General features: G+C 34.8%; 2 protein-coding genes and 2 long non-coding RNA genes across 6 annotated transcripts; 2 read left to right on the top strand and 2 right to left on the bottom strand.

Moving 5' to 3' along the window:
• Positions 1 to 2216: 2216 nt before the first annotated feature.
• Positions 2217 to 3182, bottom strand: LOC130049909 (uncharacterized). Its single transcript, XR_008798261.1, has 2 exons — positions 2726 to 3182; positions 2217 to 2518 (listed from the first exon to the last, which is right to left on the bottom strand). It is a non-coding gene; the product is annotated as an uncharacterized LOC130049909 (long non-coding RNA).
• Positions 3183 to 3695: 513 nt separating this feature from the next.
• Positions 3696 to 26865, top strand: LOC125661087 (E3 ubiquitin-protein ligase Midline-1-like). 2 transcript variants are annotated; one of them, XM_048892975.2, is made up of 4 exons: positions 3696 to 3843; positions 17250 to 18384; positions 20186 to 20308; positions 22422 to 26865. In XM_048892975.2, the coding sequence occupies exons 2-4, from the start codon at positions 17250 to 17252 to the stop codon at positions 23528 to 23530; spliced, it is 2367 nt and encodes a 788-aa protein (XP_048748932.2). In that variant the 5' UTR covers positions 3696 to 3843; the 3' UTR covers positions 23531 to 26865. The 2 variants fall into 2 exon arrangements, with proteins under 2 accessions (XP_048748932.2, XP_056004124.1); XM_056148149.1 differs by lacking the exon at positions 22422 to 26865 and having other exon boundaries at positions 20186 to 21945.
• Positions 26866 to 28109: 1244 nt separating this feature from the next.
• On the bottom strand, positions 28110 to 30956 carry LOC125661125 (uncharacterized). Its single transcript, XR_007364674.2, has 3 exons — positions 30826 to 30956; positions 30508 to 30587; positions 28110 to 28319 (listed from the first exon to the last, which is right to left on the bottom strand). It is a non-coding gene; the product is annotated as an uncharacterized LOC125661125 (long non-coding RNA).
• Positions 30957 to 33913: 2957 nt separating this feature from the next.
• LOC125661081 (E3 ubiquitin-protein ligase TRIM56-like) lies at positions 33914 to 69723 on the top strand. 2 transcript variants are annotated; one of them, XM_048892964.2, is made up of 4 exons: positions 33914 to 34952; positions 64955 to 66095; positions 67975 to 68097; positions 68277 to 69723. In XM_048892964.2, the coding sequence occupies exon 2, from the start codon at positions 64955 to 64957 to the stop codon at positions 65804 to 65806; it is 852 nt and encodes a 283-aa protein (XP_048748921.2). In that variant the 5' UTR covers positions 33914 to 34952; the 3' UTR covers positions 65807 to 66095; positions 67975 to 68097; positions 68277 to 69723. The 2 variants fall into 2 exon arrangements, 1 of the variants encoding a protein (XP_048748921.2); XR_007364638.2 differs by lacking the exons at positions 64955 to 66095; positions 67975 to 68097; positions 68277 to 69723 and adding exons at positions 59501 to 59670; positions 60769 to 61386.
• The last annotated feature ends 2366 nt before the right edge of the window (positions 69724 to 72089 follow it).

The following is a 72089-nucleotide window of genomic DNA, read 5'->3' as shown; positions in this document are numbered from 1 at the left end:
TTCCTGTTGTTGGCTTTCGTTTGAAGTAACTGCTAGTGATCTTCAATTGTTTAAGAATATTTCAATACTATATCAAAGACATACACGTGTGCAGAAAATATGTTTAATAATAAAACAGCTAGATTTCATTTATTGCAATTATTGGCATCGAAAAGGTTAGCAAATAAATGTATCCTTATAAGTATGCGACACATTCCCATGCAAAAGTTAGCAAATATCCTTATACTAGGTGTTATCCCCCACGTAACTGTAACCTGTCAGTGGTGTACGCTTTGAAGAGTATTCGATTTCCAACATGAAACAATGCCACACCTCCTCTTCCAGGACACTGCCGAGGGGGTCTACAGGTGGAGTGGTCGTCCCGCATTTCTCATTTTCAATCAAGTCTTCTGCAAATATGGCTTCTCCTTTAAAAAAAAAGATCTGCATCAGATGCGCCTGAAATAAAACTAGGTATAGGTCAGTTCATTCTAAACAAGTCACAAATCCATCCCTGTGTCAGCTCTGTGTTTTATCAATACAGAAGTTTTCAGTATAGAATTTAATCAATTTGGGCTTGACTTTTTTTCACTAACAAAGGGAACATATTTCGGAATATGATAAACTTCTTAAAAAATACTCACACCTTTAAATGCCAGAAATAATCGTTTTGGTTATTACTGTCAGTGGTGGAAAACTTCAATAGCAAACTGTAACAAATCATTGTAGTTATTAACCTGTTCTAGAAGTCTGAAATTCTTCATTCAAGTTGGATGCCAACACCGTTTAATATGAATTGATTTGGAGTGGGATGGGTTCTTATATCCCCCCTTTAGAAATTCTTAAGCTGTCCATTTCCACTAGGAGCCTGTAGAGAACATGGTAAAATAGATAGATCAATCTGGTTATCTTTCATTTCCGTTTTAGCATCACAAAACTTTAAAAATAATCAACTTGGAATATAGATACCACAAATTTAAGATATTGAAAACTATCTTGAAATTTTCAATACAATGAGAGACATATAACTGCACAACTTGAATGAGGGTTTCTCCAGATGGTGAACCTTTTCATCTTTTCTCTGAAGCTTCAGAAGGTGTGATTTATCAACTCTGGATATCAATGAGTTTCTGCAAAACCACAACAATGAAATACTACTGTAGTAGACCTGTGTCACATCGTATACCTCACACGATGTAAAATTTGTCGTTAGATACAGAATTCCTGGCTGCTACACAAGAGTATAAAATTGAAACGTATATATGAACTCAGTTCTCTAGCTTGTAAAGGAGACAAAGAATTTGAGTTACAAGCAAATGCAGAATGTAAAACTTATACGGTACCAATTTTGATGCACCAGATGCGCGTTTCGACATATATAATACTGACACAAACCTTGAATACTTCAATCGATATTTGGTTAAGGAGGTATGCTACACCAGAGAAATTCAATATGGATGAAAAGTGGAGGATATGTACAACAATATTTTGAAATTAAAAAATTTCAAATTTACTTAATTTCGTCACAAAATGAAGTTTTAGTAGAAAGCAATCTAAAAATTAAAGTTAAAACCCCTGCTGGACTCGCACATCTACAGTTCAGTAGTCGACGTGCTTACCTACTGAGCTACTCAGCTAGGTCCTAAGGTTTGAAATGAATAGGCAAATATTGCTGATATTTATATTTTCATCCATGTTTTAAAATGACGTCAGCCATTATGACGATGTAGAGTACCTCCTTAATGTACAAAAATACGGACCAACGCACAAGTATAGTTTAACAGGACAGAGAATCAGAGAGAGGAAAAGTAACTGTTGACAAATAAATTGTTAGTGACCCACTCTGAAATTTACTTAAATCTAGTTTATATTTTAAAACAATGCATAAAAATATATAGGTATAAACAATAAGATGTCTTTTTCACTAATTCAGATCTCAACAGAAACTCCATGGGGCTGAGTCTACACACATATATTACAGTTTATTGAAATGTGCAGTATTCCTCTGAAGAATAAACGACACAATTCAATCATACATGCCAACTTTTGAAAATCCCCATGGGGGATTTTGCGCGCGACGACCTTTTTGCAACGCTCAAAATTCACGACATTTTACCATGAAAATAAATATTTGTCTTTTCAAATAAAATATCAATCTAATCATTATACATGTATCATACATCAAGTGTGTTTGACCATCAACTTTAATAAAACTATATAAAAAAAAACTTTGAAAGATATAGATAAGTATTTTATTAAAATCATCTATTCAGCAAAAAATCCTCTCCAACAAGTCACATACATATCAAATAATACTTAAAGTTGCATCCTTTTACACCATATACACATTGGCTGGTCTATATATCAACATTTAAATTAAAGCACATGCATTTAGGTACGACTACAAAGGCGATCTTGCTTGTCTGTAAACAATTTCATGGGCTTGCAGAGTCTGGTGGAACAATCTGCATTGCAACCAGAAAAGGAGTGATCTGCCCTGCTATGAAGTTTGCGAACAAAACCTTTGCACCCATGACATCTGAAATAATTAGCAGGAAAACACACATCAAAATATACGTTTTTACTTGTAAAATACTAATATAAAATTCAGTACAGACTTGTGCAAATCACGCATCACAAAGTCTATTGAATACTACACTATATAGACTATGTAATACATCGCTATAGACAGATAGATTCGGGTAGCCTATATTATCATAGTTGGAAAAACATATATTTTACGTACCTTTAATATTGCATATTTCGGATGCTGTCAGCGAGAGGCAAAAATCGGGAATGTCCGATTGTTTCGTGGTGACACTATTATCATTGCCATTCACGTTTGTGTAAAGGATATGTCAATTTGAAATCCGTCTTCCCGATTAATTACTATCAAAACATGCTTCGCACTGTCCAATAAGCACCCCGACACAGGCAGACCAAGTAAATTACATCACTCCGATACCATGCGACACAGGTAAACAGCAATGGCTGACTATTGTCCCGATTTCTGATTGGCCAGTTCAGAAATGACGCGGGATTTCAAATTCCGGTTGGAAATGGGGGTTTGTTGTCGTAAAATGGGAGATATTTTTTAGAAAATCGGGATTTCGGGGTATTTTTGCAATCCCGATCGGGATATCGGGATTTGCCTTTTCAACTGCTTCAAATCGGGAAAATCCCGCACAAATCGGGAAAGTTGGCATGTATGTTCAATGATTTCCTTAACTCTTCTCTACCGTGGGTGGTCATTTGCTGATGTAATTAAAACATGGAATTTAAATTTCTATTTGAAAAATAAATCAAAGTCAATGTTTCAGAAAAAAGTTACTTTATGTATCCATTTGTAAGTGTATTTCGTTAATTTCTCAGCAAAATTCGTTGATAATTCCTTTAGAGCTTTTAAAACCCTTTTGATCCACCTCAATGTTTTAAAATAGTCTCAAACCCCAAAACATATAGCTATTACGCAAGCTCAAAGTGTGGTCTTATGCAGGTATACTAATTCGGGTTTATGCCCGGTATTAAGATCCGTTGAGAAAATTATGCGATTTAATAGGCCTACCTAAATTAATTGGTTACTCGGCCTATGTTACGTCCTAAATTTACACTTTTATTTGAAACGGGCCCCTGGTATTCAAAACATTGTAAACGTGTCTTTGCCAAACCTAAGACGTGAACTAGAGTTTCTGCATTTAGAAGTGTTAAAACTTTTAAATATCTCTTAGACAGTGGAGGTCCTATGTCACGGGAGGCGTCGGGACGAGTGCTTTAAAGGCACAGCTTATTATGAACGATAACTCTGACGTAATAACAAGATCAGTCACGTCCCAACTATGAGGTACCTGTAACAACTCGAGAAAGGTGGGTGTTATTTTCTCATGTGTTTATATCAGTAGTACTGTGTAGTACATTCTAACAAGTACCTATTTCAGTACTCAGAACCTTCTATTTTCAGATCAAGTAAATTCCGTGCATGTCAGAGTACTCTAGACTAGCTCACTGCATTGATCGTTCATTGTCAGGGCCGTAAGTAGGGTTCTAAATCAGGGGAGGCAGGGGATTGGGGGCCGCCGATTGACTTTACGACTGAAAATGACACTTTTTAAATCCCAATTTATCATGTTTGTGTTTCATTTGTACTATGTAAAGAATCGTAATATGGTGTCAAAGACAAAGGTGCTTGTCTTCATTTTAAACATATATCCTATAATATAACATTTATATAATTTTATTTTCTTTTTTGCCAAAAAATCAGACGAGGCAGTTGCCTCGTCTGCCTCATCGGCAGTTACGGCCCTGATTGTGTATATTAATTCAGTGTTGAAAAAAATATTGGTTATGATATCAAACTCTTGCCAATAAGCGTCATCCGATATTCATGTTGAGTTGTCATGTTTATATATATATAGACTCATGATCTTTCTAACTTCATCCATTTGATTAATCCGCTTATCTAATCAAGATAAATTTCTCACGGCGGGTACGAACGGTCCTGATGACCGGTAAACTTCTCCTAGACACCTGGACCCATATTTACTAAAGTTCGTAGACGTAGACGTAAACGTAGGATTTACGTCTGACTTAAGATTAGAGTTACGTACTCGTGAAATGGTATTTACAAAACCGTTCGTAGCCGCAACGTAACTTACGATGTACGATTGCACGTACGCGTGCGCAGTGGCTATTTTCACTTCGAAGCGTAAAAAGTGTGAATTTGCTCATTTACTTTGAATTCCCTGCGCTACCGCCGCATTATAACGAAAAAGAACACAGAACTTTGTGAGAAAGCAACGAATTTCAACGTATACGTATGCCTGCCAACGGCATGTCGATCAACTGTACCGTTATTCAGTGTTGTTTACAAATCCAAATGGAAGGTTCATCAAATTTAACGCATTTGACTTGTGCATGGATCTGCGATGCTGTAGGTGTTCAAAAAGAAGTCGGCATGGACTGACAAGTAAGTTAAGTTGTTTGTGTAGTAATAACCTTAAATGTTTTACCACTGACTACTCGTCACTAGACCCCTAAATAATGTTAAATTGACTTCAAGGGGATTCAGTACATGACACACATGGTAAAATCACAGTCCCTTATTCATTTTGTTCTCAACCTATGTAGCTGCTATAATGCCTGGATCTTAATTTCTAAATAGTGAGCACATATACATATGTGTTAGTTATTTACAATTTGATATGTGCCCACTATTAACACATTAAGACACAAGCTCATTTGTGTACATGGTAACTTCAAACTTTTGACAATACCACAATTGAAATTCAAAATTATTTATCCCATTTTTTTTAATTTTATGACTGGGACAACATCAAAGCAGTATCATAGCTACCTGTACACAAGTACGCACATGCTTTCACATCATTTCGCAAAAAGAAAAACAAGAATATTGGTGAAAAATGAATCTAAAATATACATTATATATACAGGCACTAATTCTAAAATGTGTGATTTGTACGTGCCCCTCTATTGCATGAATGCATGGTTATAAAATATGAAAATTATTATTGCTTTAACAATATATACTCTGGGCGAACAGGTAGATAGGGTGAATGGACTCGGTACCAGATGAGAACAGTTACAGTCTCTTTTAGCATCATTTCAATTATTGCTTGTGCACATCCATGTGCAAAACTTTCAGAAAATATTGTGAAACAAAATCGCATTCAAATACAGTTGTACAACTGTGTGAAGTCAGTGTTAATTTATTTAATGTAGAATAACATTGACTATATATTAATTGGAGATATTAGGTGTGATATACATGTAACATGCACTAGATATATATCCAAGTTAGCTGACCTCTGTTATTTTTCAAAAGGTCATAAAGGTGGTCAAGAAATAAATTGCCAACAGACAACAGCATTCCTTGATTTAGATGCATTTCTCTTCATGTCCTCTCCTGAAAGATTTTCCATGATGCCTCAGGGTTAGGATTGGGATGCAAGATGTACAGTACATATATATGATGTAAGTATATCCACTGTTTGTACACATTTAATCATTTCTGTACTTACAAAGTTTTAAAAAATCTAAAACAAATTATGGTACATGATGTAATGATTTTTGTAATGCATTGATGATTAAATCCTTTATAGGCAAAGATTTAAGAACATAAATTTATGAGTTTTTATGATCAAAGTTTGTCCATTTTGCAAGTTTCGTACCTGTCTGTCTAAGCATATCTTCACCTTTTTGGCAAATAGAAATTTAACCAATCTAAGGACATACACTATGTTTCTTTGAAATTATTTTTTATCTCCTCGATATTAAAAATTCTTGCATGATTTCCAAAAAATAGCTGTAATTTTGTCACCAAAATTTTTAATGAACACTCAATAAAAATTGCTCTATATTATATATTTCTGATCAGTAATAACACATGTATTCAGTTATTTGAAACACCTTTTAATCTCAAAGCAAGCAAATGAATATATGTAATTTTGGTGATTAAATAATTATTATCTTGCAAGCCAATAATTCTTCTTTATATATTTCTTTACACTAAAAGCGGTTATCAAATGTACTTTTATTAGGTCACCTGAGTTTACTCAGTAACCTATTGCAATTAGTTTTCATTCGTCGTGCGTTAACCATTGAACATTTTTAACTTCTTAATAACTACCAGTCCAATTCTTTTCAAATTTGGTATGAAGCATCATTGGGACAAGGGGGACCAATTTTCAAAAATCTTCTTATCAAGAAACACACATATATAAGAAAAACTAAATGCATAGTGATGTAGAGCAGGCAGACCTCTACCAAAATTGTAAATTTCATGATCCCCGAGGTAGGGGTTTTGACCCCAGGGCGGGGCAAATCTTGTTATATAGTATTTATGTGTATAAAACACTTAAATTACATCTTCTTTAATGCTATTGATACTAAATTGAAACTAAATGGATAGAGCAGGTAGTCTTTTACCAAAATTGTACATTTGATTTCCCCCAGAGTAAGGGTTTTGACCCCAGGGTGGGGCCAAACTTAGTATATAGTATTTATGTGTAAGTTTGCTGATACTGTATAAAATATAAATGCAGAAAAGGATGTACAAAAAATGATGAATTTCACAACCCAGGGTTATGACTTTAAGATGAGTCCAAATTAGTCATATCTTTTGATGTTTTCATGTGAATACACCTATTTAAAGCCTTTCATCAGTGTATGCACTTTGAGGGATGTGAAATTTTAAGAACACATCTTGTTTTATACTGTTGCTGAACATTAGAATATAATTAGCTTAGATATTTAGAACAGGAAATTTTTTCTAGATTTCATAGTCCATGGAAGTAATGATACTTTTCCACTAGTATTCAGGTGATCTATAAGGCCTGTGGGCCTCTTGTTAGGTTTCTGTTGTTTGGTTGTTTTTTTTATTTTACTAAAGAAATATTTTTATTAGTCAGTCCTTTGCCATTGGGAGATTTTGAGAGATAAAAATGGTTGCCATCACTTTCACAGCAAATATGCCCCTTTAAATTTATAATGTTGTACTACCATGTATTATATGTCAGCCTGAGTAGCTTAGTGCAAAGGTACCAGGTTCAATACTCAATTTTGCTAAAGATTTTTCTCACCTTCTTTGCTACAGTAAAATCCCATTCATATACCTTACTGCAGTACATATCAGCTGATTTTACATTTTTACTTGCCACAACCAGGAACTATCAAAATATGTTAACTCTAGACTAATTAAACCTGAGAATTTTGTAGAAAGAAAATAGAATGCACGTGAATTTTACCTGAAATATCACAAAAAATTATCTTTTATTTATAAACGTGAATGACCTTAACTGAAACTTACCATTCTTGGTTAAAAAGTATTTTTTTCTGGTTTGGAAAGAAGCCAATTTCATTATAAGGGGAATGGTTAATGAAAAAATACTAAAGTTGACCTTGGAGTCATTTGAAATCTTTTTCTTAATATGGGCTCTTGGGTTATAAATCATTAAAATTAGAAATTGTAGGTGATACTTAATGATATCTTCCCAGATATGGTGTACGGTAGATAAATATAATGTAAATAAAATCAGTATTATCACAATTTTACAGTTTATTTAACTAACAATTATGTTGCATGTATTTTTCAAGCCTTATGAAATTTGATTGCAGTGTAATGACAGTTGTTTATTTAAATCAATGTAATACTATTATTTTTCTAGGTCTATGGGTACATTGCTGTAATGGCCTGAAAAATCTTTTGCGAAACCGAGAAATGCTCATCTTCCATTGCCTTGATTGTGTAAAAGGACAAGCAGAGGAATGATTCAAAAATATATGGCAGGATTGAGAATCTAACCCATGACCCGTAGTGTGGTACTCTACCCACTGATCAATCCATGCTGATGGTCCATCTGCTACATTGATGTCATCTTATATATTTATTTATTCATTTATATCATATGGACATTTAAAAATTGACAGTAAAATAAAAAAAAGTTTGATATTCAGCAAAATAGAATTTTTTACAATACATGTTTAAGAAATTAAGTACATGTACATGCATTGTTATGCATACAATTATGTACATGTAATTATATTTGTTAATAGATAACTTTTTAGATGAATTTTCATGTTGTTATTGATATTGACATGTACATGTATTACTTCCATTTCTAGAATGATTTTAACATCTTGATATTAAAAAGATGACATAATAAATAAATCTTAAATATTTGTCAACAAAGTTGTCTGGTGGGTTAAAATTTGTAAAGAGGAGCATTAGTACATATGTCGGTTTAATGTGAGAAGCCTTCAGAATGAACTTTTATCAGTGAGATTTTTTGTAAATTGGAGGGGGGGATGGGCTTCAACAAAATAATATGTATGTTGAAGGCATCATCCTTGGAGTTTGGTAATATACACTGCAAAGACTTTTACCTAGCTGATCACATATAAAGGTCAATTACATACAAATCATGAATGGTAGAAAGATTCATATATATGCATTATCAATGAAGGTTTGACTCCTGTAGGATTATAGTTAAAGGAAATGGCACTCTGAAAGATTGAAAGTCTACACATGACTACACTAGTAGGCATCACAATTGTTCTCTGAAACAAATTACACAAAATTGTATTCTTGGAATGAAATGCATATCTTTTTTTTTTTAAAGAAATATTTATTTAGAGGCTCATTTCCCTGTTGTGTAAGTTACAATGTAACAAATAGTTATTTGGACTACCAATATTTGCTTATAACCACAGAGAAAAGATCACATATCTATAAGTAGAAATAGTTTTTCTATAGCTGTCAATCACCATGCATTCTTGTACACACAGTGACTCTCTTCTTTTCAAATCTAAAACATTGCATGTTTGATTGCATATATATATATACATTAATTCTACCATGTTTGGAAAATTAAAAAAAAAAGTATTTCCCTGAAAGATGCTAGACCTACCCTATATAATAAGATAAATGGCAAATATTCTTTTTAAATAACCTGCATGACTAAAATAAAAAGCTTCCCAATTATTTCTAAAGGCAAGGTTAGATCCACCCAGTCTGATTAAAATCAAATTTCGCACTTTGCTCGATATACGGACAGCGACTGTCCGTATATCGAGCGAAGTGAGAGGTTTGATTTTAAATCAGACTGAGATCCGCAACAAGGTAAATTAGATCGGGCTCAAAATTTAGAGAATTGTCGCACAATTGCAGATGATCTCAAAGAAAACGATAATCTGAATAAATACAATTAATTTGTGTATTACTAACCAGCTTGTGTGCATCTAGAGGGTTTGTAAGGTCTTTACGCAAGAAATTATCGATAAAAATGACAAGTCGCCATTTGCTTTGTTTATTCTTAAAGTTACGATCAGCTTACGTGTACTAGTATAGCACACGTAGAGTTACGCTTATTTCTGACGTAAATCTACGTCTACGACTGTTAGTGAATACCGTCCTACACGTAAACGTACGCTACGTCTAGATTTACGCTACGTTTACGTCTACGAACTTTAGTAAATATGGGCCCTGATCCTATCTCCGGTGTGTTCAGGGGTCCGTGTTTGCCCTACTCTTAATTTTGTATTCTTTAGAGGATTTATGAGATTGATCATTGTTCGTTACCTTCACGATTCTTTTTCCTTTCGTTCCTTCTCATGTGATTATATATATATTTTTAGATGTTCTAAGTACAAGTTTGTTGTCTTCACTTGGTTCTTCAAGGGATTTTTGGAAAATTTACGGAACTTGTTTTAAACTCGTAAATACTACGTTGGTACAAACCTAATACAAAATAAAGGGACAAACACAGACCCCTGAACACACCAGAGATATGTCCATGTGTTTAGGAATACATGTATATAGTGTCTCAAAATACAATACGTACATTGGGCGGAATTACCGCAGAAAGCCTGTGTAAGAAAATAACACAACAGATCATGTATTTGTGTGATTGAATGAAGTGGGACTTTAAACGTTCTCGTCGCATCAAGCACGGAGTTGGACTTTAAATGGTAGAGGAATAATTGCATATAATTGTTACCCATTTCTTTAGAGTTATTGTGCCAACATCTTTACACTTAAAAGCTCATTTCTAATCATGCTATTTGTACGTATTTGATTCTCAAATCATTTTGTGGAGGTAACGTGGTAAACATTGCCAGAAGATAATAAAGAAAACATAATAATGTTCTGAACGTGCAACTACGAAAGCAAGAAATATTTCTGCTGGGAGGTCCATCTTAATCTCTTAAACGTTTAAAATCAAAATTAGCAAGCGTTTGTTTTTTCATCATTGACAAGAAAGCCATGTAATTGATTCTTCACATAATTGGTTTAGATTATAGATTATTTACATTCAATTTACCCTATAGGTAACACGTATATACATGTTTAAAAGGAAAATAATGAAAAATTAAACCATACCTATGGAACTTGAAAAGTTTGGTACCAATGGCGTCGATTCGAATATTAGCGCGTGGACATGTATTCCTCCATTTTGAATCTCGTCTACCCTAGTTCACGTCGTTCTGAGATGTTACACATAAAATCCGTAAAAGCATGTAAATCTTATTTTCTTAATCATATATAATCATTCCACGATTAACGCCATGTTTTTTGTTGTGGTTCAAACGCTTTGTTTGTAAATTTGCTAAATAACGACGCTGAATATGACGTCACAATGTACTGTTTACATCAATTGCGTTATATTTCCCGCGTTCAATATATAGGTGGATCAAATGTCCAAAAATTAGGATGCTTTGATACAGCTCCGTCCGCGTGCTAACTTCGGGTTGTTTTTGTCCTGTTTTGGATATAGATACTAATGTCAAAACTTTTTTGCTTCGCCCTCAAACACGGTCACGCCGTAAAAGATATTATGGCTGAAAAGTGAAGATAATAGCGAACGCAGCGAGCCAGCGCGGAGCGCTGGCTCGTACTGCGAGCTCTAATGACTAGAGCGCGGGAAATAATCCGAGCTAAATCTCAACCTCTAACAAGAATTTTTTTTTTTTACGCCAATCCCAGAAGTCCCTCGTACAAAATGGCGGATGGTTCGATTCGTAAGATAATAATAAAAAAAATCTTTGAAGTATTACAAACCTTTCTTATTTGAAAGGAAAGGGTGAGAATCATATTTTTCCCCCTTTCTTTTTCTTTTTAAAATATTGTCTAAAGAAATGTAAACAATCACGTCACAACTACCAGGCTACGTCACAACACGCTCGTTGCATTTCCCGCTAAACTGGTTCCTACATTGGCGAGAGGAGCAAAACAGTAATCCTCAAACTTCCACCAGAGTTCGTTTGCTCACAAAACTATTCGTAGGTGACGTAATGAGGCCTCGACGGGGAGTTTGAGTAATCCTACGTATTGACAGTGAACCAGATCAGTTTTCCTTGTTTTCAATATAATTTTTTTGAAAATGTGTTCAGATATGCTGCACTCGCCCCAACGGTCACACCGTAATCATATTACCGAGCGAAGGCCGAAGACCCGTCCGCGAGCAAGGCTCTAAAGGTAACACGTATGTAAAAGAAAAAAGTCAAAATCAGCAAAGGGAAAAAATATAATCTCCATATACGTTCACTGAAATTTTCGTGATCCATATGGGTGCCGCCATTTATTTTTTCATTACCTGCTTCAACAGTTATTCGTGTTTTATTTTGAATGCCAATAATAGAATACACTGACGTGCAATTCGTAATTTAAACACTCGTTTTGTTCAAAATGAATAGTATGATTATTATTATAAAAGGTTTTAGTAAATAATTACATATAAAACCGTAATACGACTATATAGATGAACGAGTTCATGAGTTTCTTTGAATAAGAATATACGATAAAATTACGGTTACTTTTTTACCATTTGAATTTATTGGTTAATTTTGTTTGGTTTTAACGGCCTTTTTCATTGCATACGGAATGTATTATTGTTGTTTATAATTGTTTGCTTTGAAAAAGAAAAAAGTCGAGGCTAAATGTGACGTCACAATGCACAGTTTACGTCGCCTTGCGTTTTATTTCCCGCGTTCAATGAATAGGCGGATCATGCAAAACAGTTGTCCCCATATGAACTCCTTTAATATTGAGATGTTACTGGGTGTTTAGCGCAAGGAAAGAGCTAGGTACGTTTGTTATCATGACCTTGTAAAATACTTCAAAAATGAAGAACAATTATCAATACAAATCATTGATATATATGAAGTTGATGATCCCTAGTATTTATATATACAAACATATCGGCGGATCTAGGTCTCTGGTAATGTTGAGTACTATTCAAACCTATCGGGAAATGGACGATTTTCTTCACTTTTTCTACCTTTTAGGAGAAAATTCCATGTGCCCACATGTATCGGCCACAAAAAGCAGTAAACTAGAGATAGATTATCTATAAAAGAAGTAATTGTGCATGCTTCGTTCTGGCCGTTGGCTTTGGCCAATTTCATTTTTTTTATTTTTATATCTATAATCAGGCGTCTGATTTTGACGTTTGTGCACAGGCGGGTCGCCATGTAGCGCATAGCAACGAATTGTACATGCATGTACAGTGAAATAAGAAAATTAATCACAACTTAATGTACTTGTTATTGTTTTAGCGACCACAGTGATATAATAATTACAGTCTAAAAAATATCAGTTTATGAGCAAATCTAGTTCGGGTCATTGAAATGCAAACAGCAACCGGACCGAATAAAATGCAGTAGGCCTACTAGGCCGGCTATGATGCGCAGTTGTACACCAAATCTTGTCTTAATCTCTATAAATGTGTACAAATGAAATGTTTCTGTCGCTTATAAAATCATAAATATGCAATAATAATGCCAATATAAAGGTAAATTGGTTAATCCAACAGTTTAATTATACACATCATCTAAAAATAGTATTGAAACTTGTTTACATTGACAACGTACAGTACGGACCAAAAAAGCTGTTCCAAGCAAAACAGTTTTAAAACGTCATAGTGAAAAATGTGACGTCATTTTTGCATACTTTTAAAGAAAGACGTCATGATTACCAACCACAAGTAACTGTCATAGTTGATAGAATGTTCAAGTCTTCTCTTGGGTTCATGAATTACTGTGTTAGCAACGTTTAAGCCTTACAACTATGTAAAAAAAAAAATTATGCATGATTACTGGAAATTACCGTCACAATCAAGAGTTATAAATCTACTTGAAATATTATAAATATATACTTGATGAGTACATAGATATATACAGGCACGTAACATCGTAATTTCTTTTTTTCAAACAATTTTAAGATTCTAAAGAAAGGGGGGGGTTAAAAATATATTATTTAAAATTAATGGATCATACTGCCATTCGCCAATATGGTTGGTAAAATGTACTATTGTCATAAATAATCGGTGAGCTAAGAATCAATAATCCAAGTATTTCATTTTCAAAAAATGACAGAGAGAAAGATTTTCAAGTATCCATCATGAGGATGGGAAAGAAAGATTCAGAGACACATAAACAGAGAGAAACTTTATCGAAATCGAAAGTGATAATTTCGTTTTAGGATGCCAGGTTTCGATCTTAGATATTTGGGACAAAAAGATAAAAAAAAAAAATCCCATGTCTGATAAAAATCTTAATTCAAATATTTTGGGGGAAGGGGGGGGGTGTTAAAAAACTCCCACAAGTTTCTGTCATCGAATATCAATATTATTATGTAATGCATGAATAATATTGCAGCACAGCGAACAAGACTGAAGTGACCCATATGTTTAGAAATAACATTTATTACATTTTGATGAACATTTAAAGTGACATTTAAAAACTACATTTGTTAATAAACATTGGAAAATGTATATATTGTTATTCAGATCTATTGTTTTATTGCATGATAATCGATTTGGGTGAATATTCATTATATCAAGTTTTAAGGGGGAGGGGGTCTTGATGAAAACTATGTGAGTTAATATTTTTATCAAACATTAAACGTTTGATCTTGCCCTTAATGTTTAGGGTTTTTTTTCAATTGTTGATGTGCCGATACCCATTATTGTTGAGTACCCAAATTTTTCATCATTACCGATATTTATAAAACGTCCAACATTTCATAAATAGTGTGTGATTTTTTTCTTCCTAATCAAAATTCTTGTCGTAATGCTAGTGAATTATCCATGATATTGACTAAATAATATGACTACCATAAATCATAGAAGTAGGTCTATAATAAGGGTAGGTCTGCGCAACTGCTTTCATTTTAATCAAATAAAAATTTGAGCATCTTTCTATCATCGTTAGATGAATAAACAGTTTACTTCAAAGCTATGGCATGAAAAACTTTAAATAGCTTGCTTTGTGAATACCATTTTCATATTCTTATTCATTCATCTAATTTTTGGGTCTTGTCGTGCATACTAAGCTAAAGAATAAACAAATCTAAAGAGAGAGAGAGAGAAAGAAAAAAAAACAAGACCGGTGGAGGAAAAATAGAACATTCCGAGTTAAATACGTTATACATTTTATAATTACATTGTTTATCATTTCATATTTTAAAAATTGAATCATAGTGTTGATTAAAAATGGACTCGTTGTTGGTAAATAAAAAAAGAAATCAAGAAAACATCACGGTATATTAATTCGGCCACCTATATAGGAAAAATAAACATAAAAAATCAGTTTGCTAAATTGATGCCAAATACGGCAGTCAGAAATGGTCTATGCTACCTGTCCCAACACCCTGCACGGAATTTTCATTTTTTTTTTTCTATCCGCAAACGTAACCAAATCCGCGTGTTTTTCACGTGTGTAAACAGCAAGAAGTAGCATCAGTTACCAACATCAAATAAATCCTTATTAAACTACAAATACCCAGGATTTCCTAAACGGGATCAAAAATTGAGAGAAAAGAATAAAAGGAAATCAATCTGATTAAAATTAGATCTTCCATCCGCTCCCCGGTTTTCGATACGTCGCGACCATCGAAAACCGGGAAGCAGATGGAATATCTAATTCTAATTAGATTGAAAAGCAAATGAGAAAATTCCGCATGTAAGAAAAATTCTTTTGAATATGTGAAACTAAAATACACTAAGTTCATTTTGACTTTGATTGGACAATTACATGTACCAGTGTGATTCCTTAATATCCGCGGTATGACAAAGGGGAATTACAAATTCTTTCAATTTTCTATTAAAAGAATTCAACTTGTTAAATATCCAAACGACATTTAAGGCAAACAGACATTATTTTAATGTATTTTTCACATGGGTAAAAGAGTATGACAAACTTTGTAAATGTCGATCAAATATGGAAGACCCGTGCAACGTACACCAAACGCAAAATATATTTAAGAAGAATTCATGAAAAAAAAATTTTTTTTTAAAACCTGTTGACTATAGGCATAGGTAATAGCTCACATTGATTCTCTTTGTGCCAACATTCACACATTTTTTGGCAATAATTGGTAATGATATGTTACAAAACCATGGTCTAGACTAGTTCTTAATTCCACGGTTAAAACTAAACACACTTATCCTTTATTTTGTAGATTTCTTTCTATTCCATTTAGGGTCGGATAATTCGAAGTACAGTGTAGTTCTTTTTTGCCTTCCAAAATGTTGTTCATAAACGTCGACGTCATGACGTTATGTACGGTTTTTTGTTAGAAACAACGCTATATTTAACCAACGCTTACAAGAAAACGACAAAAGACATAGAGAAATATAATGTGTTCTGACAATGGCATATTGTGGACGTCTTATGTCTTTAATTTGATCAAATTTTTAGACAGGGCCGATTTTGCTTCCTAACGTACCTAGCTCTTTCATTCAAAATATATATTTATAAATGAATCATAATCTACCGTACTTAACGGAATTATGATTACCACTCGGGACACGGAGTTACGTACATGCTTCGCTTGGTCCAACGGTCACACCGTATACATATTATTGATCAAGCTGAATATATAGAGTGGGAAGAAAAATGGATCCCTAGACACATCAGAGATGAGCGGAGGTGTTAAGTGGGGTAAGCATTCCCTGTTGACCTGTCATTAGTCAAATACTCTCCGAGGGTTTCATATCGATTGCTAGGCCGTTATAGGCTTTTAACTACGGATAACACTGTTTACCTGATCAAGATATAGGGCTCACAGGGGGGAGGGAACGGTCGACAGACGATACTCCTCCTTGACTCCTGAGCCCACCTTTGGTATGTCCAGGGGTCTGTGTTTGCCCTACTCTTAGCTTTGTATTCCATATAGAAGTTAGGAGATTGATCACCGTTCCTTATCTTCACCTTTATAAGAGTTATGAGATTGATCACTGTTCGTTATCTTCACCTTTATAAGAGTTATGAGATTGATCACTGTTCGTTATCTTCACCTTTATAAGAGTTATGAGATTGATCACTGTTCGTTATCTTTACCTTTATAAGAGTTATGAGATTGATCACTGTTCCTTATCTTCACCTTTATAAGAGTTATGAGATTGATCACTGTTCCTTATCTTCACCTTTATAAGAGTTATGAGATTGATCACTGTTCCTTATCTTCACCTTTATAAAAGTTATGAGATTGATCACTGTTCCTTATCTTCACCTTTATAAGAGTTATGAGATTGATCACTGTTCGTTATCTTCACCTTTATAAGAGTTATGAGATTGATCACTGTTCGTTATCTTTACCTTTATAGGAGTTATGAGATTGATCACCGTTCGTTACCTTCACCTTTATAGGAGTTAGGAGATTGATCACCGTTCCTTACCTTCACCTTTATAGGAATTAGGAGATTGATCACCGTTCCTTATCTTTACATTTTCACTCTGTGAAATTTCTTTTTCAGATGGCAGCATCAGGTGTAAAAGACTCTATCAATGAGATTGAGAATATTTGTGAGTGTTCCATATGCTGTAATACGTATGATGAGGACAACCACGTGCCCAGAATCTTGCCCTGCACCCATACGTTTTGTACTGATTGTCTATCGAAACACTGCTCCCGTCAGAAAATCGCTTGTCCACTCTGTAATAAGGTTCATAAAATCAGTAATAAGAATATCCTTATTTTCCCCAAAGACAACACGAGGCGTGAGTTGAAGAGTGTGCTTGAAAAGCTTTCCAAAGTTTTATGCGGGGTTTGTGGACAACATGATAAAAATAGTTACTTCTGCCTTAGTTGTGACATTCGCATTTGTCCTAGATGCTATGGAGAGAGAAAGGTTACGACCTGTCGAAATCATAGACTTGATCGTAAGAACGATTCTCAATCTGCCTCCAATGAATTATCTAAAAAGGATTTATCTAGGATTGTCTGTCTTCTAAATGGACACGAGAGAAACGAAATGAAATTTTACTGTACGGAAAGAAATTGCTGTAAGACTGTATGCGCCAATTGCATTGTTGAATTTCATTCAGAACATATCCATTTGGTTAAACCTGTGAAACATGAATACGAAGCTCGCAAAAATCATTTGCGGGATAAATGTAATAGAACTAAAAAAAAGATTGACGCCGCAAAGCACACTCTGACCGAGCTTGATAGAGAAACACTGGCAATGACGAGTAACTTTGATAGAGGCAAAGTAAAACTGGACATGGCTACGAGGAAAGGGATTCAATATATGGAACAATACAAGGAACTGGAAAACATGAGATGGTCTAAGAAGCTGAGGGATAATCTCAGTAACCTGACAAAATGCCGGGAATGTTTACAGAATTTTATTGACAATGCAACAGAATGCTGCACTATTTCGGAGAGGTCAATGGCATCAAAAAATATTTCCGAGTTTTTGTCAACAGAAAAAAAACTTTCACAAAACTTTGACTGTTTTACCGAGATGACTGTTGATCAAGATATCAAAAAGCTAACTCCCAGTCAGGCATTCCAAATGAGAGAAACCATTAAAGAAATAGAAATTAAGTCCAAAGGGCTGACGGTTCCACTAGGTGCCTTTCTTCGACTTCAAGCACATATATTCGGTAAATACAATTTATTTTTTTAAAAAAAGTTTGAAAGGAAAAGGTGAAGATAATGAACAGTGATAATTTGTTTAAGGAAAACAAATTAGAAGTTGGGCAAACACGGACTCCCGGGTATACCAGAGGTGGGACCAAAAGTAATCATATTTGGAACAATTTTAATCTAATTTGTAAGAAGAAATACTCATTTTAATATTCACAAGGACATCATATATACATGAACACAGCTGAAAATTATGTTAACAAGTCTGTAGGTTTTCTTGACTACGTAAATGACAGTTTACATTTGGTATGCGAAACTCCTACGGGACCCGCAACACTTCAGTGTGAATGTATTTAACGATCTTCGTTCGGTCTTGCGCTAGTCGGACAGTATACTAAAGTTTTTATCTATCTGGTGGAAATTCGTGGCAGCAATCCTACATTTCTCTACACTGGAGCCGCGAGGATGCTTGTGGAGATCGTACAGAGTGATAATTCGGACAATCTGCTCACAGCCACAGTACGGGTTCGTCCCGGCCTCATCCCGGAAGCTCGAGCGAGTGTGAGAAACAGCAAACACTCTGTAAACCTGTTGTCCGGTGTATTTCGTACCTCTTGTTCTTTATACACCGATTTTGTCTATGGATTACTCTGTTTATCTGGTCAATACATAGTAAGTGTGACCGATCCACAGAGGGTGCCTTCTCCTCCTAGTCACCTGATCCTACGAGTACCTCACCAAGGATCCGTGTTTGCATCTTATTCGTTTTTATTCCTAATGGAACTTATGAGATTGATCAACGATGTTCGTCACGCAAATTTTGATTAATTACTGAGGTATATGTAGTTGTTTATCAATTTTGATTAATATCGTTTACACATTATGGTGTATGGCAAGGCGGGTACAGCGTAGGAATACATTGTAAGAGACAATACGATTGATTGTATATTGTTTAGCGTCCCGCTCGAGAATTTTTCACTCGTATGGAGACAACACCATCGCCGGTGAAGGGCTGCGAAAATTAGGCCTATGTTCGATGCTTACGACCTTTGAGCAAGGAGGATGCCACACCTACTGTGACACAGGAACTCGATTATTACGTTCATCTGAAGGACCACCCCACCACCTCCTACAAGCAAGGGATACTGGGGATCTATTCTGACCGGGATTTCCACGGGACAATACGGCAAAAATACTGAGTCTAAGCTATATCTTTACAAGATCTTTTGTTGTTTTGAGCTTTGAAAGAAATCACTAGCTCGTGCTCCTCGCGTTTGAATCCGTTGAGAGATATAAACACCATATCCAAGTGAATATGGAATATTGCTACTAGGACGTTGAAGAAGCAATACAAATAAATCAATATATACAACGAGTTCAACAATCAAAGTACTTAAAGTACTGAAAGTTCAACGTTAGACTTTTATGATGACATACTAGTAACTACACTGCATAGTCGAATAAAAGCGAAGTTGTCTACCTTTTCATTGCTAGAGTTTTTTAATTCAGTAGAACGTATTTCGTATTTTGAAGCAGACACCGCGTAAACTTGTTCCCATGGCTTTTTATTTGAATTTACAGTACTGTCAATTCCTTAGTAAATACTAATATATATATATATATATATATATATATATATATATATATATATATATATATATTTAAATCCAACACAATATAAAGCAGTAATATGTTGAAAAACAATGAACCGAGCAACAGTACCCATAAAGAATATAAAATCTTTGGGTAGTATCTATGCATTAAAACCTCAAGATTTTATGTGCGAGATACTAACTATTCATTCAATTTTGCTTGTAGATGATGAACAGTCAATCCGACCTTTTTATAAAGGTGTTGGAATTGCAGTCATTGTGGCACTTCTAGCATTCCTCCTTGTTCAGTCTGTAGCTTACCCACATTCAATGGATGAACATCGTGATGGTAAGAATGTATATTACGTTCTTCTAAAGATGTTCTCCTCAGTTCTGTATATCAAACCATTTGTCAGATGATTGAACTCAGGTAAAATTCACAAGAGACCCATGGGGTCACATTAGGGGGGGTCATAATTTGTACAAACCTCAATGTGCACTACCTGGAGATACTTGCATATTAATATGAATACTCATTACCCTATTCTTATTAAGAATATGTTTCCTATATATTTCCTTGTAAAACTTTGATCCCTAAATCTGGCCTAACCCTACCCCTGGTGATCGTAATTTGAACAAACTTGAATCTGCACAACATGGGAATCCTTGCATATCAATATGATTAATCATGGTATTATTGTTCTTGAGAAGATTTTTCAAGATTTATTCTATAGATCACCATGGAAAACTTTGATCCCCTATTGGGACCCCCCCCCCCCCCCCCTTTAGGGCCATTATTTGAACAAACTATGTCAGGAAGTATTCATGTAAATTTCAACTAATCTAGTCTAGTGGATCTCAATAAGAGTTTAAATGATTCTACCCTAGTTTTGTTTTTTCTTGATTTTCTCCCCTTTGGGAGGAGCATGGTCCTTCATTTGAACAAACTTGAATTTTCATCACCCAAGTGCTGTATGGTATGGCTAACTGACTCTCAGATTCTCTCATAGATATTTCAACACTAAGCTCTATCTCCGCTTCCTTAGACTATTGTTCTGTCTCGATCACGTGTAATGAGCTCTTGTTTTTTCAATTTTTCTAGCCTCTCCCCGCAGCTCTCTCTTCCCTTTGCAACCTATCTTCCTCCGATTTTCTCTCTGCTCTTTTTTTTTTCTCATTCAGGTATGAAAGAAGTGATTCTTCTGACAACCCCAACTTCTCACCAATTTCTAAATTTCCCTTTTCATGTTCGGAGTTCAGTAAATCGACGTAAGAGATTCAAGTTTGAATGAAAACGTCGACAGATTTTTTTTCTATCCCAGACGAGCCCCCACATATCGCAATTTTGATTCGAGATAAGAAAAACTCGCTTTCAAACTGAACCCTGACATGTGAAAAAGAAAACTCAAATGAGAAATGACTTTACTCACAACGAAAGGACACAAACAAAAAGATTCACACTCTACACGCTCACTATCACACGAACCCCACGCACTCAACATACACACGATTTGAAAACAAAACAAATTACATTTTTTTAGACCTAAACTCTATTTCATAATAACCCCGACCAGTATACATGTAAGTAAAACGTTAATTGGTCCACAATACGATGCGTACATATGTTAAGGATACCTGCACATATTGTTTATGTCACGACTTGGATCCCGTAAATGTAATACGTAATGAGGAGATTTCCAGTTACATGTAGTACTCGATCTGGCATTGATAGCAGTGCAGGGGCACTTGCATGTAATACAAGTACACATAACCAGTACATGTATTACGTGAATCGCCTCAATGAGTACACATCAGAGGTCACCTATAATAATTGTTCATGGTCGGTTGTAGTCGGGATTTCTACATATGTAGATAAAGGTTAACTATATAATAGCATTGAATTAACGAAAATAATATATGTAGTTGTGCATATATACAGAATATCTACACAGAGAATAGTATTGCAAAAACACACTTACTGTCATTCCACACAGGATTTCACACAGAAAAAACGGCACCATCAACACCCAGAATAGCACCACTACACAGGGCGGTTCTATGACCACACTGGTCATTTATATGACCACACATGTCCACACAGACATGACTTAAGTGTTCTCTATTTGATGGACACACCTTGACGACTTGTGCTGAACTGACGCACCACTATAGAACTGGTTTAACAAAACACGTGACCTCACTCTTGCCTAAATATAGTTACCTTCTCATACAGGTTATGACGCATAATTAGGGACAAGATAAACGATTATGAACAAATTGTAACAGGTGATTTGTTCCAAGTTTGATTAAAATTGGACAAGTGTTTCTCGAGAAGAACATTTTTGAAAGATGCCACAAAATGTTTACTGACTCTTCTTATTTATTTATTTTTTTCATTTTGAAAAGGGTGTGATACTTCATTTGAACAAACTTGAATCACTATAAATCAAATTCCATTTCAGATTCGTTTATGGAGTTCTCAAACAGTACGGATTTCATTTGCCAATCTCTCGATTTAAAAGTGGCGTCCAATGTCCCTCTGGATGACTTATCACAGACATGCGGCAAAGGACGTCCTTTTTACGTTTACAATGGGGCATTTTCTAATAGATACCTGACTATTTTCAAGAATGATTCAATTGCGTTCATAATCGATGTTCGTAAGATAGAGACGTCTTCTACGTTATTTGAATTTGGATTGTCCCGAGGCTCAGTGTCCAGGAGGGATTTGCTAGGACCCCCTTCTAGGGAGTACATTGGTTGGGTTTTAAAACGGTGTGACCACAGCAGACAATATAGTCTAATTAATACCAATGGGCATATATTAAAATCAAAAATGAATATCATATCCAACAGATGTTTTAAATTCAAAGTTGAGCTATCTAGAAACAGAAGTGTTGTTCTAAGGTTGTTCGACGACCGCGAAAACAAACTTAAATATATTGACGATCAAAGATTACCTTTTCGCAGTTATAAAGGACTTTTCTTTCTAAAACTCGCAAATTCAAATGAAGCAAATATAACAGCCAGAGTCATCAGTAAAAATCTATGTTTTGATCGATCAACTTTATATCATGGGATGTTTATTTCTAAAAATAACAAAGAGATTTCTAACAACCCATCCGCTGCGTCAACAGAAAAACACGTGGCCAAAAACAGTGTTTACCAGGACATAGTATTACGTAATTGCAGTCAAAAGTGTATATATGTTTTGGAGTTCAAATTCAAAGAATCAAAACCAGGCAGTATGTTGTCATTGTATTTGATGAATTCAAGGTCCATTTCTTTGAATCACGTCCATGATTTATTTGTGTTTTCATATGGAACATCACTTAATAACCTAACATTACCTAATAAGGGATATTACGAACTAAATCATGTGAGGGAATGGTACCCATTAATCATCGTTATAGATAAAAAGTTAAAATCGATCTCTTTCTATTATTCTCCATTCATGTCAAGTACACAAAATAAACACCTTATAGGTAGGAATGATCCAGTGTTGAGGTGGGTTTTTCGCGATCCTAGTGCGGAATGTATCATTAAAGCTGGCCTGCATGATTATAGATAGTAGAATTCTCTGTGTCCGCCATATTTCACTGCTTATCCGCCATATTAGATTAATGTGATATTGTTATATGTAGCAGGGTTCGAATGATATATAAGGGGATGAGTTTTGCTACGCTTTACTTCACATCAGTGTTTCCGATTTACCTGTGTGGGTAGCTTCGACAGGTAACGCGTACATCTCCGATACTAAGGTATAGGGCATCACAAAGAAACGAAATCACGTTTTAGTACACAATGCAGTGCTCAAAATTAAAATTAAAATATTTTACAGTACGATTCTAAAATCTTTGTATAAATAAATTTAGAATGACTTTTCTTTACCTGAATGTTCGTACATTTGCATTAAACATGTCAAAATTATACAAAAAACGCGGCGAAACATATCATTTATTATCTATTGATAGAGTGGAATAAGCATTTACGTTTCATTCACTTTTACCTTACGTCAACAGACAATTAGGTCCACATCATATTCGCACAAAGCTTTACTCTGTTCCATTGAGAGTTTTACATGCGTTATTTGAAGAAGCCACAGGTAGTCTATACTTGGATTTTTCAACACCTGAATATAGACTGAACTCTATGATATTGGATATTGCCTACCACGGGTCATGGATGATATTCTTTCCAAATCATGCCGTCAGTTCATTAAGCTCAAATTTACAATCAAAGGAGTAGAAGCCGTCAATATAAGCAACATTCTTCGCCATAAAAGAGTTCAGTCAAGTATTCCAACTTATTTGAAGTTCAAGTCTATATCCAGTATTTCCTACAAATATACTTATACTATTGCATCTAAACTTTTTAATTATAAACAAACTTTGCAGCGCCTAGATATAGATTATTTTATACTCGTACTTTGTCCACCTACATGTTCTTGTTCTTCGTCTTCTTTCAACTCTAGTCCAGCTGGACATGTCATTACTGGTGATGTTGATATCATTTTAAATTAGGACCTTAAATCACTTATTCTAAAAGGCCTCAATACAGAGATTCTTGGTCTTTCAATTGGCGATAGAACTTCATCTCTATAATGAATTCTGTCGAAGATTATGCCAGACGATGAGCTAAATATGAAAATGAACTTCATATATTGTAAGAATGGATTAAAAGTATAAGAGGAATATTAAAATCCCGTATTAGACACATAAATACAAAAGTACGTACCATCTCTCCTTCTGTGTTTAGTAAACCAGAAGTGATAAAAGAATTAGGTAGGTTACACGAGAAATATGTTTTGGTTCCAGCTGACAAAGCTTGTAACAACAGTCTTTGTTTGTATGGCTCATTATTACAACTGTATTTTAAAAGAACTTGGCATTAACTCCACTTTTGGTAATCGTACTTATACTCCAGCTGCCTTATCAAAAGATGAAATTCTTCAAAACCAAGCTTCAGTTTTAGACCCTTTTAATATCCCAGTCAATGGGTCGGATGAATATGAGTTACCGTACCTATACTGGATTCCTAAACTTCATCATGCATAACACGGAAAGATCTTGACTGTATATTCATACAAGTTGGCATTGCGATTAGAAATATATAATTGATGAAATTTTCATATTCAATGGTTATGAATTTCTTGCACTATATTCTACCATCTTATATAAAAGGAAAATATTTCTTGATAAAAATAGATATAAAATCCACAATCGTTATGTCATTTCATAAGAAGGCTCTGTAGCAACACAAAATGTAATAACGAAGCAGAATGTAAAAAAAAATAACTGTTATTGTATTCAATTACTACATTTATGCTAATTTGACACTCATCTATGACATTTTGCGTTATTACCTTCTTCGTTGAACTCGACGCAAATTTCACTGATACAAAATGCAGTAATGTCAAGTCATGTGGTAAATTCGATGGATTTTTTAGTTAATATTTCAATAACGAAACTCGCCTTATGCAAGGTGAAGTGTTATCACCCATACATTTTGCTTTATATGTAAATTATTTTGAAATAAGGTTTATACGTGAAAATTGTGCAAGTATAGTATTACAATTAATTGATATTTTTCTTTTAATGTATGCCGATGACATGGTGACTTTGACCGAGACACCAGATGCTTTGCAGGAAATGTTGAATGCATTACATGTTTATACAAAATATTGGAATTTGACTGTGAACATATCAAAAACAAAAGTTGTTATTTATAGAAATGGGGGCATTATAAGGAATAATGAAAAATGGATTGATGATAATCAAAATATTGAAGTTGTTAATAATTTAACTATTTGGGAATGTTGTTTAACTATAATTGAACATTTTTACAAACACAAAAGCATGTGGCAGAACAATATATTGAAAAGTCATTAATTTGATGTAGAAACACAATGTTCTGTATTTGATACTTATGTACATAGCATTCTTTCATATGCATGCAAAATTTGGGGTTTTCACACGGTACCTGATGTTGAAAAGGTTCATATTATGTTTTGTAAAAAGTTATTGGGAGTGAGTAAGCGTACAAATAATTGTGTTATTTATTGTGAATTAGGACGGTTACCTCTATATGTCAGAAGAAAAATGTGCATTTTCAAATACTGGTTAAAACTAAAAAAAATACAAATAATTGTATTTTAAAGGGATGTTTTGATTAACAACAGTTGGGTTATTATTTTTAAATAAAAATTGTCTGAATTGGGATTAACATTTTTATGGGAAGAATCAGGAAGTGGCCAGCATACATACAAGGTAATTAAACAAAAATTGTCAGATATATATAAGCAAAATATTTTTTCGTCCTTTTCAAATTCACCAAAATGTTGTTTTATATCAACACCTTATTGATAATTTTTATTTACAGTTCTATCTTTAAAAAAACCGATTGATCCCAATGGCAAGAAATATATAACAAAATTTCGGACGTTTTCACACTCTTTGAACATTGAGAAGGGCAGGCATAAAAATATTTCAAGAAGTAATGGGTTTTGTACACTTTGTAACCTGAATGAGTTAGAAGACGAATTTCATTTTATTTTAAAATGTCCTATTTATAACGATTTAAGAATTAGATATATCAAAAGATTTTATTACAAGAAACCCAGTGTCTTCAAATTAGTAAAGCCTCCTAGTGTAAATAATACAAAAGTACTCAATAATTTAGGAAAGTTCCTAAAACAGGCTACAAAGTTTCGATCTTCATGTAATTTATGAATTCTGTACTCTCTACGGTATACTATTCACGTGTACTGTTATGTGTATGTTGAAATGTATTGATTATTGTATTTGTATGTCTACTCACCCTCTACTGTCTTATTTGTATAAATTTGTAAATATTTTGTATTTTAACCAATGAGCTGTATAACTTAAGGAAATAAAGAATCAGAAAAAGAGTTTATCATATTCTGCATCATTATCAGACACATAGACTGAGGGGCAGCGGAGAGCGAGATCCGTTCCCCACCTTCAGTAACAATGACCATTATTTGTTATTTTTAAGGCAAATAAAAGATTTATTAGGTGATCCCCACTTCACTGCAGTTTGAAAGTTCTGATATGATCGTGTAAAACGCCCACCAACACAACCACCAATTAAGAAGATGTAGATCTGTGTAAAAAAAAATATGAGGCACTCATAGTAGAGAACTCTAACCACCACATCCCATTCCAACCTCCAACGATTAAGGAAAATGAAGTGTGTTGGAGGGGGTGGGGTATTGAGGCATTCAGAGTAAAAGGCTATTTCACTCACACCCTCCCCTTCCACGAATTAGGACTTCGGACATTGGCGAAACATCTTGTTTTGTTTGGGGTTTTTGTTTCGTTTTATTGTTGCTGTTCATCTTTTTGAAAATTATTATCATCATTTTGCATTGCAAGTAATATTGAAGATTCCAATTTTCTATTTTTTTCTTTCGACTGCCCGGTGTAAACAATACGTCAGTACAACCTATCATTGGGTCAAATGCTGTCTGACGTGTTCTACACCGGTTGTTAGGCCGTTCTTGGCACACTGATTTTGAATGCGGATAACTCTGTTTACCTGATCAGGATATAGGGCTCACGGCGGGTGTGACCAGTCGACAGGGGATGCTTACTCCTCCTAGGCACCTTATCCCAACGCTGGTGTCTCCAGGGGTCCGTGTTTGCCCAACTATCTATTTTGTATTGATTTTAGGAGTTATGAGATTGATCACTGTTCGTTATCTTCACTTTTCACTGATGAAATCAAAAGAAAGAAACCCTACATGTAGATGCACTTCAAAATGAATTCATTTCTGCTCAGACTGAAACATATTTCTAAATTTTTTGGGACGAATCTTCCAGTTCAAATTAATATTTTTTTTTAAATTTCTAACATTGAATTTAATTATAATCACCGATTCAACTCCTGTAAGTTTCCAATACATTGTCAATCACTATTAAATAACTGAATTTTTTAAATGCTTATAAGCTTACACTTAAATCAGTGATTAATGATATTGTACATCGAAGTAAGACAGTCTCTCTCTCTCTCTCTCTCTCTCTCTCTCGTTCAATCAATGACTATGTACATGCAAAGTGACCCTAAATACTTTAATAATAAACTGCAAATACTTGCAAGTATGCATGGAAAGCTTTTTTCGCCTTTTGGTTTAAATTATCTAAACTTTCGTAATGTTTCACTAACATACAATACATATATATTTTGTAATTTTGAGCAATGCATGATGTTTCAAAACGTGATTTTATTTATTTCTCATTTCCTATACATTACTGTCGGAGATGTTCACTGGTCGACTCCAGGTAGAAAATAACTCTGGTGTGACAATCACATTTGGTGTATGTACGGGTAAAGGCTACCTGCAAAAAATATGGCGGATAAGATGAGAAATGTCTACGTATTCATAAATTCATGTCAGCTTTATGAAAGGTAAGAAAAAATATTCAATTTGCTCTTGGATATTAACACAAGTCTCCAATAATATGGTCGGTTCACTGGATGGAAAATTATTCTGTGTTTATTTTTCAAACATAGTGATGAGTTTTATATCTATAGTGATGATTTTTATATCTATAGTGATGATTTTTATATCTATATTGGTGGTTTTTATATCTATATTGGTGGTTTTGATATCTATATTGATGGTTTTAATCAATCTCTTATGTTTCTTGGTGTCGTTTCTCATGATGTACAACTTGGAATACACATGTGCTTGTTAGCAACCTTTATGTGGCAGACATTCACATTGTATGGAGAATGTAAATATGAAATATTGTTGGATGTATAGCTCAAAATAAAGATAACAATATTTTGTCTGACCTGAGTCGTAAGCGCTGTTTATATGACGAGATTGATGTCCGTATTTGCCCAACTCTCTATTTTGTATTCCTTGTAGCTAATACTTGGTTACTAGTTTGAAAATATGGATGTAAATTTAATTGCTGGGATAAAATTTTAAAAATTCATTTCAAAATTAAGGATTATCTCCCTCATGCATAGCTCTATCATTCGACGATTTTGGCTCCATTTTTGGCACTCCAGTTTCCTTTTAGCTCTTACAAGTTTATTGTTATTTCGAATTTCCAAAATTTCGGCTTGAGCATCACTAAAGAGACATTATTTGTCTAAATGCGCATCTGGTGCATCAAAATTGGTACCGTATAAGTTTTACATTATAGGAGTTATGAGATTGATCACTGTTCGTTATTTTCACCTTTCATTCATTGATTCTATATTGTTTAACGTCCCTCTCGAGAATGGTTGACTCTCATGGATATGTCACCATTGCCGGTGAAGGGCTACAAAATTTAGGCCTAAGTTTGGTTCTCACTGCCTTTTAGCGGGGAGGGATCTTTATCGTGCCACACCTGCTGTGACACGGGACCTCGATTTATGCGGTCTCATCTGAAGGACCGCCCAACTTAGTCGCCTCTTACGACAAGCAAGGGGTACTAAGGTACTGAGGATTTATTATAAACTGGATCCCCACGTGACTACTAGACTCGGTCATCGGTTAGATGAAGAGAAAAACGACTCAATTATTAGACGTCATTTCTCAACTCTGAAATGTTTTCGGTAAATGTCAGTTCATGTTTCTCAGAATTGTTTTTTTTTTCCATTAATGCAGTTTTAAAAGAATTCAAATTACATATCATTTGGTCACATTCCAAACTGTTCTACCTCACAACTCCAAACGTACTCTGATCATAGATTCTAGTATCATTGATGAATTCAAAATATCTTTTATTTATGGAGACATAATATGAATGCGTCAAATACTGAATACTGAATATTACAACTGTATAACTTGTTTGCGTGACCGGGATGACATGCGTTCGTGATATGGCCGTGTCAAACCTAAGACGTAAATATAGATATTGATTGCTCCCTCGCCAAACGCTTGGCATTTAGAAGTGAGAGTCGCGGGTCTTTTTATATGACCTTTGAACCGAGGTCCTGTATCACAACAGGCGTTCGTAGGTTAAAGAACCGTCACTGATACGATTCTACAAGTCATACACGGGTATGGTATCTTTTAAAACTCATCTGAAGTTGGAGACGTCTGAAAATGAGTGAAAATAGACAGGTTTACATGAAGTAATGGTTATGACTCCCGTCTTATATTGGAATAGCTGGATGTTGCGTGATAACATTTGGGCCTCACACAGAATATAAAGATGCGATATATACTAATATACTTCGATATCAAGACAGACAATTTTTGCTCTATCTAATCAGATTCAACTTCCGTCATTCTATCAGACCAAAACAGTGGTAAAATCTGAGTTTTACAATGGTGACCAAAGTAAAACATTGTTCAATTTAGTGTAGGTTAGTTGATATCAAAATATGACCTCTTTCTTACATCAAGCGCCTGTTCTTTATAACACAACAAAATGAAAAAGTGAGGATAATAAACAACGATCAAGTTCACAAATACCACAAAGATTACAACATCAAGAGTAGGGAAACACTGGTCCCTAGACACATAAGAGGTGGAATCACGTGTCTAGGAGGCCTAAGTATCCTCGGTTGAACGGTCATTACCTACGTCAGAGGGATCCACAGAAAGCTGAGCAGAAGTAGGTATGTTCACCGTTGAATCTGTCATCTTAAGTGAAGAGGTTCTTTATACACAAAGAAAAAAATCATTACAATTTTCTGTTACCCTGATCAATAAGAATGTGAAAATCAGATATTACAATTGAACATATTTGATTCTATATCGAAATAAATAGATACACGTAAATATCTCCACAGGTTTGTCCGAGCCTCGTTTTGGCTATAAAATGGACAAGTCTAAATCTTAAAATAAGGACGTTTTCATGAGAAACTATCACGGATCTTATACAAAAGATTACTTACTTCGTGTTCAGTTGCCGTATGAATTATTCTGTTTCTATGTCAAAGAGTCATGTAAAGAGACTTGTAAGAGAATTCACGAGACCTGCACCTGCTCCCTTAGTTGATAAATATGACTTAAAATTGCACACAATGTACACAGATAGCAACAATAGATAAGATTGAAAACGTGATTGAATACCAAAGTTTGGGGGCTCGTTTAGTATTAACACTATCACAGTAGTGATGCTGACTTTTTTCATCCCAAAGTTGATCGTGGCAGTCAATATCTAGAATTTTGGAGATAATTTCTAGTGAAAGCCGTTTTGTCACAGAGATTTTTCCTTATTGATATTACGCGAAGATGTGGTCATAAGGGCACAGGACAGGTGGTATTCACCGACGGCAAGGTCTGACGTCAATGCAACATCAATATATGAGATTGATATTACTTTTTCTAGCCAAAAAACACTATTTTACACAATAACTAGAATATTTGATATTTAAAACTGGAATGAAATGTTGATACGTTTATCAACAATAATTAACTTAAAAGCTACAATTAACATTCGTGAAATTTTTTATACTTTTATTCGTTATAGCGAAAATTTTGATTATTCGATTTGTTACGGAAAAAAACCTTTGAGTGGTTGATTTAAGAATTTTTTTCAATTTTTCTCATTATTCCTCCAACCTTAGCTATTTTGATGATTAAAAAAATCGGATACAATGGTTAATAAAAACTTTGATCCTTCGATCTATATATTTTACTCTATGAATAACAGATAGTTAAATTTACCGCAACAACATTTACATCAAACTACTGTAAACTATGGTATTTTGCTTCAGTTTATAACCACATATTGGCCGTATACTAAAGTCCACTTCTGTTGTAGCATATGTGCAAAAACCAAGTAAAATAGCATGTTAATTCTATGTATAGAATGCCTCGAAGGTCAGTGGGTAACAGTCATATGTTTGGAACCAACATAGCTGCGTCATCGTTAAGATGCAAAAATATGTGCTTTTTTACGCTAAGACGTAAAAATGTGTGTACTTTGGCTTCCTCAACGCTAATACCTTCAACTATCTTATAGGACTGAGAGGTGCAAGTCTTGTATAAATGAGAGGTGCGAATCTTGTAGTAGTGAGAGGTGTGAGTCTTGTAGGAGTGAGAGATTCTAGTTTTGTAGAAGTGAGAGGTGAGAGTATTGTAGGTGTGAGAGGTGTGAGTCTTGTAGGAGTGAGAGGTGCGAGTTTTGTAGTAGTGAGAGATGCGAGTCTTTTAGGACTGAGAGGTGAGAGTCTTGTAGTAGTGAGAGACTCTAGTATTGTAGGAGTGAAAGGTGCGAGTCTTGTAGGAGTGAGATATTCTAGTATTGTAGTAGTGAGAGGTGAGAGTTTTGTAGGGGTGAGAGGTGAGAGTTTTGTAGTAGTGAGATATTCTAGTATTGTAGGAGTGAGAGGTGATAGTTTTGTAGTAGTGAGAGGTGAGAGTCTTGTTAGAGTGAGAGGTGCGATCGAGACGACCGCAAAATCTTTTTTTGCTTAGCGCCAGAACCAGTCCGATAAAAAAACGAACACTATTTCAGCAATTATAATATAATATAGTAGGTTTTGCTTAGGAATACATACAATTGATAATTATGGATTGTTCGAACATAACTTACACGGACATCATTTTTATGGCAAAAAGAAGGTATAACTCTTGTTGGAAACGTCGTGTAATTATATTTAATTGTTGTTTATAAAGAAAAATGAATGATGAGTGAATATTTTATTGAAATCTTGTTTACACTACGTTAAAAATTCATAAGCGTACTTTTCTTTCGAAACATGGCGACAAAAGTGCATGTAACTTTTAAATTATTGGAAGAAACATTATGATTGAATTTTTCGTCTGGACCAGTTAGGGAAGGAACCGTTGGAAGATCCGAATATGTCCTAACTGTTTTAGTAGGTCATGCGTTACGGACGAATCACACAAATTTGGTGGCCAGAAAATTATGGCGTGCCGTCCAGAAAAAATAATTCAAATAGAAAAATATGTTGAGTCTTCGTGGGGCGTGGGGCGATCATCAGTACATAGCCAGAAAATCTGCCGCAGTATGCAGGAACTCTCGTCAAATGCTGTATGTTTGGCAGAAACGCTTCGTCGGATTCCCACAGCTGATCTAGTTCTCTACTCATCATGATGAGTAGATGACGAGATCAGCCGTGGGAATCCGACGATGACAATCAAATGGATACAAGCAAACTGATGCCGTAACCATACTAGCGGAAAAAAGAAACTGTGCATTATAAAATTTTGTATATTTTTTCTATATTTATTGTTTATATTTATAAAATCTAAACAATCGATAAAGGTGATGTTTTTTAACAATATCGGATAGTACCCGACTCAGATGCACGGACATTTCATGGTTAGTGAACATATGTTGTTTATTGAAGTGTTCGTACGCACGGGTTTTACTGGCCAATACTGTTTGGAGTAAGAAGTGTAAAAGGTTTGTTTCGACACTATTCGTTAAGGAAAACACTTTAGTTTTGACTAAATTTACCACGACTCAGTGAAAACCAACGTAATCGTGCTGTCGGGATGCTTCAAGCTGGAATGGCACAAAATATCATAGCAAGACACTTTGGAGTTCGTCGGAACACCATCCAGTCATTATTGAGATGTTTCTAACAATCTCGTAACACTCGGGATCGACCACGTTCTGTTTGTCCTCGTGTGATGTCGCGTCGACAGGACAATCACATTAGACTTGTGCACCTGAGAAATCGGTTCCGGACAGCAAGTTTGACTGCTCGTAGAATTCCTGGACTTCGACCAATCAGTCCAGGAACTGTGTGTAATTGTCTGAGCGAGCACAGCATCAGACCAAGACGTCCAGCGGTGCGTCCAATACTTCTTCAACGTAATCGTATCGCTAGACTCGCGTAGTGCGGACGACGTCTGCGATTCAGAATACAGGACTGGGCCAATATTATGTTCACTGATGAGTCCAGATTTCATTTGGATAGCAGTGACGGCCGTTGTAGAGTGTATCGTCGCGTTGGGGAGCGATACCAGGACGCTTGTGTTGTGCAACATCGACAATTCGGTGGAGGTAGCGTTATGGTGTGGGGTGGAATAACAGCACGTGGAAGGACCCCTCTACAAATTGTCAATGGAAATTTCACCGGCGTACGCTATCGAGACGAAATTATTCAGCGCCATGTGATACCCTTTATACAGAGACAGCAAAATCACATCACTCTACAGCAAGACAACGCAAGGCCACATGTTGCACGTGTAGTCAGGGATTTTTTCTCTCAACAGAATGTCGATGTTTTGCCTTGGCCAGGTGTTTCCCCCAATTTATCGCCGATCGAGCACGTCAGGGATGAAATGGAACGACGTTTACCAAATCAGCCAGTGAATTGGCTGATTGAGGTCAGGCTTTAACCAACATCTGGAACAACATCCCTCGAGCATTTATGAACACTTTAGTGGCATCAATGAGGCGCCGTTGTCAAGCATGCGTGAATGGAAATGGTGGTCACACGCGTTATTAAATTTGTTAATTCAAGTTCGAATACCAGTGTCTTTCGAGTGTGCTGAAATTGATGTTATTCGACGTTAACATTAATGGATTATGAAATGTTGTAACGAATACATTTGTTAACAGTATTACAAAAAAATAAGATTTGTTCATTGTAATATTTTATCATTTTTTCATATATTAAATAATCCATAGTTTCTTTTTTTCCGCTAGTATATGATTGCAATAAAGAATGTTCTGCCTAATCTGTCAGTAGCTAATGTCCTCATTTATACAAAATAGATTTAACGAGCTTTAGCATGTTCGATTCATTAAATCAATATTTCGATTAACCTTAACAAGAAAACATCACTACACTGGATTCATTTATTTTACAAAAACGTATAGGTAACATCATGTGTATTCAGGAAGGTGTCATGGTTTTCTTGGGACTTCATACCTGCTTAAAATTAGCTCCGCCCAGCACTTAACTTACACAAGGAAAACCGATCGATTGAAAACCTTGGCCTTCAAAGATCACAGCTTGTCATGAACGATAATTCTGACGCAATATTAGGCCCAAGATAACAAGATCATTCACGGTCTATCTGGTTCTACAGAAAGGTAGGTGTTATTTTCTTGTTTTGTTTTGTTTTTGTTTTTTTTTCAATAGTACAGTGTAGCAACAAGTACCTGCTATTTTTAGATCATGAAAGTACAATGAAGTAACAATTACCCGATATATTCGTAATTCATGTGGATATCGCAGTACATTGGACTTTATCTTTGTAATATTTACCGCAAGTTCTTGGTGCATATATTAGTATTGGAACTATTGTCTATAATATTCATCTCTAACAAGGACCATTCTCTATCATATACAACTATTCTATGAAAGAAAGGTATGAAAGATACATTTATTTGTCATATCACGTGACACAGTCAAGCGGATGAATAGCTAATTCGTCTGCTTGTTATAATCAAAGTACTGAAAGTACTGATGGGAGTTGATTTGTGTAGATTTGCACTAGATGCTTCTGCGATTGAGAATTATTACCAAAAAAATCATGAAGTACCCTCACAAGTCATAAACCTATGCATAAACGTATGCTGAATTAAAGTGCAATTATCTATGTCTACATACATATAGACACTACCTAGTGAACACCTTGTCTGAATTGTCGTTTACTATTCCAATATATTATATACATGTATTCTAAAATTGCTCATTTTTTGTCAAAATATGTCACTACATTGATTTTCTAACACAAGAACTTTTTTGAATAACTCAACACATGATTTAATAATTCTTGGGTTTATGTTAAGCTTTTGAATTTCTTTTCTACAACTCCTTTTTTTGAAAAAAAAAAATGGGGGAAGGGATTGATATGACTTACACGACTAAACAATTCCTCATTGCTCAAAGTGCAAGAAGTTGTACTTATCTCTCAGATACTTCCTTATGCTTTATCTTTAAAAATGTTTGATCTTGCTTAAAATTTGGTATTCATTTCCTAGAGCTCCATGCAAATCATCTAGGAAAATCCCCAACGAAAGTAACTTCGTAAGCATTAACTATTGACACTGAAATACCTACAATTTATTAAATCTACCAAAAAAAATAGTCAAATTGTCTTACTTTTGCACATGCGAAAAGGTGAAGATAACGAAGAGTGATCAACCTCATAATTTCTATTGGAAATACAAAATTGAGAGTTGGGCAAATATGGAACCCTGTGCATATTAAAAGGAGCAAGCATCCCATGACAACCGGTCATACCCGCCGTTAGGCTTATATCTTGACCAAAACAATGCACCGTGCAGGTTTACATGTAAAACTTATACGGTACCAATTTTGATGCACCATATACGTATTTCGATGAATAATGTCTCTTCAGTGATGCTCAAACCGAAATTTTGGAAATTCGAAATAACAATAAACTTGTGAGAGCTAAAAGGAGAACTAGAGTGTCCTTTTACTTTCAATGGTATTTCGGTGTATTTCTATGAAATATTAAACTTTATTTTGTTAATTCTAATTGAAAACACAAATCCTGCATAGAAACCGATTTGTACAATGTTATATCACCCGATGATAATAGATGAACAAGTTGTACAATAAAGCCGGCGAAATTTTGAAGAAAAAAATGCAATTCGCTAAGAAATCCTATCGAAAGAGTAACAATAATGTACCCACTAGCTGAAAAGAACAGTCATTCTAAATCTGCTAATGATTCTTGGATTACATTCATAACTAGTTGGTGCGCAATAATTTTTTCACGTCGTTGGATTTCGTCGTTTTAACCTCACCAACTATAACGAACGGAAGATGTGATGCTGAGATATTTTTTTCACGGCCCACTATTTTTAGAACGAAAAACCCCGAGAAGAGGTTTCCAAATACCATTAGCTGCACGAATAGGTAAGAAAATACTGATAATACCGTAGTAAAAAGACGCTAGTTTATTGTGTACAAACGATCGGGTAAATTTAACCCTATAGCATGGAAGATAGGGGGAATATCTCTTTGATATCCTGGGTGTCAGAAAATATATTTAGACTTAGTCGACATAAAATAAAAATAAAAAGTGCAGTGTCTGGAAAAATTATTGAAAACACAATACTTATATCCAAATATCTTATCATTGTAGACTCTATATTATGTCTTGTAGCACAACGGTGTTTACAAAATGTATACTTTAAGGTTAGATCAAACTTTGTGCATATGCAAGTCTTTCCACAACCGACTTGCCTAGTTATAATGAATCATGGTCTCTTTGGCCAGGTTCAAAGCCTTTACTTGTTATTCGTCCATGTTTATGATTGCCGGTTTTCTCTTACTTTTTCGTGTAGCTGATTGTGTCGTGGGTTAAATACCTGACTGCGACAGTATGTTTTCATTTATTTCATTCGTATAAAGAATCTAATTTGTATTATAAGATGTGATGAATTAGTGGCTTTGTAGTAATCCTAAACTTTCAGTAAATGATGCATACCGGTATAAGGCTTTATCATCTTATCATTCCACAGAATATCAATGAATTTGTTTTTTGTTTTGTCCTCTTTCTAACTGAGCAATTTTGACTAAAAATGAATGGGTTCAACTTTGTGTATAAATAATGAAGATCACGTGAATCAACAGAGAAGTGCATATAGAATATGACACTTGCTGCTTTAGATCACCGGATAAGTCTTTTTAAAGAAGAACTGAAATTCTATGGCGTGTAGATTGTTTTTCAAACCTTTTTTCTGTTTTTTAGTCAATATTTGCAACTGAAAGTTTGAAAACGTTTGAACTGCATGACTTGTTTGCACTCTAAAATAATCAAAAGGAATTTACTGTCGAGCTGAGAAACACGTTTCATGGTTTTATCATTAAAGTTCACAATACATGCAGCCACTCATTGAATGTTGCGATGTACGATATGTTGTATTTTTAACACTACTATCATGGCCGATTGATTGATTTTTCTGGACACGTTTGTACATGTATACGTATCCTTGAATTCCACGTAACTACTATAGAATTCTCAGAAACCACAAAACAGTGCGACATTTAACTCCGGACACGACAAAAGTCCGGAGTTTCGCCAACCCTTTTATTAAGGATACAAATAAACCCTTTACAAAAAAAGATGGGATTTTATGTCCACAAGACATGCACCAACATTTACACTTGTAACTATTGTAGTTTTTAAGATATTTCACCTGAAATCAAAAAATCCCATGGGATTTTGGAGGGATTTTTAATCCCACTTGGGGGATTTTCACTCCCACCAAAAATCCCATGGGAGAAAAAATATAATTTCTCCCATAGGATTTTAACTCCCGTATTTAAATTTAAAATGGGATACAATGTCCCATAGGAGGAAATGTCCCATAATGAACATGAAATGGCAGTGAATATCCTATTTGAGCATGAATGGGAATAAATATCCCAAATAAAACACAGGATGGGGACTTTTATCCCATGAATACAGTAATAAAGCAGAAAATTGTATCTTAAAGAGTGTTGTTTGTCATGATTCTTAAGAATGTACTTGCAAGCTAAGGAATGACATTAACTTTATATCTAGTAATTACACTCCTAAATTATGTAGACCTATACATGTGTTAATGGATAAATGTCTAAACAACATGAGAAATTAAATTATATTAGAGCTCTGCATTACTAAACTCTTTCCCATGCAATTTTAAATGTATACATATAACCCTATCACAAAAATATCAGAATAAAATTGAACGGTATTAAATTATGCAGTTAGAACACTAACTTATTTACATGCAGCTGTTCATATTCACTATTGACAACCCTTTACAGGTCGTCAGGTGTGAATATTCACAGGAACCGGTATTTTTGTCTGTAATAATAATAGTACGCCTTATGGTACCATCCCCAATGAAAAAAATAACCCAAAAGGAATGGCACCATTTCTTACTCAAAACTTCGCTTCAAAATAATTCGAAAATTCTGCTTTTATCGTCACCCACCCCAATTGTCATTCTGATTCAGTAATCCCAGTGCTTTTATTAGGGGTGTGTGGTATATACCCCTACTCTTATCATTATGTACAGGCTAAATTATCGGTTCCTCTGATATGTTGTGGAATTTTGGAATAGCCTAGCTTACAGTTACAATTTGTTTACAATATATTAAAATTAGTGTTAATTAAGTGCTTACGGTGAAATCTGCTACTGCTAGATGATGCTAAGTTGTTTCGTGAACCGAATCAGACATCTCCAACAAGATTCTCGAAGATTTAACAACACAAGAATCATTTTACAAAATGCATGCTTCGGTCCATCATTCTCCCTCTGACAATCACATTCATTCTGAAGTCAAAGTACTTTCTCCTATACCTTAAGCGTCAAAAAGACTTTGACAGGTAAATACGAATAAACGGTTAACAGACATCTCGACCTTAAGAAAGTTCAGTCCTGGATGTTCTAGTCCAAAAAGAAGTATGACCCAATCTTATGCATTAATTTATTAAATTTCCGGTTGAGCAACACCCAAATCCTCTAGAGACATTGTTTACAGTTATATGACATTACCTAAATGTGTGACACAATATTAATCCACACCTGCTCAAAGGGGCATAAGCACCGAGCATAGACCTAAATTTTGCAGCCCTTCACTGGCAATGGTGACGTCTCCATACAAGTGAAAAATTCTCAAGCAGGACGTTTACGTTTTTGTTTTTTCTTTTGAAAATTTTGTTTTCATTTTTTTTTTAATGTTAAACATGAAAAGTATGACTAAATCTGTGTTGACAGCCAAAATTTTAACCTTCTGGATGCAGGAATAAAAGCAATATTTTAGCCTTCATTCTGCGTTATGTAAACAAAGACTGGAGTCTTTTTATGTTTACATTTAAGGTGGCTCACTACACCGGGAAATAGTTTCTCAAATCAGTACAAATTGATTTAATATTTTAAAAAAGATCCAGAAGATATACAATAAGTGTGTATTTCAACACATGAACAAAAGACTGGTGGATTTGAGCTCAAGATCTGTAGTTCACCAGCCCAATGCTCTCTCTCTCTCTCTCTCTCTCTCTCTCTCTCTCTCTCTCTCTCTGTCTGTCTCTTGTCCAATGCTTTATTAATTAACCACTTAGCTACCGTGTTATAGACGAATAAATCGATCGATACAAATACTTTCCCAAAACATTTAAATCGCCATCTTGTAACATAGTGTCATAAAGCTTTAGTGTAGTAAGTACCTTAACAAACCAGTGAAATGTTTAATTTTGTAATTGAATTTTCAAAGCATCTTTACTTTTGCACATGCAATTTTACAAAGATTATTCAATAAAGGGTAAAAAAAAACAACACTTAAAAATACTTGTTTTTGATCCACTGTAGATTTTAGGAAAATATTAGATTCCTGGGTCAGAGAAATCTAGACATCATTAAATGATAATGAAGTATTGTAAAAAAAAATTCAAGACTCTCCAATATTGTTTGCAACTAGGAGAAATGGTCACAAGCTATTTTACACCCGCATCCCTCTTGGATCGAACCACTATAACTTTTAGGATAACAATAAATCCTCTCCCAACAATGTGCACATCTGCAAATGGCAATGAAGCATTGTACAAAGTTTCAAGTTTATCAGATAATCCATACAGGAGGAGAAGCATTTTAATGCACAATTTAAGACTTTGTGACAGACAGACTTACAGATATGGACAGAAAGTACAAAAACCATATAATTATATGAAATGAATTTGCATGTAAAAAGTACATGAAGTGCACAATTATGATTTAAATGTAATTATCATTTTTATTAGGAATTTTGATGTCTCCTCTTTTTGCAAACAATATACACATCTATATATGAAGATGAGATATATAATGAGGATATAAAACACTTCTAACAAAAATGTAAACAAATATGTGCAATGCGAGTTTGAAAATATGTATGTCTTAAAAAGTGATTGACTAGATATCAGGAAGCAAGCAAGCTCACTCCATGTTACTGTGCTACAACTAACTGAAATTCACTACATTATCCAAAATCCACCCCAAAAGAACCAAAACCTACCAACACTAAATACCAATATATATCCATGTGAGGTCAAGGTTTCAGGAGTGAAACAATGTGTTTTTTAAACTTTAAATCTCATTATGTTTTACTTTTGTAGGATATTCATAATGTTGAAATTGATTTAAAGCAATCAATTTTCAATTGGAGATACAAGGTACATGTATGCACATAAATGTACCACCCTGAATCTCATATCATACATGTACCTTATTTTATAGCTGGCAAAATTATGAAATGAAATTTAATGTCACCACAGAATTTATAATTTCCGTTTCTTTCTCTCAATTCACATGGAGACCTCCTTTTTTAGAGTCTTATTTTCTTTTACTTGAATGTTCTAAATTGAAATCTAAGGAATAATAATCTTGGAAGAAAAATCTACATGAAAATATTTTCTACTTTGAGAAACAAAATGACAAACATAACTGTTTTAAATGTAAGTCAGAAATAGAAAAATAATTCAATTTATTGCACTTACATATGTAATTGAAAGAAAATTCCTTTGAGTACATGATTTTAGAATGAAAATAAGATTGATTAATATTCAAAAAAGTATTTCAATTTCTTCAAAACTTCAATCTTCAGATGATTTTCCATCCATTGACACCCCAAATGTATGATCACACACATTCAGCAGGAACATCTGTTCCTCAAATCTCCTTCACATAACACTTGACTACTTTTGAAATGCAATTTAAGTCTTTTTAGAAATTAACAAAGATGAGTGTACAGATTCATACCCTAGCAGTTGATGATTGCTAAAACTGATCACTACTCAAAACTCTGAAACAAATCTTTCTGGATTTTTTTGTATTTCACACACACACGCACACATACACGTACATGCATACACACATCAAAAATATCAACAAGACACTGACCTTACCAGTCACCTGAGTTATTTAGTTAAAAGTATTACTAACCTCAATATGAATGAAATCTATATAATACAGTAACTTTTCTTGCTCTAGGCATGCATTTATATGCTAAATTCTAATATTCAGTAGAAGTATAATATAAGGTGTAATTCATTCCCCCAAAATCATCTATACTGATGAAACATTTTACAATTATAAACTTGATATACACTTTTAACACTATTTGGATCTGACCTTGAATCAGAACCCTGGAGTTGCAAGTGTCACAATTTTTGTACATCTTTCTGTTTTTCTTGACAATGCATCCATCATTTATAATATTCTAGTGTCAACAAAATTAAAGAAGGATTCTTTTAAATCATAAAGACATGTAATTACTATGACCATTTTGGTTCCATCTATTTTAAAGCTAGTATCAAAACCTTTAGATTCTAACATGTATATATAAACTGCGTTTTTAATTATCAAATACCAAAAAAAAAAAACAAAAAAAAACCACCCAAAAACCAACCAACTTTTAGCTATTGATCTTAATCATAGTGTTTTATTTTGATAATTTAATTTACAGATACATGTATAAGTTGTCATAATGTCATTTAATTCTATTTTATTGTTGCATTTCCTCTTCTTGCCCTTGTAAAACACCTTAGAGTAATAAACTGTTTTATATAAGGCTGCATGTATATAAATTTTATTATTATTATCACTGATCGAGGTCATGAAATTTACAATTACCTGTTCTACCTAAAAGCATCAATAGCATTAAGGAAGATGTTATCTAAATTTAAATGTTTTACACATAAACACTATATATCAAGTTTGGTTCCTCCTGGAGTCAGAATTTCTACCCTAGGAATCATGATATTTACAAGCTTGATGTTTTGTTTACTGTCACAACAGAAGCTGACCACTAGCAATAGGTCACATGAGAGAATCAATTGACCTAAAAATCTATCAATTAACATGATTGAAATGTTTTAATCTTTATATCCATGATAAGATATTCTTTATATATTTTATATTGAATTCAATTTGGTACTTTGACCTCTTTATTTTCAAAATAATTGGAATTATGTCTATATACATACATGTGAGAGTTGGCCTCCATGTGTCCAATGAAGAAATTATGAATAATGGAATCACAAATTAATGATTGTCTAATGCTTACAGGGATGGATCCAGGAATTTTTGAGAGAGGGGAATTTTACCATTAATTTTGGTTATCAAGGGAGGGGGTCCACCCTCAAAATGTGTTATTTTTACTTTATTTTAGCAAAATTTCCTGAACCAGCACCCCTTCTGGATCCACCACTGGGTTATCATTTACTCCTTCATTCTTGATTACAAACCTAAGGACACTAAATTGTAATTTCACATTTTTTTTTTAATTTGACAATATTTCATTATCACACAACAGCAAAATTATGAAAGCATATACATGTACGTACAATAATAGCAAATTGATTGTTCTGACATATCATTTGATATACATATATATTCATAAGAAAATTTGAACTATCATGCATATTACAGATTATCAGTCATCAAGATTTTTGTTGTGTTTTTTTTTTTTTTTTGGTTCAAAGTAATTTCACATTTTGAATCTTGCTTATTAATTGATATGTTGATATGGAATCAAATGACATGCATGCACGCAGAAGCTATGTGAAAAATGTCAGATCTTGTGTAGCAATTTGTAAACCCAATGATTACAAAGCCTATTAGTATTCTATATCAGTAAAAGAAAATCCTATTTTAATTCATATTTTGCAATAGATATGATAAAAGGAATAAGCATTTAATAATAATTATCAAAATCTATAGTTTAAAATTGAAAAACAATCTCATAAAAAATATAACATATATTTTACACATGCATTTTTGTAAACTTTACAAAAGGAACAGATTTCCCCCCTGAATTTATATAAAAATCAGTATTATGTCCTGTGACATTTTGTTATTATGCTTTAATAAACTTCTAATATTGACTTTGTCCTTGCATGGTCACTTTGTCCATTTTTTTTTTTTATATCTGTACCCAGGTTTTGTCTTGTGACTTTTACCCCAACTAATCCCTCTGTGTATAATACACATGGGATGTTCTTTACAGCTCAGCAAGCCCCTGGCTTTGTTTCTCATTGTTCCTTATCTACAATTACTGGGTGAATGACTTTGTGAGGTTGTAATTTGCCATCTAATACTTTTATAAGCATTTCATATCATGATCAACATGTCATGCTATTTCAGTCAATATTATAAATAATTCATTTGACACATAATATGTAATATTGTAGGCTTATATGGTAATATTTGGAAAATAATGGCAAAGCAATTCTCAGCATGAACATTGAAAATTATGTTGCAATATACATGTACATCACCCAATACAAAGGCAAAGGATACATTTTAATTTTTACGTTTAAATTCATATGAAATATTGTGAAATTCATAATCATGTGAATGCATAGCTGCAGAACTGTAGCTCTCTGAGAAAATATTAATTGGTACAGATCTGTCCCAATATTTTCTCAGAGAGCTACAATTCTGCAGCTAGTGAATGTGGTTAACTTATACTACCATTAAGATATGTAATCTCTTTCTAATATTTGTTTAATTTGTACCTTTTTCATATTGTACAACAAAGTATAATTTAATGCACATTAATCCTCGAATTATAATAATTTTTTTAAATTATTTTTTTTTAGGCTTAATTTTTTTTTATTTATTTGTACAAATAGAAATTAAGTGCATCATAATATATACTTTTAAAGGTAAGATGTACAATTGATATATAATCACTCATACCAACCATTCATACCACTCAAACATTTCAAAACTATGGATTATAAATTTTGATTAGTGCAAAATTTGTTAATTTCTATAAGGTCATCTCAAATCTTTTAAAATCATTTTAGTGACTTTTTGGGGGAAAACACCTGAAACACTTTTAAAGCCAATTTAAATGGTCCAGGTCAAGCATATTTTGCTTTTAGGCCAAATCTTTGTAAGATCATTTGTGCACTTTGACAATTATCTCTAAATATTCGGGCTAGTATAATGAAGAAGTATGGATGTTTCAATTTTCATTAACATTTAATACCAAAACCATATCTCCTTTTCTTGACCAAAAAAGCCCCCCCCCCCCCCCTTCCACACACACACAGTGAGGTCTAGATCCGCCACTGTTTAATCTGTGATTTTGGGGCGAAGTTGGATCAATTTCATTTTATGAACAGGTCCAGTGGTACGATGAATTTTTCATTTTCAAGACAAATTAATAGAAATATAAATTGTTAGCCAGTAAAAAGAAGTAATGATTTAAATCAGATACTTGGAACAGTGTTGATGTTAACAGGGACCTATACAAGATATTATCCAACTAACAGATAGACTTTTGCAATTATATCTTATGCATTATGAACTGTAGCTAAACAATATCACTATTAAAATCTTATGTCCATTTCCATGTAGTTGGGAATCAATTAAGCTTTCCTGGTTCCGATTTTGGTTTAATTTTTATTTTGTGAACATAAATCAATATTTGTCTAATCACAGGAACCGGTAATTTTGTCTGTAATGATAATAATGAGAGTCTATACGATACCCCCCCCCCCCCCCCCCCCGGTGTTTTTATTAAGAGGTGGTATTGAATACACCCGTAAATATCATTACAGACAAAATGGTAATATATTTACAAGTGCACTCTACGTATTGTTCTCCACGGGCAAGGGGACAGGCACCGGAAGTACGGATACATGTATTTAGAGATTGACCTTCTACTGGTATATAATAAAATGAATTTTATTGTACCGGTAGAAGGCCAATCTCTATACCGGTAGAAGGCCAATCTCTAAAGCTTACAAAAAAGCGTGAAACGATTACATGAATCGAAAGAGGGATGAAATAGACTACGAATTCATACATTTCAGAGAAATTATTCCCACCAAAAATAATATGAAAAAAAGGTGGGGGGGGGGGGGGGGAGTAGTAATATCCATATTTAAGGTGCCTGTGCAGGCAAGGGCGCATCCAGGAATTGTTTAAAGGATGAGCGGATTGCGACCCAAGTTTGTGCCTATTCCGCCCCGGTCCCAAAGATGGGTGAATATCTCAAACTGGTAAAATGACAAGTTTTGTTTAAAACTATGGAAGTAAAGTGGAGTGACTACAACCCTCTCGATCCGCCACTGATGAACAAGAACTACATTACGGGGATTAGGAAGCACAGGGTTCATTTAGAATAATTGTAATCTTTAAGGAAATCTTCGTGGAGCACATTATCGCAAATAGTTGCTGAAATTGAACCTTACCATAATTCCGCCGGCGAGGATTGCAGCTATTTTCACTTTCACATCGCAGGAGGTGCGTTTGATGAGCTATCAACTTATACAGACAGTATCTCCTCATATCTACATGTACAGGGGCGGGTCCAGGAATTGTGGTTACGGGGCGCCACTTTATGAGGCAGTGGGTCCATGGCGAAGGCCTGGTTGGGGCCCAGGGGGCGAAGCCCCCGGAAACTCCTGGGTTTTACAAATTTTATGGGGCTTGAAATATTTCTCCTATTTAGTCATTTGTATTACATGTATTTTCTATCATTTTAATAAGGTGAAATTAACAAAATGACCCAAATTTTAAGGGTTTTTTGGGAAAATATTAAGTTCTCCCAATAAAGTAATTAAAAAAATTAAAAGATTTTGTCATTTATTTCTCCGCCTGCGCCACCTCTAAATCCGCCACTGATGTATATTGCAATAATCTACCAGAATATACTGACACCTTATAGGTGATACTTCATTAGTACAAATGGACACCACCACCACCACCATCCCTCCAAACGGAGGGGGTGAGACTAACAACGAAAGGGGAAAAACACATTCCGCAAATTATAATATACATGTAACAGGCTGTCTTTGCATTTAGTCCGAGTGTTTTCAGTTATCTTTTTAAAAATTCTATATATTGATTGCAACACAAACATCCTATTATAATTACATGGCGATGATAAAGTCTCAGTAAGTTTCCACAAAGCTGAAAATTGGTATACACCATATTGTACAAACTGATACAGAACTAAAATATTGCGGAAACTTATCAAAACTTTGCGGTAGACTATCAATATAGCAATGTGCATACTAAAACAGAACAGTTTCTGCAAACCGAAATTTACGCAAACTTGATCAGCTTTCAGCAAATTTTCGTTGCGGAAACTACTTGAAAACAACGTAGATATGTCAAGTTTCAGCAGGACACACCAAGTTTTTGCAGGGAGAAAGCTTTCAAGATGAAAAATGAGTGCGGAAACTTGACGAAAACCACTTGTACACCTAAGTCTATGTAGTGAAATTTGTATTTTTCATCCATTTGTAAATTCCATGTTTTTAATGAAAAGAACTTACATGTATATAAATTGACATTAGTAAATACTATGTAATATTGCAGGTAAATTTTGTAAGGTATATAAGCGAGTGGGGGGGGGGGGGGATTCAGACCAGCTTTTAGTGTTAGGAATTGCATGCTTTAGTCCCAGTTTGTGTTACTCTGAAGTGAAGTCCCAATTGGTTATTAAAATGCACGCACATAGATCTATACATTTCCATACACCTATATTCAGTGCAACCCCCCACCTAAAATTTTCAAATTTAAGGTAAATCGCGGTATCTTGTTTAAAAAAATGTACTAAACGATAAAAGAAGCAATAATTTCTTCCACTCCCGGAGAAATAAATGACAAAATCTTTTGATTTCTTGCATTACTTTATTGGGAGAACTTAATTTTGTTCTAAAACCCATAAAATTTGAGTCATTTTATTAATTTCACAAATGACTAAATAGGAGACATATTTCAAGCCCTGTAAAATCCCGGAGCTTCCAGGGGCTTCGCCCCCCTGAACACCACCAGCACTTTGCTCTGGGTCCACTGTGGGCCTCAAGGCGGCCCCCGGACCCCCTGCCTCATAAAGTGGCGCCCCCTCCCTGTAACCGCATTTCCTGGACCCGCCCCTGATATTACGAAGTTCATACAGCCCGAATCATCGAAGCTTAGACTGGGTATTTTGAATTGAAGATTTTAAGATTTCCAAAACGCAGTTTGACAAATAAAAACGGGTGTGTAATGCTCTAGTATGAAATTATATTGGAAAAGAAGAATCTACACGCGTGCAAATGCGCATGCCTTTCTGCTGTCTGACTGGCTCTATCCTTCCGACTCTCGCGTTATAATCTAGGGGATAATTGAATTATCTCTCAAGATCCGTGCAAATGGCCACATTTAAGTAATAGACAATTGTGTAGTATTACATGAATTTACATTTGTTGATTTTAAGGCAAGATAACCATGAATTATGTATTGTATTCAGAGGCGGGTGCAATATTTCAGTTTGGGGCCCGGAGAAATTGCTGGGTGGGTGGGTCTAAAGACCGCCTTTAGACCTCAGTAAGTCCAGGACAAAGTCCTGGGTGGTTCCAGGGGACAAAGCCTATGAAAGCTCCCGCTTTTTTCTTTCTTCTTTTTATTGCGAAAACTAGCACCAGTACTCTCTAAAGTATTTTGATTGCATATCTTTATTCTTAAAAGCTGTATATTTGGCATGCGCATATTTAATATACATTAATGAAAAAAAAGTCTAAAACTATATCGCATTAAAAGTGTACAAATTAAGTTTACTTAGTTCATTCCCAACATTGGGTGCATGATCTTTAGTTCCTTAGAATGTATTAAGTACTAGAGACACACGTTACATGGATATGAAAACAGACACTCAGATTTGATTGATAGGATATTGTTTAAGTTTCCTCTCGAGAATTTTTCACTCATATGAAGACGTCACCATTGCCGGTGAAGGGCTAAAACATAGGCCTATGCTCGGTGCTTACGGCCTTAGAGCAGGGAGGGAATTTATCGTGCCACAGAAGTTGAGACAATGGGCCTCGGTTTTTTGCGTTCTCATCCGAAGGACTGTCCCATTGGGTCGTCTCTTACGACAGGCAAGGAGTACTGAGGACCTATTCTACCCGGTGTTGTAAAGCATAAAATCCCCCCCCCCCTCCCGCATAGACTTTTCCTCCGAAAAAACGGGCCCGGGATAGACATTCCCCCCGGAAAGATGGGCCTGGAATAGAATTTCCCCTTACGAAGAATTAACCCGGGTCCAACCCCAACCCCCTAAGAAAAACCGTCCCAGTATAGAAATTCCCCCTAAATGACAGTACACCCCAATTCTTAAATTTTAGCTGTGTATCTGTTTCCATTTCTATTACTAGAATTCTCTTGCTTATTTAGACCCAGTAATTCTTCTGATTATTTTTGTGTGTGTGTATCGTGAACAATCATCATCTTATGATTTTTTATAAAAAGGAAATTGCTCAAATCGTGTAATGGTATATCAAAATTCATTCAGACATCTTAAGTCTTTATCGTTATTTACTAGTATCTAACATTTGAATTAGTAAAGTTGGGAAGAACTTAAATGATTTTTTTAATTTAAATAAACGAGAAAATTGAATTACTTTTATTTATACAGTTCATCTATTTCACTTTTCAGATATTTTAATTATACATCTTATAGTCACGTCGCGCACGGTACTGGTGTTACTTTCATACGTGCATTAGAAAATGTTTCCGCTATGTTTACACAGTTGTATATTTTGTGGATTATTAAAGTCTTATACATCAATGACAAGGAAAATATATAAATAATAATAATAGCTTATATAAAATATAATTTACACGCATTATATTATCAATAACGGAATTATATACACGCAGATGTCGTCATTTTTCGTTGTCCCGCGTTACATGAAATACGCATACGCTTTATCCACAGATTAATAAAATGATTGATTTTGTCCCAAATAACGTAAGAATTGGTGTATGATTGTGACGTCCTTATCTAAAAACCATAAACCAATTACTTTAAACATTTAGTTCATAGAATTGATATAGCGACCTTAAAAATGGCAAAGACAGTGCCTGTCAGTGGTGTCCCGTGTTTGTAGATAGACTGCAAATGCAAATCATCATGACCAGTAGCACGCCTAATACAGGGGGAAGTTGACTATCCTTGTTACATTTATAATGTACATGTATCGTGGAGCACAATGTATACCAGTATTATAAAATTCTGAGTATATCCATGAAGTAGATTGATTTTATCGGTGTCCAGTGAAATGTCCTTTTTCTACAAATACCGCGCTTTTTAAACAATTCTACCATTTTATGTCTTATTTCTAAGCATTATTCCAAAGCGAATATTTTAATGAATATAACTTACAGAAAGTACATAAAATTTACTATATAGAATATACAACATTTCATTTTATCCCGCGTCCATTTAGGAAAACGAAAAGATACTTAATGTCCAAATAAATGTCCCATGTGATTTTGTCGCGCAATGACGCGACGTCAATGTACACAACCTACGTCTAGCTAAAACGTAAAATGTTGCTTTTATTATTTTTGAATTATCTAAATTAAAATGATTTTTAAAAATAGTATACAAGGTATTTAAGCTATTGCATGTGTATCTCATAGATATGTTTTACTCTAGATCTGGTACATATACTTTAATTGACTTTATCAAATGACAATTGTACAGACTACATTTAGTTGCATGTACTACTGTATGTCATCGTCGCAAACCACGGGTTATTGTTTCATTCTATTTCACATACGTTTGTGAAATAGAATGAAACAATAACCCGTGGTTTGCGACGATGTACTGTATGTATGCATATAAAAATTCAGCATTGAACAGATACACTTACGGTGTGTAAAACGTTGCAATATTATACAAATCTTGATTTATATACGAAACTCTTTAATCATATTCGATAATCTTGTTATTCATATATGACAAAATTTTAATTATATTCGATAATCTTAATATTTATATGCGAAAATTTTGATTTATATTCGATAATCTTGTTATTTATTTACATTTGGTAACCTTGTTATTTATATTCGATAATTATATAAATCTCGATTTATATTCCATAATATTTGATTCGTATTTGATAATGTTGATGTACACATGCTAGATGTACGCATGAATTTAGACATATTGATTGTAGGTGAAATGCATAATTTCAAAAATTGATAAAAGAATTAGCTTCATTGACCATGACCTGACCTCGGATGTCTTAAATTTAACTAGAGGAGCTACTCTGCTAAAATTAAACTTTAATAAATATACAGCACTACCAGCCGTGAGACATTTGGCCTACTGCCTGAATTGAATAGTTGACCTTGCCCTAATATGCTGAATAAACCCAGTAGCTATGTCGAAGCTTGGGTGGCTGCCCTGTAATCCCCCATAGGCTGCTTACCTAGCTGGATTAACAAGGGTGATACAAATTTGAATATGTATTAATCGTAATCAGAAACAGGGTGCAAATTTACATATATGGCGGAAAGGGTCGCGTGCAATTTTTTGTGGGGAACTGGGGAGGCGGCCAGTTTGACTACCAACGTAGGGGCAACACAGAGGGCCTTATGTGGACATGGGTGCCTGGACCTGAACGGGTGATCATCTAAGGGGGAAGAGATCTCTGCGCATCTCAGCTGTCTCCTGCGTGCTACCTGGTTTAAAGAGCAAGTACAGAGCAAACTGTGGACCCTCCTACAGTTTCCAACATGCACCAGCCAGTAGCATTCCCTAGGAGGTGGATGTGAGCACAGGCACCAGAACGGTGGATATATATAGCGTGTTAGATCTTATGTACCCCCCCCCCCTTCCAATGAATGAAAGATATATACATAAGTCACATATTAAATGAATTGAATGTCAAAATCTTGTTAGAGTATCAGTGACGTGTTGAACAACCTCACTGTTGTATTTAGGACCCAGGTGATCTCTGGCGGGTGTGAGCGATTGCCCCTGGAATATTTCGCCCATATGCGTTGGTACTCCAGAAGAGTAGAGGAAGCCTCTCTCTCTCTCTCTCTCTCTCTCTCTCTCTCTCTCTCTCGTAGAGTAAAATAAAAAAAATTCGCATATGAATATCAAGATTTCTCACATATAAATCAAAATTTCCGTCCGCATATAGATATCAAGATTTCTCACATATAAATCAAAATTTCCGTCCGCATATAGATATCAAGATTTCTCACATATAAATCAAAATTTCCGTCCGCATATAGATATCAAGATTATCGAATACAAATCAAGATTTCCGCATATGAATAACAATATCATTAGATCAAAAGTTCAACATCTGACAAAAAAATCTAAAGTCACACGGTTTTCACGAGACCACCCCTTCAAAACTAAATATGATATATATTGAAACTAACCGATTCGCAAGTAAAACATACGAGTATAAATAACACTCTGTATACCTTTTCTACTGTTTATTCAGAAATGAAAGTGAACATTAAAACGTTAAAATGTAATATTATTTGGAAGTTTTTATCTCTCACTTCAACTCACCGTGGTTATTATTATTATTCATTTATAAAGCGCAAAACTACATATACTTTCTATGCGCTGGTTGTTGTTTTTTTTCCACTAGAGCGTGATCGATGTAGATCGATGACAGAAACGTACGGGAGTTTTTAACCCCCCCCCCCTTCCGTGTTTGGCATTAATAAAAAGTATTAAAGAGAGCAATGATTATTAAGTCTATATATATCCTAGAAAAAACCAAAACTGATTTTTTTTACTGTGTTCAAATTTTTCAGAGGTCATATTCATAAGAATTGCAAGCCTTATTTCATGGGATGGTTACCTGTAAAATACGAAACGAAATCGAAAGGAAACGAAATCTACCGAAGCAAAACGAAACCTACCGAAACGGGTACCCTTATTTCATACGACATGCCTGCTGTTGTAGGCACGGTGAAATAAATACAGTACGTATACTTTGGAGTATTTCTAAGAATTCATAATTTTTATGAATGTACACTATACACGTACAAAGATTTATTTTCAATTTTTAAACATTAAATCATGCATGTGCTTTAGTTATGATATTACAGCTTGGAGATAATGAATTTGTTTAAAATGTGACGTTGCTTTCGTGATTATATTTTGCCACAATTTATGACGTTATAAGTGTAACGTAAAGTGACACCAGTACCGTGCGCTTAGTGAGTCGATTTTTTACGAAAAATCCTACTTATATTGACCATCGTTAAAGTCTTTTGGTAAGCATATTGTATTTACAATAAAAATATTTGTTTGTTTTATGAATATCGTAATATTAATGAGCGCATATCTATTTCCTTAAACTATTATAACAAATGAAATCCGGAAACAGGGGGGGGGGGGGGGTTGGGGTTATATATATACCAGGGCGATTTTTCCGCCAAAGGGGAGACTCTATACTGATTTTGTACATAGGGGGAAATTATATCCTGGGGCGCAATTCCGGGCCCGTTTTTCCGGGGGGGGGGGGGGGGGGGTCTATGATACAACACCGGATCCCCACGGGATGAAACATATCTGATATACATATTACATGTAAAAGCCCTACATTAACTGGATACTGGATATTGGACTACAAGGGCTTTGCAATTGAGGACTAACCAAATCACGGTTAGGGTGGTTCGGGAGGGGTTGTCCCCCCCCCCCTTACGGGAGAAAATATTGAAGCATTACAGGTAATGATCAATTGCAATTGCAATTAAATTCTTATCTTTGAAATGATGGGGGGGTTCCATCTCCACACCCCTTAATTCTGCAAGTGAGACTGTTAGTTAACTCTATGATAAAATTTAGAAGATATAAAACAGAAAGAATTTTGATACAAGTAAAAAGTTTCATATATTTTTGGAAAATTATCTAGATGTGCAATATTTAGGATTAAGCTCAATAAAAATCCGAAGTACGTAACATTTGATAAGGGTAATTTTCGCATGGGGCGCCTCTATGCCGGCTTGATTAGATCGCGTCGTATACGTACATTTAATGACAGAGTGAAATTTTAGTGTTTTTATTGAAGAAAATATGTGGTTGTCATAGACAAAAAACTCCGCACTTTTATCGTGTCCAGAGTTAAATGTCGCACTTTTAAAGGTATTTTGTTGATTAGGAATATGCATTGATTGATCACTATTTTACGATCAAGTGTTGCATCTATATATTTTGGAAAATGAACTATACGTGATGGCTGGTCGAGGGGTTGGGGAAAGGGTGGGTGCTTTGATCAGTCCGCTACTAAAGTTTTCCTAGTAATGAAGACAGTATTAGTTCTTCATTGTAAAATCTATTTCCAATATCAACCGTAACTATTTCAACTCCAGTAAAGCTTCCACCAAAAAATTACAACAAACAACAAATCATCGATACATAAATGTTCGAGATTATGTCTCTAGGTAGTGTCAAAAATAACAACGAAATCTTTCTTTGGAAGCGGAAGACCATAATGATAACAGAGATAACAATGAGGTCTTCAGTTGGAAGCGGAGGACCTGAATTACAGTAAACAAAAAACCCATTTATACTAGACTAGATAGGTTAGGGTCAATGGCTTATGATCTCGTGTCTGACGAAGCGTAACGTGTAGAATATAATAGGGTAGATTGTTAATTGGGAATACAAAATGACTGACTAGTGGGACCACTATTTTTTTTTTATTTAAGTAGTGTCAAGAACAACGAAATCTTCCGTTGGAAACGGAAGACCTTAATGATATCTTATTCAGGTTTCCATTTGGGAGCAGAAGACCTTAACTACAAGACTTGTTCGGTTAGGGTCAATGTGTTATGTTGTCGTGTCCGACGAAGCGTAACGACTAGGATTTAAAAGGATAGTTTGTTAATTGGGAATACACAATGACTGACCAGTTGGGTCACTATATTTTTTTTTATATCCGAACTAAACATCGTGTGATTATTTCCTGTACATATATGAAGTATTCAAATTGTACATTGTATAGAATATCAGGGACTAAGTAGAGTGATTGAACAGTATTTTCCGTTCAAGTGCCATTTATATCTGGTCAAAACGAGCCTTTTGTCAATTTTGGACCATAAATTCTGCAGGAGGAGGGGTGGCTTCTGCTCCTCCGCCGCTAAAGTTTTGGTTTTTTTTAAATTTCAAAATATTCATAAATAAACACCGCACGATTATCTATTCTAAATATTCAAATTATTCAAAATGTTAACGTTGTCTATTTCAACTTTCAATATAGTTAGGAAGCTAAGTGAATAACGCTGAATTTTACCGCAGATATCCATTGACTTCATTTACCTGATTATTATAGATCAACACAATTATATTTATATGTGTACTTTTAAAAAGTGGCGGATCCAGGGGGTTAAATTGCAATATGAATACTTTACTTTTGAAGAAAGAAAAAATAGAAAACCCAAACAGATAGAAACTCCAAATAAACAATGAAACATACTAGTAAAGATCACAGGAATTTATCACGTACAAAATCAGTATCTAGGTAGTATTAGTGGGTTAGTGTCTGACGAAGCGTAACGGCCAGAACTCAATGGTGAAGTTCGTTAATTGGAATTACACAATGACTGACCAGTGCTTTACGTTCAAGGGTAAAAATGGGCCACTTGTCAATTCTAGAAATTGAACTGTGCGAGGGAGAGGGGGATGTTCGCTCTCGGTCATCCACCACTAAATTTAATAAACATCATATGATGAATTCCTTAACATGTATATATGTAAAGTATTCAAAATGTTAACATTAAATTTACTTGTATTTTAACTTCCAATAATGTTACAATGATAGATGAGTACCGCTGTTATAGGCATCACCAAAATTATCTAGCTAGTGGCGGATCCAGAGGGGTAAGAAGTAGGCATAAAATCGTGATAACAGTACTTTGCTTTTGGAATAATGATAAATAAACCCTGACAAGACAACCCTGATATATATATATAAATGTCCGTGATCATAGAAATGTATCACATAAAAAATCGATGACTAAGTGGAATAACAATTAATTGTCAATGATAACAGGTTTTCATTGCGAAGCAGACCTTAATTACAATAAACAAGTACACCCACAAGATGTTGTCGTGTCTGACGAACCGTAACGAGTAGGATTTAAAAGGGTAGTTTGTTAATTGGGAATACACAATGACTGACCAGTGTCCCCACTACATTTTTTTTTAAATTTCCGAACTAAACATCGTGTGACTGTTTATACCATACAAATATGAAATATTCAAATTGTACATTGTAGAATACCAGGGACTAAGTAGAGTTACAATGGGAGTAGTTTTTTTAATTGGAAGTACACAATGACTGACCAATATTTTCCGTTTGAAAGTGCCATTTCTATCTGGTCAAAACGAGCCTTTTGTCAATTTTGGACCATAAATCCTGCAGGAAGAGGGATGGCTTCCGCTCCTCCGCCTCTAAAGTTGTTTTTCTAATTTCAAAATATTAAAAAATAATCCTCGTATGATTATGTATCCTAGATATTTAAAGTATTCGAAATGTTAACGTTATTTCAACTTTCAATATAGTTAGGAAGCTAATATTAAGTGAATAACGCTAAATATTACCGCAGATATCCATTGACTTCATTTACCTAATTAGTAGATCAACACAATACGTCTACCTAATAACTGGCGGTTCCAGGGGGTTAAACTGCAATATCAATACTTTGCTCTTGAAGAAGAAGAAGAAGGGGGAAAAACCAAACAAATAAAAACTCCAAATAAGCAATGAAACACACGAGTAAAGATCATTAGGAATTTATCACGTACAAAATCAACTCACGACTAGTGTCAGTGGCTGTATTCAATGATGAAGTTTGTTAATTAGAAATACACAATGACTGACCAGTGTTTTACGTTCAAGGGTAATGTCTATCTGGTCAAAATGGGCCGCTTGTCAATATTAGAAATTGAATTGTGCGAAGTAGGGGTGGAGTGTCGTTCTCGGTTATCTACCACTAAAGTTAATAAACATAACATCATATGATGAAGGCATGCCTTTATATATATATATATATATATATATATATATATATATATATAAAGTATTCAAAATGTTTACATTAGATTATATCTACATTTATTTTAACTTTCAATAAGTTAGAATGATAGGTGAGTACATGTACCGCTGTTATAGGCATCACCAGAATTAATTTAGCTAGTGGCGTATCCAGGGGGGTATTATAAGAAGTAGGTATAAAATCGTTGTAACGGTACATGTACTTTGATTTTTGAACACTGATAAATAAATCAGATAATCCTGATATATAAATGTCCGAAATCATAGAAATGTATCACAATATAAAATCGTTGACTAAGTAGTGTCAATGGATTGATTTAAGGTTTCATGTCCATTGAAGCGTAACGATTATGATTTACGAGGGTAGATTGTTAATTAATTGGGAGTACACAATGACTGAACAGTGCTTTACATTCAATAGTCGTGTATATCTGGTCATTAAGTGGCTGGGGAAATAATTAGTACTATGCGTGAGGGATGGGAATGGGACGGGGGATCCGCCCATTCGCCACTGAAGTTATTATTTGAAAAATAAACATCGTATAGTTAAATTCTTTTGCGTATACAAGGTATTCAAAATATTAACGTCATCTATTTTATCATCCAATGAAATTAAAATGATAAGTGAAGACTGTTGTATCCACACAACTTGTGTAACTAATTAGTGGCGGATCTCGGGGTTAATACATTTGTAAGTAGACCTAAAAATTTGCGATAACATTGCTTTGCTTTATGAGTAAAAAAAGTCTACAATATTAATAAAACATTGATACACAAATGTCGAAAATCATATAAGTTTATCACTATAAAATCGCTCGAGATGTTTAGAACACTTAGAGCCGAACTTCCCTAGAGTCGAGACGTCTGTTAACCGTTTATTCGGACACGCCTGTCAAAGTCTTTTCGACGCTTAATGTAAAGGTAGCAATCGGAGAAAGTACTTTGACTTGAGAATGAATACGATTGTAGAAGGGAGGGAAAGATGGACCGAAGCATACATTTTGTAAAACGATTCTTGTGTTGTTAAATAATCGAGAATCTTATTTGAGATGTCTGATTCGGTTCACTAAACAACTTAGCATCACCTAGCAGAGTTCATGTTTCACCGTAAGCACTTAACACTAATTTTAGAATATGTAAACAAGTTGTAAGCTAGGCCTATTCCGTAATTCAACAACATATCACATGAACTGGTAATTTAATCTGTAGTAATAATACTGCTACCCTTTATAAAACCACAAGGATGGTGGGTGACGATAATTTTAAGAACTATTTTGAAACGAAGTTTTGAGTGAAGTATCAGCCCTTGTAGGTCCCCCCCCCCCCCCCCCCCAATAGCAGCTGATTAGGGGATGGTACGGTATATGGTATATACCCACACTATTATTAATACAGACAAAATTACCGGTTCCTGTGAACATATTTTAGTACCTGACGACATATGAAGGGTTGTGAATAGTGAATGTGAGCAACTGCATGTGAATGCACGGGCAATGGAAGTTGATGTAAATAGATACATGTAGTATGTGCATGTATATATATTTATACATGCACATACTATATATTTACATTAACTTACAGTGCCCGTGTGTGAATGAGTATTTCATAGTGTTCTTGTCTGCTTGTTGCAATAATATAGTCCCGTCCAATTTTATATGGATATTTTTGTGCAAGGGTTATATGTATACAATTAAAATTGCATGGGGAAAAGTTTAGTAATGCAGAGCTCTAATATCTTTTATTATCTCTCATGTTTTTTAGACATTTATTCACAAACACATAGGCCTACACATAAGAGTTTATAATTACTATATATATTTAAAAATTAATGCCATGCCTTGGCTTTTAAGTACATTTTAAGAATCATGACAAACAACACTTTTTAAGATACAATTTTCTGTTTTATTGTTATATTCATGGAATAAAAATCCCATCCTGTGTTTTATTTGGGATATCTATTCCCATTCATGCTCAAATAGGATATTTACTGCCATTTCATGTTCATTATGGGACATTTCCTCCTATGGGACATTGTATCCCATATTAAGTTTAAATATGGGAGTTAAAATCCTATGGGAGAAATTATATTTTTTCTCCCATAGGATTTTTTGTGGGAGTGAAAATCCCCCAAGTGGGATTAAAAATCCCTCCAAAATCCCATGGGATTTTTTGATTTCAGGTGAAATATCTTAAAAACTACAATAGGTGCAAGTGTAAATGTTGGTGCATGTCTTGTGAACATAAAATCCCATCTTTTTTTGTGAAGGGTTTATTTGTATCCTTAATAAAAGGGTTGGCGAAACTCCGGACTTTTGTCGTGTCCAGAGTTAAATGTCGCACTGTTACAAGTTCAAAGACACCGACTTTTTTCTAGGCCCACGCTAAAGCGCGAACTGTCAGCCCTGTTCACGTAGACAGAATATTACCGACATTAATATACAGTACAGGTCAAAAACATGGGCCAAGCGGACTGACAGTTCGCACTTTAGCGTGTGTTCTTATTTTCATTAACCTTGACCTTGGAGTTTGACCTACTAATGAAAATAAGAACACATTGATGAAAACAGCCAATCTGATTACTGACAGAATTTCTTCTAAGCGAGAAAATCTAATGATTCTATTCACCCCCCCCCCCCCCCCAATGAATCTAATGTATGGCTCCACTACTTGTACTATCTCTGCACTCCCTCTTCCAACGCCCACACGTTTCTCCGATGTAAAAAAAAATGTTTCCATTGTAGGCCTATATGCGACGTGAGCCCGAAATGAAAGTAAAATGCATTCAAAACATGTAGAATCTCGTCGTTACAGGTGACTGTACATTTGATATCAGTATCAATGTCCCTTTGAAGAGAAATCTTACGGAGTTCACCAGGCCTAACTGTGGCTCGGACTTCGCGCTGCACTCAAAACATTTCCCAGATGTTGGCCAAATGACGTCATGCATCATTCCGATTTTGATTTAGCCTAACTTTCAGGCCGTACGTCTCATTTTTATTACATATCAGTATTCCATATACTATATTCAAGTTTTATAATTAAATGTGTTTAGAAATATATCATTGAAAAAAACCAAGCACAAGTACTCTTTCGTGTATGTGCAGGCATGAAAAGCATGTTTAGAAATCTTTGGGTTTTTATTCAAAGACGAATAACTCTAATGCTGCTTTCTCAATCATTGATCGGTTATTTTCTGTTAGCAACAAAGTTGCCAAAATTAAGGTTATACATTCCAATTCTGGAGTCATTTGAAACTGTATAGCGAAGATTTAATTCATTGGAAAATTCTCAATATAGCGTCTCTGGGCACAATAAAAATAATCAGAAATATGAGAGAAAAATACTCTCTTGCGGGTAGCCATGAAATATTTAGGTAAATCTTTCCTCGGAGTTGCAAAAAAGGGGTAAAACCCTTGGCAGAGCCTCATGTTTTACCACTTGTTTGCCACCTCAAAGTTGGAATTACCTTATATTTCATGGCTACCCATACGCAAATCTTATAATCCTATGAAAGAAAGGTATGAAAGATGTTGCAATCTCTCATATCTCGTGACATACTTGTAGTAAGTTACACAGATGAATAGTTTTAGATTCATCTGCTTGAATAAAAACAACAATCATAACATGATGTTCAGCATTCTCGAAATTTCGGACTTTAAATGTAGATGACTTCATAGAGGCTAGTGAAAATAAGAACACGATAAGAAAAGCAGCTAATCATCTTAAATTACTGACGTTATTTCTTCTAAGAGAGAAAGTCGAGTGATTCATTCAATACCCTCACCCAATGAACTTTATACGTTTCTATGTAATTTTATGCATGGTGTTTTGTAAGCTCTACTGCTTATATATCCGCACTCCCTCTTCCAACGTCCAAATGAGTCTCCGATATAACTAGTGTCTCCAGTGTATACGAGACTTTAGTCCTTATAGGTTTGGCCAGTAAAATGCATGGCTAAGTCCACGTCCATTTGTAAAAACCACTTTGAATTTCTGTTTACACACTCGTCCTTAAAACAATTGTGCTTTAAATATCAGGATCAATGCTCTTTTGAAAACAAAACCTGCGATTTTGACAGGGACTTGGTAGAAGATCAGATGACTTCGAGCTGGGACTTGGTAGAAGATCAGATGACTTCGAGCTGCACCGAAAGACTTCCCCACATGTACACCAAATGACGCGACGTGCCATCCTGGTATTGATTTAGACCTAAAGTTTCATATCTATTATGTGTCAGTTCTATTTATAATATAGTTAAAGATATTGATGTTAAGGTTTTGCTGTGTGCTATTCCATTGTACTTCTTTGACATCAGTGACCTAGATTGTTCCAGAGCCTCATGATCATTTCCCTGCAATTCATTGACACCTGTGGCCTAGATTGTTCTAAAGTATGTTTATTTTCTTTCGTAGAGAGATCACGTAATGGTTGCATCATTGTCTTTCAAGATGGTATTAGAAAATTTATTCCTATTATAAATACACTGGAAAACTCTGATTAAAAAAATCGCTCTGGTTAGAAACTTTCTTTGCATTTTGGATCATACTAGGAACTAGGATCTTTGAATTCAGTCTACTATTTTTGAGTGTGTCGACTCTGTTCGGATTTATTGCTCAAATGCCGCAAGTTAGTATTTTGTTATTGTTACAATTGTCTTTCAATTATTAATTGTGAATAAATCTTATTGATTGTTTAATTGTCTTTTGTCAGTAAATTCTGTTCCGCTATATAAAGGATTTGTTCTGATCCATAACAGTTGCTTAAAATGTGTAAGAAATAAATCAGCAAACTTGCAAGTAGTAATTCATGTGTGTGCAGACATGTAAATGACTAGGTGTTGTTATGCAAAGAGAAATAACTCTTATGTTATTTACTCACTCATTAATCAATTGATTGTCTGTCACAAAGTAGTTGCCAAAATTAATTTCGTAGAATCATATTATGGGGTCATTTGTAATGTATGCTGAAGATTCAATCAATTTAAAAGTTATCAATATGACGTCACAAATCACAAGGAAAACGAAAAATGATTAGAGACCTGAATGAAAAATATCAAAGCCTCGGGTTTTACCGCTATGTTGCAACCCTCTGATTGAAATAACCTTATATTTCCTTCCTACTCATGAATGAGTATTATGACCTTTCATATCATATGACATAATTATTCAATACACAAACATGGATGGACATTTTGATTCGTCTGCTTGATACCGGGTATATATATTATAAAAAAACAACTTTGAGATGCTATACCCTGAATGCAGTGACTTCATAGAGGATGTAATGAAAATAAGAGCACAACAGCCAGTCACCTCAGATTACTGACAAAATTTCTTCAAAGTAAGGGAGGGAATAGTTTGATTCATTCAACGCCCCCAATGATATTGCATTGTAATCCAAAAAGAACAAAGAATGACAATGAGTATGAACCAATTTCTCTAAGATCTATGATTAGCAGCTTTGATCGTCATCTTCGGCGTTAGCATTGTGTGCAAAACCAAGAGATGCACTGAAGGATAAATAAACAGCGTGGTATTAAGGCCGAGGTTAAGGGACCAAAACCAATGAAGTCTGACCCAAAACCAGACCAGGAAACTGACGCTTTGTTTGCATCAGATCAGCTGGGAAAATCTAATCGAAACTCAATCATAAACATTCTTTAGTTTTTAGGAATGAGATGGGAACCAACAGAACACAGGGTCATGACCTTAATCTCAATTATTTACAGTACCACGAGCGTAACACTAAAACGAGAGCAGGTGACGATGTCCGAAACACTTGGACGTGATTCCCTAGAATGTATGCCACACCGGAACGACCAGAACGCTGCACTGTGCAGGTTTACATGTAAAACTTATACGGTACCAATTTTGATGCACCAGATACGTATTTCGATGAATGTCTCGTCAGTGATGCTCAAACCGAAAATTTGGAAATTCGAAATAACAATAAACTTGTGAGAGCTAAAAGGAGAACTAGAGTGTTAAAACATGGAGCCAAATTCGTCCAAGGATAAGAGTTATGCATGGGGGAGATTATCCTTAATTTTGAAATGAATTTCTAAATTTTATCCCAGGAATTAAATATGCATCCGTATTTTCAAGCTAGTAGCGAAGTACTTAGATACTGGGCTGTAGAGACCCTCAGGGACTAACAGTCCACCAGCAGAGGCCTCAACCTAGGGCTCATAATGTAAAACTTATACGGTACCAATTTTGATGCACCAGATGCACATTGATGACATGATGTACAAAGTCAAACACCCTGAAGATTTTCGTAATCCTGACAACACTTTTTGACTGGCGGCTCTGTCACCCATGATAAAAACCCTCTAATCAGAGAGAAATGGTTTAAATACATTATATTTCATTGGCAGCTGACCCAAGCTCTGGTATGTCTAGGGGTCCGTGTTTGTTCTACTCTTAATTTTGTATTCCTTATGAGATTAATCATTTTCACTTGTTCATTCCAGGGAGTTTGGAAATTTTACGAAACTTGTTTTAAATGCGTGAATAATGCGCTAAAAATCTTATAACTGATATAAAATAAAATAAAATTGAGAGTGTGACAAACATACCCATGAACACATCAAAGAACTTCTCAAAATACAATAAGAAAATTCGGGTTGGATTGCCAGAGAAAACCTTTATAAATATAACACAGAAGATAATGTCTTTTTTTGTAATTCATTTTTTTTTTTTTTTTTGCTTTCACAATAAATAAACATTTGCATATTAACAACACATGATAATATAGTATATACATCTTTCAAGCAAGTACAAACATATGTGTACATTTAGGAGTACATATGTATATATTATGTGAAAGGTATTCAATTTCAAAAAGATGGAGAGAGAGAGAGAGAGAGAGAGAGAGAGAGAGAGAGAGAGAGAGAGAGAGAAGAACTTTGCCTGGTCCACTGATCAGTCTCAATCATTTCATATAAAGCAATTGTTTTATGTTAACAGTACATTTTTAAAGCAAATCACATATATTCTGTCAGTATTTCTCATATTCAGTATATTTTCAGCTTCTTAGCAACAGAGATTTTTCTATATAGAATATATCAATAATATGTTTTTGACAGCACAAACATTTAGTTTTGGAGCCATTTTATACCTACAATGTACTTACAAATATGTAATACTTGACAATAAGTATTAGTAAATTTTGTACTTTGTATAAGTTTCTGTTATTGTATTTGTCAAATAGTATGGCTTGTCTATCATACAATTGGTTTATTGAATTTATTGAGAAACCAGTCTTCAATTGCAAAACTTCTTTACATCAAAACATTCTACGAACAATTGATCAGAAGATAAAGTCTTTGTATGAGTACTTGAGATTGGATTTTAACCGTGAGAGGAATGGTTGTATACCATTAATAACAATTCGTTTAGATCTATTGAATCAATTCCTATATTTTACACAATAAAGCTAATTTTAAATCATGTCATTTATGCTAGGCCAAGTGCTTATTTCTAGATAATGTGTCAAATGTTGCTTTGAGGTAATAAAAGAAAGAGAATTGATAGCGATTAAATGTTCTGAACGTACAAATATGAAAGCAAGAGATAATTCTTCCTAATCTCTCAAATCTTTCAAATAAGAAAAATTGAAACGGTTATTTTTATTATTGTTATTTCTTTATGCACACAGGAAAATCATGTAATTGATTTCTTCACAGCAAATCTTTTAAATTAGAGAGTATTCGCATTCAACCAGGACAATCTACATAAGCTAGAAATTTCAAATCAATGTGACTTTGCGAGATCCAAGGTACGATTGTTGTGTCAGATTTTTCACGTAACAAATTTATTGGATGTATGTGTATATTTTAATTTTCATTGCCATAATTTATAGAGCTTGCTTGCTATAAACAATCAATTGTAGAATATATAATTTAGAGTTGAGCGAACACGGACCCCGGGACACACAAGAGGTGGGATCAGGTGCCTAGGAGTAGTAAACATCCGCGGTCGATCTGTCATTGGGTTAAATATTTTCTGACATGTTACATACCGATTGGTGGGCCGTTCATTACACACTGTTTTTGACCACTTCTTACTCCGTTTATCTGATCAAGATATGGTCCATGGCGTGTATGACCGGTCAACAGGAGATGCTTTCTCCTCAATGGCTCCTAAATCAACCTTTGCTATAACCAGGGGTCCCTCCCTTAATTTCGTTTTCTCTATAGGATTTATGAGATTTATCAATGTTCGTTATCTTTACATTTTCACCCTGTTAACTTTCTTTTTCAGATGGCTACATCAAGCGTAAAAGACTCTATCAATGAGCTCGAAAATATTTGCGAGTGTTCCATATACTGTAATACATATGATGAGGACAAACACGTGCCCAGAATACTGCCCTGCAACCATACGTTTTGTACTGATTGTCTATCGAAACACTGCTCCCGTCAGAAAATCGCGTGTCCATTGTGTAATAAGGTTCATGTAATCAGTAATAAGAATATCCTTATTTTCCCCAAAGACAACACGAGGCGTGAGTTGAAGAGTGTGCTTGAAAAGCTTTCCAAAAATATATGTGGGGTTTGTGGACAAAACGATAACAATAGTTACTTCTGCTTTAGTTGTGACATTCGCATTTGTCCTATATGCTTTGCAGACAGAAGGGACACAACCTGTCGGAATCACAAACTTGATCGTAATAACGATTCTCAATCTGCCTCCAATGATTTATCTAAAAAGGATATGTCATCTAGCAAAGTTCGTCTTTTAAATGGACACGAGAAAAACGAACTGAAATTCTACTGTACGGAAAGAAATTGTTGTAAGATTGTATGCGCTAATTGCATTGTTGAATCTCACTCAAAACATATTCATTTGGTTAAGCCTGTGGGGCATGAATACGAATCTCGTAAAAAAGTTATGGGGGATAAATGTGCTGGAGTAAAGGAAAAGATTGCCACGGCAAAACAAACTTTGATCGAACTCAATAAAGAAAGACTAGAAATGAAAAGCAACTTTGATAAAAGCAAAGAAAAACTGGGCATGGTCACAAGGAAAGGAGTTCAATATTTGAAGCAATTTGAGGAAATGGAAAACAAGAAATGGTCTATCAAACTAACGAACAACCTCAGTAACCTTTAAAAAAAATGCCGGGAATGTTTACAGAACTTTATTGACAATGCAACAGAATGCTGCACGATTTCGGAGCGGTCAATGGCATCAGAAAATATAGCCAAGTTTTTGTCAACAGAAAAAAATCTTTCACAAAAGTTGGACTGTTTTACCAAGATGATCGTCGATCAAGATATCAAAAGGCTATCGCCAAGTCAGAAATTTGAAATGATCGAAACCATTAAGGAAATACAAATTAAGGTCAATGGGCTGACGGTTTCATAAAACAGATTACGTCGACTCCAAGCAAGTATATTCGGTAAATGCATTTTATCTAATATTTATTTTTCAAACGTTATCATTTTTTGCAGCAATATTAATTTTGTAAGGCGAAATATTCATTTTGATAATCACATACTGACCGATCGACAGGGTATGCTTACTCTTCCTCGACACCTGATCCCACTTCTGAAATGTCCTAGGGTCCTTCTTTTTTTCCTACTCTTAATGAGTAGTTATGAGATTGATTCTGTTCGTTATCTTCACGTTTTCACAGGGCCAGAAATGATTTTTTTTCTGCTGGAAAGTTAACAAGTCTGCAGGTTTTCTTAACTTCGTAAAACCCAGTTTACATTTGGTCTGCGAGACTCCTTCTAACATGGTCATTTATACCTTTCTCCGTATTGAACAATCTCCGTTGCCGATAACATATGATGATCTTTATCTCTCTAGCTGCATGATTTTCGGTGGATATACGGGACAAAAAAAATCGTATACGAGAATCGCGTGGGCTGCTTAAGATTCCCGTGGTCCTCGGAACTTGTGGTAATGTATAATTCGAACAAATCTTCGCACAGTCACGGTACGGATTCTTCCTGACCTCTCCCTTAAAGCTCATGCAATTGTTCGAAAGAAAACATGCTGTAGAAGGAAACCCTGATTAATTACTTAGGTTTTGATTAAAATCGTTTACACATTATGCTAAGAAAACACTACTGGTGATTATTTACGTGTATTGTATTTACGTTTATGCTTCCTCTAGGTCAGGTTTAGTTTAGATGTACACTTTGGCACACAGATTTTGACTGCGGATAACTCCGTTTACCTGATCAGGATATATGGCTCACGGCGGGTGTGACCGATCGACAGGGGATGCTTACTCCTCCTAGGCACCCGATCCCACCTCTGGTGTGTCCAGGGGTCCGTGTTTGTCCAACTATCTATTTTGTATTGCTTGTAGGAGCTATGAGATTGATCACTGTTCGTTATCTTCACCTTTCATGTAGCTTGCAAACGGTAAGGCGGGTAGACTGTAGGAAAACTTAACACACAAAAACAAACACGGGGGATGACATACTGTTGGTGCAGGACCTTACATTGTTATCGTGATATTTAGTTCACGCTATATGTTGACAAGAAGATCCTGTTTGAAAAATTGACAGAACATTCAAATTTGTAAAACGTGAAATCATAATATCGGGCTTCTCGCATATTGAATCAGGTGTACACACCCTAGACATGTGATATTGGAATTTGCTGCACAACTATGGAAAGTTGACGATAGAGAAGCTGAAGTCATCAAGTTATACTTCTGGTTTGTCGTTAACATTTATCTTCAATAAAATACCTAAGTATGAAGCTGATATGGAAGACTCTGGGGTGTCTTTTATTTAGAGTTCACGGGATGTATCGAATCGAGATATGAAGAAAAATAAGTATTATTGGTAGATAAAACGTCGTTAATGAAAAAATGAAGATAACGAACAGTTCCTTATCTGCAGGCATTCCTCATAAGTGAGCTAATATTTTTGTGAATATTGTTGATTAGATATTTATTTTTGTGAAAATGAAAGGTGAAGATAACGAACAGTGATCAATCTCATAACTCATATACGCAATACAAAATAGATAGTTAGGCAAACACATACCCCTGGACACACCAGAGGTGGGGTCAGGTGCCTAGGAGGAGTAAGCATCCCCTGTCAACCGGTCACAACCGCCGTGAGCCCTATGTCCTGATCAGGTAAATGGAGTCATCCAATTTCACCCTGATGATTTGGACTATGTTTATGTCCCTGTTCAAACTCGCCTATTCCCATTTATATTTACAACGAGTTAAAGGATGATTTGACTAAAGAGGACAACGCTTTCCAAAACTTATTTCTACAATAGTACAATTCAGTTTCTTTTATTTGTAGGGGATGAACAATCCAACCGATCTATTTGTGAATGTGTTAGAACTGCAGTCAGTTTAGTACTTTTAGCAATCCATCTTATTTGTTTGGCATCTTTCCTGCAATCAAAGGATGTGGATATTGATAGTAAGAATGTGCATTACGTTCTAGTAAGACTGTGTATTTTGTTACAGTGATAATGCATATTACGTTCTATCAAAAATGTATATGAATATATTTAAAAATCTAAAAAATAAAAAAAAATGTGTCCATTGGGACATGCTTCAAATTTCAAGAAAAGTACCTTAAATCAAATTCCATTTCAGATTCATTTATGGAGTTCTTAAACACCACGGATTTCATTTGCCAATCTCGAGATTTGCAAGTGTCGTCCAATTTCCCTCTGGATGATTTATCACAGACGTGTGGAAGAGAAGATCAGTATTACGTGTACAACGGGGCATTTTCTAATAGATCTCTGACCATTGCCAAGAATGATTCAATTACGTTCATAATCCATGTTCGTAAGATAGAGGCGTCTGCTACGTTATTTGAATTTGGAATGTCCAGTGCCTCGGTGTCCAGGAGGGATTTGATAGGATCTCCTTCTAGGGAGTACCTTGGTTGGGTTTTAAAACGGTTTGACAACAGCAGACAGTATAGTTTGATGAATACCAATAGGCAGATTATAAACTCAAATATAAATATTATATTCTCCAGATCCTTTAGATTCAAAGTTGAATTATCTAGAAACAGAAGTGTTGTTCTAAGGTTGTTCGACGACAGCGAAAACATTTTTGAATAAATTGACGAAAAAAGATTACCTTTTCACAGTTATAAATGGTTTTTCTTTCTGAAACTCGCACATTCTAACGAAGCAAAACTAAAAGCCAGTATCATCAGTAAAAATCTATCTTTTGATCGATCAACTTTATATCCTGGGATGTTTATTTCTGAAAACAACAAACAAATTTCTAACAACCCGTCCACAGCTTTAACCGAAAGATACATAGAAGGAAATAGTGTTTACCAGGATATTGTATTGCATAATTGCAGTCAAAAGTGTATGTATGTTTTAAAGTTCAAAATCAAAAAACAAAAACCAGGGAAAATATTTTCATTGCATTTGACGACCCCAAGATTCCTTTCTATGAATAACCTCTATAATCTATCAATTTATTCCGATCTATCTGTGGATTCTTCCGTTCAGGCAAATTTTGACACGAATCTTGACGCATTCCCTAATGATAGATATAACCAGCCCGGGGAATGGGAAACATTAATCATCGTTATAGATAAAAAGTTAAAAACTCTTTCCAGTTTTCTTCAGTCGTGTTTAGTACACAAAATGAACATCTCATAGGTAGGGATGATCCAGTTTAGAGGTGGGCTGTTCACAATCTCGAAGTAGAGTTTATCATTAAGAAAGGTAAAAAAGAGAAATATTCAATTTGCTTTTGGATATTAACACACGTCTCAAAGAGTTTTGTCGATTCACTGGAAGGACAATTACCATGTGATTTGATGCCAAACGACATCATGATATATATACCTATCATATTTGTCCTTATTTTGTTTGTTGTGGTGAAGGGCAGACGTGAATAAGCATGAATATACGTGAAATTGTAACTGTTGATGTAGGGTGTGTGTTTGTTAGCAAACGTGACAATGTGAGAGACATTCTTTATTAAGTTGTTTACGTTGTATGCATACAGAGAATGTAAATATGGAATGTTGTGGGATGTATAGCTCAAAATAAAGATAACAATCTTTTGTCAGATATAAAACTTATACGGTACCAATTTTGATGCACCAGATGCGCATTTCGACAAATAATGTCTCTTCAGTGATGCTCAACCGAAATGTTTGAAATCCGAAATAACTATGAAGTTTTAGAGCTAAATATAGCAGATGTGAGATGTAAACGCAGCTTAGATGAAGAGAAGGAAAACACAATTATTTGATGTCATTTCTCGACACTTTTAAAACATTTTCAGAAAATGACAGTAATGGCTGTTTCATGTTGCTCAGATGTCGTTTTAAAAAGAATTTGAAATACACATCATTTGGGCACATGAAAGGTGAAGATAACGAACAATGATCAATCTCATAACTCCTATAAGAATCATATGCCAAACTGTTGTACCACACAACTCCAAACATACTCTGATCATAGATTCTAATATAGAAGACTTTATAATTCCTTTCAATTATGGAAACATAGTATGAATGCGCCAAATACTGAATATAACAACTGTACAACTTGTTTGCGTGACCGGGAAGTCATGCGTTCGTGTTCTGGCAGAGAGTACCAGTTTAGCGGATTAATTCAGGTATTCAACACGATGACTCATCAAGAAATGTTGCGTTCCATCGAAAATTACGAATGAATGCGAGGCACAAATCTACGACATACGATCTAAAAAGACCGACTAGATGATGGTCCTCTATGACATTTTAGGTAAAGAGAGGCTATTAAATGGCCAGTGTATTTTTCGTATCTGGTTCTTTTCAATAAAACATTGTTAAAATTATACTAGTGTAGGTTCGTGGATATCAAAATATGACCTCTTTGTTATATCAAGCGCCTGTTTTTTACTACACAACAATATGAAAAAGTGAGGATAATGAACAACGATCAATTTCACAATACAACAAAGATCACAACATCAAGAGTAGTGAAATACTGGTCCCTAGACACATACATAATGTAGGAAGTGGGATCAGGTGCCTAGGAGGAGTACAGTGTAAGTATCCCACCTGCATATAGTCAGTTTTTAAATCGAGGTAAGCTACTGACAAATTGATGGTACAGGAGTTTCAACAGTCTCGATTGAAGTCATCATTTCGCAAGTTCTATGGTCGTTATAACGATCTAGTTCGTCGATACAACCTATCATTGGGTCAAATGCTATCTGACGTGTTTCATACAGATTGTTAAGCCGTTCTTGGCACACTGATTTTGACTGCGGATAACTCCGATTACCTGATCGGGATATAGGGCTCACGGCGGGTGTGACCGGTCGACAGTGGATACTTACTCCCCCTAGGCACCTGATCCCACATCTGGTGTGTCCAGGAGTCCGTGTTTGCCCAACTATCTATTTTGTATTGCTTGTAGGAGTTATGAGATTGATCACTGTTCGTTATCTTCGCCTTTCATATTGACCGGTCATTCCTTACGTCAGAGGGATACAGAGACAGAGGGATACACAGACAGAGGGATACACAGACAGACAGACAGACAGACACGGACAGACAGATGCACAGACAGACAGACGGATACATGGAAAGATGATCAATACCAAATCTAATCAAATCAAATCACTATCCATTGAAAGTGGAGATAACAACGATAACAAATAAAAATTTAAGAATTGACTTTATATAATGATGATAACCCCAATATAGACAGGTGGTAATTCAATGTTCATGTAAAAGCTCCAAATGTCAGTGAAACGTTCTAGATTCTAGCATGCATATCCACATGAAATAAAATTTCCTTCTCTGAAAGATCTTTACAACATATAATATTATACCTCATATAAAGAATCACTAGTAAAACAGAATCTGATTGGCCGAGAAGGTCACGTGACCGTCGTGTTTGTCTTGCAACAAAACATCGTGTTCCACCCCTTCGGATATCTCTTGTTTCACTTTTGTGTCCAGTTAAATTAGCAAACCCGAGTGTTCCGAATGACGCAGGCAACAAGAAACACACACTCACGTGCATTTCCATATATTTAACGTCAAGGTAAACGAAGTTCGAGTTATTGTACTTTGATAGTTCGTAAGGCACACAATATGCGGTTCTCTGATATACATATAAATCGCTTGGTTTTGGTTAGTAGAAAAAGCAAGCAAGGTAAATCAGCATCATGGAGAATGGAAATACAAAAACTGGCTAACATATTACTGTAATTCATTGTTTGTACCTCCTAAAACATTAACAGCGCGGTGTTACTGTTAATGCAATTTCAGTTACATACAATGCATAGTTGAGCGGACTCCAATTTCAAATTTATTTTTGTAGTTTTGCTTTGTTTCGGTATAATAAACAATTTATTGCATGAATGTTCGGGATATATGAATAGTTATTGTTGGGTTGAGAAGTGCAGGTATTGTAGGAGTGAGGAGTG

Source organism: Ostrea edulis, chromosome 8, assembly GCF_947568905.1.
Source record: "Ostrea edulis chromosome 8, xbOstEdul1.1, whole genome shotgun sequence".
Classification (NCBI taxonomy): Eukaryota; Metazoa; Mollusca; class Bivalvia; order Ostreida; family Ostreidae; genus Ostrea; species Ostrea edulis.
This window is presented reverse-complemented; position numbering and strand designations above follow the sequence as displayed.

Coding starts and splice junctions, on each gene's coding strand:
- LOC125661087 (XM_048892975.2), top strand. CDS start 17,250: ATGGCAGCATCAGGTGTAAAAGACTCTATCAATGAGATTGAGAATATT. Junction 18,385..20,185: donor ACTTCAAGCACATATATTCG/GTAAATACAATT, acceptor TTTTGCTTGTAG/ATGATGAACAGTCAATCCGA. Junction 20,309..22,421: donor AATGGATGAACATCGTGATG/GTAAGAATGTAT, acceptor ATTCCATTTCAG/ATTCGTTTATGGAGTTCTCA.
- LOC125661081 (XM_048892964.2), top strand. CDS start 64,955: ATGGCTACATCAAGCGTAAAAGACTCTATCAATGAGCTCGAAAATATT.